General features: G+C 45.3%; 1 long non-coding RNA gene across 1 annotated transcript; it reads right to left on the reverse strand.

The window, feature by feature from the left end:
- Positions 1 to 3,074: 3,074 nt before the first annotated feature.
- LOC135233196 (uncharacterized) lies at positions 3,075 to 59,859 on the reverse strand. The gene is made up of 4 exons (XR_010323782.1): positions 59,461 to 59,859; positions 36,848 to 36,935; positions 7,739 to 7,812; positions 3,075 to 3,457 (listed from the first exon to the last, which is right to left on the reverse strand). It is a non-coding gene; the product is annotated as an uncharacterized LOC135233196 (long non-coding RNA).
- Positions 59,860 to 60,948: the final 1,089 nt, after the last annotated feature.

Consider the following 60,948-nt stretch of genomic DNA (forward strand, 5'->3'; position numbering starts at 1 on the left):
GGATCAATCCTAAGTGATTTGAGAGAAAAGACAGTGCTTTCAGTGGTGACCCTGGCTCTCTGCTCGAATTGAATTGTGCCAGAAAGCTGCGGGGAAGAACACGGCAACTTCCAGTAAGGATCCTCTTTAAATCTATGATCCATAACTTTAATCGTTCAATAAATCTTCCATAAGTCAACCGAGATATTCAGTGTAATTCTTCAATGCAGCTGTTTTGTTCCTATTGCCTATGCTGGAAAAAAAGTTAAATAAATAAATAATTGTGCAGAACATTCTGGCTGAAAGATCTCTAATAAAACAAGTGGCTTTCATTGGTTGTTTGTTAACAGGTGCTGGGACCATCACAGTTTTGTCTGTTTCAGCAAATTAAGGCCATTTGCTGCAACATTGAGGTGTGCCTATTGTGATTTCAGACCTAACCTTCAAAATCAGAGACTTGCCCTTGATTTAACCTGATAACTGTAACTTAGCAACATGGGGAAAAATGTAGATTCACTGAAAAAATAACTGCTTGTGTTAGTGATTCTGTCAAAGTACTCTTTCCTCTGTATGTGTTTTTCATTGATAAACATAAACATTACACACATGCATGTGCAAGCACACCAGTACAGACAAACATGCATGTGCAAGTTTAGTGAAACACACAATGATGCATGCACATGTGCGTATACACAACCCGGAAACAGGCACACAGACAGGAAGTGTGACACACACACACACACACAGACAGGCACATGAACATAGAAACACACACACACACACACACACACACACACGCACACATACGTACATAGAAACAGGCACACACACAGCAACACACACACACACACACACACACATACACAAAAACAGCCACACACACACACAGAAACAGGCACACACACACACACACACACACACATACTCACACACACACACACACACACGCACACAAACAGGCACACATACTCATACACACACACACACCCTCACACACACACACGCACACAAAGCCTTAGTGGAACACAGTGATTGCACTTCCAGGTGAGAGTCCTCACAGAGTGGTTGTACAGCAGAGTCCCCTGGCTGCTGTGCTTTTCCCTTTAGGTTTATCACCCTCATGGGAACCCGGGCCTCCAAAGCCATAAGCTGATGTATGAAGCAGACAAAGACCCAGTTTCCACATCCCTCAGTCACATGACTCATGAGATCATAGGTGCACCACACAATGCCTATTATTGTCTCCAGGTGTGCCAGATATGTGTGTGTGTGTGTGTGTGTGCGTGTGAATGTGTCCCCTTGATGTTGAATTAATTCAACACTAAAGTAAGACCTGCACCAACACCTGCTATATTAAGCTAAATATATAAGATAGAACTATCAAATCATTATTTTCAGTTCCATATTTTGTCCTAAGTGAAAAATGCTTAATGACCATTTTTGGATTGTCCAATGCAATAAATATGCAGCTGCCATTGGTCTGAATTAATAATATTAAATCCAGTATGTTCCTTGAATGATCACCTCCTGTCATAGAAAGTGCTACGTGAGTTGCTTATGTAAGGAAGGTTCCAGCAGATCAGAGAGTTCTCAGTGGCTGACATCATGGTCTGCAATCGAGGGTGCGGGGTGAGGGTGGGGGGGGGAGGGGGAGGGAGGGGGGGTTTGTCCCGGCATGGGCGAGTGAGGCGTTGAGTTTTAGCCCAGAGCCCCTGATCTCTCCCTGTTCTTACAGACGATTCTGACCGCCAGAGGATCCGATTCGACAGCACGATACACCCCGATACGCCACGGTAGCCAGGGAAACCCGGGCAGAATTGGGGGGTGGGGGGGGGGGGGTTGGAGGTGTCACGTGATCATAGATGGGGAGGGGGGGGGGGGTGTGAATTGGGCCATTATCCAGGCACTGCACACACGATATGCGCCAATTAACAGAACGCCCGGTGGAAGAAGTGATGATAGGAGAAGGGTAGGTGGATGAGGTGGGTGGGTGGGGGTGAGGGGGGGGGGCGCGGTGGGTGCAGGGAGGCTCAGATCTGACATCTGAGAGAATGGGTTCGACAGACAGGGGAGAGATCCGCGGATGCACTGCCGGCCGCGGGTGAGAACTTCAGATGGCGCTCAAAGCAGAACAGAAGTCAAAATGAGCAGAGACAATGAGGTAGGAGGGGGAGCCACACGGTGCTGGGGAGAACAGTGCGTGCAGAAGGGACACGGAGCCTTCGCCTGATTTCATTGGGCACCGTGGGGGCAGGCAGGTCATGTGATTAGCGAGGTGACGCTTCCATTTACAACACAGGGAGTCCTCACTCAGTTTTCATTTACTTTCATTTGCTTTCAAACTGCCATTCTGATTTCTCCATGATTTTGGATTTTTTTCTTCTTTTTTTTTACACGTACACTTTGTAGCGATTCGAGTGGTACGTTAATGACAGACATTTTAATTGACTGGATTTGAACCTGTGGTGAGCGTTCAATAGCAAAGGGCACAGAACTAGAACTTATCAGTGCTTGATAATTTCCCTGAACAAGCCTTTGATCATTTTGAATAAAGATCAAGCATGTCAGTTTAAAGAAGGGCAACCTATTAGCAGTTACCAGCCAATTAGTTTTCATTAGATTACATCTGTGGTATCGTACTAGCTCTTCCTCTTGGTATTTGTAGTTTGAAATGTAAAAATCTGAGAATATTAAGGTATAAAAAGCAATACCTGATATTTCTGATACATTCTATGTAACCCTATACCTTTCTTACGACTAAAACTGGCTCATTTGTCCTACAGGCAATGCAACTGAAAGAAAATTAACATTTAATTAACAAAATTAAATAGAAATAATCTTTGATGAAGTTATTCAATCATTAAGATAAAGGCATATGACTATGATCATTTTAAGTAATCTGACGCTCTTATGAGAAATTCTTCATTCTCACAATTTTTTATTCCAGTGGTTGTGAGTTTTCATTAGTCAGTGCTATACCTGGGTTCTCATACAACCAACATTCCTCCTGCACTTGTACTTGGAGTTGAGTTTAACATGAAAGCAAGAAGGAAAACACAACAAACAAAGTGAACCAGGACAATTAATCATTTTGGTTTAAAAATATATACTTTATTGAATTAATCACCCATTAAACAAACAAAAAAAAAGATACAAAACAAGCATTTAAAATTCACAACAGATCCATTGATACACATTTAAGGGTAAATATGGGGGAAAACACACACCCATCAACAATGAAAATGGTAGTAAGTAATTATTTATCAAATTTCGTAACTATTGAGCGTGGAAGACTTCCACGGTACGAAATAGATTTAATATTACTAAGAATGATGAAAAGTTACAGACAGGGCCCGTTGCAATGAGTCAAGGGGGTGGGGCGGTGTGAACCCGAATCTCACTTTTCTTTAAGAGAACAATGCTGTCATCCGTCACATCCCTTTCCTTTTGTGCACCTTCGCCTCCGGGGGACCACCATCTGAAGGGAAGAGGAGACGTGCATTGAGAGAGCTGAAATGTAGACACACCGCACGACTCACAGATACCATTGTGCAGGACTCGGAGTTTACAAACTTACATGTCAGCTCAAAGGTTAGCGGGTTCAAAACGAGATCTCTTTCCAAAGGGCTACTTCCAGCACCGCGTACACAGAGCTTAAGGGTGCTGGGCTACGGACTGCTGGGTCACATTTAATTGCAAGGTCATTTACTGCCATGTGAGGTATGGAACGAACGAGGCGTGAGTCACCCAGAATAAGGGAGCAATCATTAACGATAAGCACCTGTTCCGGTATCAGTAGTTCAAACAATAACAAAGTGAAATGGTCCACATATTTAAGGTAACCACAACCGAAATAAAATTCAATGCGCTTTTCCGTGGTTGCTTTGAGCGTACGAAGCGTCGCCTCGGAAACCGGGTGGACGCGGCATAAAAATACGAGGCTCGGGTTTGCACGGGGGGGGGGGGGGGCCACAATGGCCCGAGAGGGGAAGAATCCTGCCAGTTTCACACCGCGCTTTTGTTTGGCTCCCCGCGCCCTTCTCACATGTATTTTCTTACATGATACTCTTCTAACCCGACAAGACCTTTCATTTTGCGCACACAGCCCGGGTCTGGGAGTGTCTGTGCATTACAGCGACTTATTATTTTCTCGTAGGCTGCAAGGCAAGGGACGCTTTATCAGATCTCACTTTTTTTTTCTTCAAACAAGGTACTATGGTATTACATTTCCTGAAACCATAGAGGGCTGCTGACAAGAAAGCGGGTTTACCCTGGACATTCTGTGGGAAACTAAGAGGACGCATATACGGTATCTTGGCCCGAGCAATGATCTCTGTCGGAGTTTTATCCCTGTTGAAGTACTGCAGAATGAATAAGCGTCCGGATTTAGTTCACTCTACAATGGGAGAGTGACATCAAATGCACTTTGCTTTAGATGACCCATCTGCACTTTTCGGTTCTTATATACATGCCAAAGTTTTCCAGAGAAGTCACATTTTGCTATGATACATATATTTTGTCTTTATTTCATTTGCACTTATGATAAACCATGAGTTATCAAATTCGCTGCCTCACATCTCTGTGCGTTTAATAAATTTGTATTATAAATGCATTTAAAATTCTGAGAAAAAAAAAAAAACACTTTGGTGCGGTGGGGGTTTCCAACATTGGTCAGCCAGATTATTATTAATATCTGCCCTGTTAGGACACAACAAACTACACTACATGGCCAAAAGTATGTGGACACCTGACATCCAACTTCTCATCTAAAATTATGGGCATTAATATGGAGCTGGTCTACCCTTTGCTGCAATAACAACCTCCATTCTTCTGGGAAGGCTTTATACTAGATGTTTGGGCATTGCTGCAAGGATTTGCTTCTAGCCAGTCAGAAGAGCATTAGTGAGGTTGGGCACTGATTGGGCGATTAGGCCTGGCTCACAGCTTTCTTTCCAATTGATCCCAAAGGTGTTGATGGGGTTGAGGGCAGGGCTCCGTGCAGGCCAGTCAAATTCTTCCACACTGTTCTCGACAAAACCATTTCTATATGGACCTTGCTGTGAGCCCAGGGACATTGTCATGCTTAAACAGGAAAGGGGCTTCCCTAAACTGTTGGGGAAGCACATAATTGTTTAGGATGTGACTGTATGATGTAGCATTAAGATTTGCCTTCACTGGAACTTAGGGGCCTAGCCCATACATGTGCTCCTAAGTTGAGAAATTTAGGAAGACACTAATGCATCCCAATTAGTAGATGTGCTCCTGATTTATTTTTCCAGTTAGCACACATAAATCTTGGAGAACTGTAGAGCCCTGCTGGGGCATTTATTTGTGTGAAAACAATGACCTCTGACCTCTAAGCATCATGTAGCTTCATATAGTTTCTGTCATGATTTTAGAAGATAGGCTCCACCTGCCCAATGACCATACCTATATATGTGTGTGAGCTATACAACTTTATACAGCAACATTAGCGGCTAAGAGCTTGCAGACTTGGGCAACTGGTAAAACCAGTACTACGCTGTGACCATTTTATGCCTGCACAACAGCAGCTGATGATCCAAACCCAAGTTTTATACATTAACTTGATATATTTTTAAGACTGTTTAAGGAAACAGAAAAAAAAATGTATGCTGGGATTCCTACTCATATGTATATGTTACAGGTTTTTAACAGCAGAACAATTTAAATACAGTACAGCCAAGGTTTACGTAAAGGTTTGTACAATTTGCCATTTTTGTGGTTACTTCTTATTTCCTTAAACCATTGACTTGGTAAAAACACTTAAATCTAGTGTTCTTATACATCCTACTAACCTGCATCCCATAAATTCAGACAATATAACAAATCCACTGCAAAGCAGAGACTGCAATATGGCTTGCTGACAAAACAATTTGACAGTTCCAGTCTATTTAACTCACTGTACAGCTTGAAAAACATCTTGGTTATATGTAAAGCACAATTTACGAAAGTAAAAGTAAACACTTCATCACCGAAACAAGGCTTCCAAGCAATATGGAGAGTTTTGGAGAGGTCAGTAGATATAAACTTTCAGTCTGCCGATAAGCTAAGGCTCCACAGCAACGAGGAGCAAAAAACTAGCAGAAGAGTTGCTATTCGACTCATGCCAGTAGCGCTGCGGTTTGAATCCCGCTGGGAGCCACTGCGGTCGTACCCCTGCGCGAGTTACTCCACCGCAATTACTCCGGCGTGAGACTCGGCCGTGCTCGCCGGATTCAAGTTACGGCCCTCCATCGGTCATCTTAGCGAAACGGGGGGGGGGGGGGGGGGGGGATCGAAAATCCCCGAAGTGGAGCCCGGCTCTCCGCGCTGGAGCTAAACCGAAGCAAAGCCCACTGAACTGACGCGTAAAGCCTTTAAAAAATTAATGCCCCCCAAAACGCTTCACGGAGGAGAGAGCGCCTGTGAAGGTTGCCTTCTCATGAGGCTTTTACTTGACTGGAGGAAGGAGGGGGGGGAGCGGGGGGGGGGTAGGGGGGAGTGGCGGTGGGGGGGGGGGGCGTGCGTGTACAAGGTACGCTCGCTCGGAGACGCGTGCGGGAGCAAACGCGTTCAAAAATGCACAACAGACCCACACAGAGACCCGTGTGAGGCTGCAGCGCTAGCTTTGCCACTCACATTTAATTCTGTTGCATCCACCATACTGTCACCCGGAATAAATAATGTATGGTCTGTTTTTTTTTCTTTTTTTTTTTCTGGAGCGCAGAAGAGAAAGCACATCCTTTCAGAGGATGGAACGCGGCCTGTTTAAGTTTAATGTTTAATGGCCGCTCTTCAAGTCCAGGATTTGATGGCTCTGACAACGGTTCATATAAGGAAGTCCTCCACATGCTGTGCCAGGACGTGATTCATTTTCATTAATTCCGAATTAATCGCGTATGTTCAGTTTAACCATGATGGTGTTTTTTTTTTTTTTAAACCCACATTTTCTTCTTTATTCAACCACATTTGGGACACCCAGCCACGTGTGTACTTCCCACCTCTCACTGTAGCCTCCTCTCTCAGTTCAGAACACCATAGACCAGCATGCACTTCCTCTGAAATGCGCATCTTTTCACTCTGTCAGCTAACTGCGTAGCACAGCCATTATGCTGGGGGAAATAAAGCATGTGTGGCGGGTGAAGGCAGGCCACAGGCACACGGTCGACCGGAGGCAAAGCTTTTCATGGTGCTGTGCGACTCCCTGGCACAGATGGCACAGCAATGGTCAGGATTTAATTCCACATTAAATTCCAGACTGTCTAGAACCCAGTGCATTAACTGGATGTGCAAACTGAGAGACCTCGTTTATAGAATCCTTTTTTGTGATCTTTCCCTACTGGTCCAAGGATGCTGATATCAATCAACCAATTAAGCACTCAGTAATCAATCAATAAATCAGTCAATCAGTCCATTGATACAAACTGATTTGATATAGCGATTAACAAAATATGCTGTTCAGTTCTCTTGCCAGGGAAAAGCTTTCATTCAATGTCACAAACAGGCCTCAGGTCCTGCTTAATGAACAGCAGTCACAGACATGAGGATTCTGGGTAATGTAGTTCCGTTTTATCACATATAATGGAGAGGGGAAAAAGCAGGACAAAACCTGCCCTCAGAGCACAGGCAAGCCGAGAATAAAGGCTCCGGGCAGAGAGTCAACAAATCCACGCTTTCTAGTCACTTCTCCTCCCTCTCACAGTCCGAACGTATGTGTGCAACAGACAAAGCATCATTAGGTGCTTAACATTTCATTCACCTTAACGAGTGCCCACGTTGTCCTTCCCCGCGAATTAAGCCGTCAACTGCGTCCTCCCCTCCGACTCCCCTTTCCTGGAATAAAATAAAATAATTGCGGATTAAGTCGTTGTCGGGGACGAGAAGGGATTCTGTTTCGTTGGAGAAACCTCCATGTGACAGGCTGGATCAGGCCATGCCTGGGCGTCTGACCTTGGGCAAATGACTTGACCTAGTTTATGCCCGATTCCATAGCTTCAGAAAACACACACATACACACATACACACGCATGCATACACGCTCACACACACGCGTGCACGCACACAGACACGTGCGCGCATGCGTGCACACACTCCCACCGAACAGGATGAATGGAAGACTGCAACGCAAACAGAACACAAGAACAGCAAAAAAAAAAAAACCTCTGTATTTTCACCCCTCCCCCGCTTCTTCCATTCCATGTACACCGAAAGAGTTTCAGCAGTGGTAAATAATTCAACCATTTGCTCCATTTGGCCCCCGTAATCCTCGAACCTTGCGTCTTCCCTGCATCAAAAGCGCACCCCGTGAAGGCGATCGAGTGGCACGCTCGGGGAGGTGAAGTCCGCGCTATGATGCGGTCCTCCGCGGGGCCGAATTAATTGAAGCCGGTTACATCATCAATTAATTACCGCGGAGAGAGCGCGTGAGTGGTCGCCCTCTGCCCCTGTTGTGGTTAGTCCACAACATGACATGAACTCATGGTGACACATGGGAAAAGGCCAGGGGGGTGGGGGGGCTGGGGGGGGGAGCGATACTTTTGTTGACTTGTGACCTATTTCCAATTCCTCAGAGAATACAAGCCTCTATGTGTGGAGTTTATAGGGGCACGGTGGCAGCGTAAAACAACAGCTGTATGAAGAGTCACTTTGGGTAAACGAATACAAAGCGTTGGTGCTAGAACAAACAGCAGTGGCGTTGCCCAAAAAGGAAAATATCTGTTGCCCAGTTCATCATCTCTCGCTCTCTCTCTCTCTCTATATATATATATATCACACACACACACACACACACACAAATACACACACTTATACACACAGACTTCCCTCTCCTTCTGTGTGTGTACGCAGTTGACTGATGCACGACTTAATTACCCCCGTAGCACTGACATGAGTCAGAAGAGAAACGGCCTCTTATTTATCTTCCAAAACAGAAATCAACAAGCTGACGCTTCCTGAGGTCACCCGGCGACGTGTTCCTGGCTCCGCTCATTGTGAGAGCTCAATCCACGACATTCCTGATCTACATAGACCCTCCATCTTCCTCCTCTCTGATTGCCACGTAATCTCATTCTGCGGACTCGAAAAGTGACCAGATTAACGGAACGAACTGAACAATTTGGCCCTTTTCTTCCTGTTTCCAGGGAGTCAGTGGCTAGCAGTGTATGGCTGCTCTCTGTATCTGCCTTCCATTGTAAGCCGGGGGGGTCCTACTGCTTTCTGCCCCTGGATGCAGATGCAAAAACACAAGCCTTCCCGTCTGAAGGTCATACTTGTATACTCTGAAGGTCATACTCTTTTTACATTAAAAAAAGTAAAAATAAAAAGAAGTTTTTTTTTTCACTGAAGTGAAATAAATTTGGGAATGAATAAAACAAGACGGAGGGCCCCCCCCCGACTCCCCCAACCCCCACCACCCGCAAAAAATGGCAGAAAGACTGGAGGAGTCCATGTCTCCATTTTCTCCTTTCATCCCTGTCCGCTCCTACGAGACCCTGTGAGAGATGTAAATGCCACGAATGGTGTACAGTGTAATTAGGAAACATGCCGTGATTGTGATGAGGGGGACTTCCCCCCTTTTTTAAAAGAAGAAAGAGAATGCCTAATCGCGCCTTCGCCAACTGGGTGGGGGAAAAAGAAGTGCAACTGGAAACCGCCGGGGATTTAGTCTTTTCATTTCTTTTGTGCCAGTTCTTAGATTTTTTTTTCAATCTCTGTGATTTGAACCGGATCCCTAATTAGGTTCATTTCTGTATTACATACAGAACAATCATTTGTATAGCATAATTTCTTTTTGAAAGGGAATATTCGGATTTAGTGACAAATATCTATCGTTGGCTTCAGGGCAAAAATACAAAGACAAAAGACGGTAACCTTTTGTTTGCATTAAGCGGCAGACCTTGGTACAAAATAGCATACATTAGCTGTACATCAGCTTACAAATCAAAGGCTAAGGGGCTAAGACTGAACTATAAAGAGAAATGGCGGTATTCTACCGACAATGAAATGGTTAAACGTACAGCATTCATGGCGAATTTAAATAAGCCAGACAGTACCACACACAAATAAAAATAAAAATCAACAAAATGCCAAATGCACTGTGCCTGTGGCATTGCTCTCATGTTCAAAATGATTGCTTTAGCCTGCATATACACAGATAAATACATCGCTGTGTGTGTTTGTGCGTGTGTGTGTGTGTGTGCGCGGTAGCACCAAAATAATTTGCATTTGCTTCCCTCCCATCAGTCGCCCTTGGCATTGTGGATTTGGTATATCCTTGGCATGTCGGAGCGTTGTCATGGATACCCCGGGACACTCTCGTCGGCGCGCGGGTGACTGAGACCGGGAGCGCTGATGCAGGCCCGAAGCGTAGCCTCCCGGTCGTCACCGGCTGGACGAGACGCGTGGTGACAGCGCCGGTGACACAGCCGCACGGCGACCGAAACCCCTGCCCGGTTACGCTCGTGTAAATCCCACCCGATCGCGTCCGAAAGAAAGAGATGCGGCCCGCGTAAAAAGATAGCGTGGCCGGATGCGTGCACGCTGACACGTTAGTGCGTAAAACGACCGAATTCAGGAGTGACGAGCCTGTACGCATTAATTAAGGCTGGGGGAAAAACATGGAATGGCGAATGATGCAAAAGCGAGCGTGTTGATTGCCCCTATGTTTGGTGGGTGTTAACAGATTAATCCATTAGTGTTACTGTATCTCAAGCTTCGAGGACCTCTGTGTGTGTGTGTGTGTGTGTGTGTGTGTGCATGTGAAAGAGAGAGTGAGAAAAAGTGTGTGATCGTATGTGTGCGTGTACGCGTATGCGTGTGTGCGTGCGTGTGTTTGTGTGTGTGTGTGTAAAAGAGAGAGTGAGAAACAGTATGTGATTGTATGTATGTGTGTGTACACGTGTGTGTGTGTGCGTGTGAAAGAGAGAGCGAGAAAAAGGGTGTGATTGTATGTGTGCGTGTACACGCGTGTGTGTGTGTGTGAAAGAGAGAGAGAGAAAAAGTGTGATTGTATGTGTGCGTGTACGTGCATATGTGTGTGTACCCACCCTTGTATGTGCGTGTGAGATCTGCAGTCACTTTAAGCCACTCAGACGCCCCCAATATGCCCGCAGTTCATTAAAAAATATCCTTTTCATTAGCCATTATTAATTATTTACCATCAGGCTCCGTCAAACCACCAAAGCCTCTAAATACACTCTCTGTGACAGCCCTCTAGCATATTGCTTCTGACAAGCAGATGTGTGTGCCTGTACGAGTGTGTTCAGATCAGGGTGTGTGTGTGTGTTCAGATATGTACGCTATTACTCATTCCAACATGGCTTAGTATTTATGACATGTATGCACAGTAGCTTTCTGACATTAATAATGCTAACTCGATCAAGGGACGGTGGGAGTCAATTTTTAGAACTGTACAAAAATGTGTATCACAACGCGGGCACACACATACACATACACGCACTCGCACACGCGTGTGAATTTATTTGTTTTCTCCTTTTCTTCATCCACGCTTTTGTCTGCACCTTGCGTCCTCCTCTGCGAACAAATCCACAAACCGTTCACCCTTGTCCCACCTCGTTGATATACCCACTTAAAGGTCACCAAATAGGTTGAGCAGCTCTTTGATTCGCACTACAGGGGTGCTTTTGCACTTAAATTATCAAAAGAGTCATAATAAAATAGCGCACACACCTCCCAAACCATTACCCGGTCATTATGAATAAATAATTCATTCCCGCAAATAGAAATTGTATATGCACAGCTGTTAAACATTTCAAAAACACAGCTACGAAGTATTCAACTTACAAAACGGTCGAATTGGTCAAATTGGGGGTATATACAGATTTGGAATGAATGTCATCAGACTGTGCTGAGTGAACTAGCTGCTGGAGGTTTTGTATTTAGGTTACCGAAGAAAAAAAATCATATTATTAATCAACTGCTGTTTTCACCACGTCACAATGACATACATCACAACCATTTGTAGTTAGCATAAGATCAACTCTTCTTTACTTAAAAAGAGAAAAACACAGGGATCTTATTGAAGCTTTATATGTTGTTATAATATTAATTAAAAAGAAACATTTCTTATCAACACTGGTGATGCAGAAATGTAAAAAGGCTATTCCATCCAGTAAGACCAACATATTTTTATGTTTAGAAAAATGGAAATATGCAGCAGATGACACATATTGTATATCCAAAGGCATTTTTTAACAACTGCTGCTATGTAATACTACTTATTGTTATTAGTATTATTATTACTTATTATTATTTACTAAATCTATTTGTCCACATTATTACTATTGTAACAATTATGAACAAAAAAAGATAAAAAGATTATTTTCAGTGCTAAATTGTACATTGTGAATCCGCTTTTATTAAGTGCTTTTTCAAGATTAAAAAAAATATATATAACAGTGCATATTCCTTTTTTAATTAAAGGGTTAACCTAGATGTTCCACCCTCTTGCGCTCTCCCTCCCACCCCCACTCTCTCTTCCTTTTACATTTTTCCATGATGGCGGCCCTCTCAGGATGTGCGCACCCCCAGCAAGTAATCCCCCCGTGATTGCGCCGCTAATTTGATGTGTCAATTATTCGTATGCAAATGAGGCCGCGGCCTCTCGCTCATCCCGGGGTCCGCAGCGCAGAGGGCGGGCGGCCGCTAGCCGAACGCTGCCGAGCGCCTTCCGTTTGTTTCTTTCATTGTTGCTGCCAATTTCTGTGCGGCTGAAAGTGAAAATGCAAAGGGTCTGAAGGAAATGCAAAGGCAGCGACAAAGATCCAAAATGGTGACAGGATAACAGTGATGTTTTTTTTTTTTTTTTTTTTTTTGATGATGTAACGGTAAGCTCATCGGAGAGAGGAGCAGCAAAACCGCAGTGGTGCCCTCTTCCCGGTGCTTCTGGGCATTGCTGTGCCTTGTCTTTGTGTGTGTGCGTATGTGTGTGTGTGTGTGTGTACATGTATGCATTTGTGTGTGTGTGTGTGTGTGTGTGTGTGTGGTGTGTGCATGTATGCGTTTGTGTGTGGGGGTGTGCGCATGTATGTGAGTGTGTCTGTGGTGTGTATGTGGATGCGTGTGTGTGTGTGTGTGTGTGCGTCGTGTGTACGTGTACATGTGGTGTTTATGTGTGTACGTGTATGTGAGCATGTGCGTATGTCTGTGTGCATGTCGTCACGAGACTAGCGAGACTGTTTCTCTTGGCGTGTCGCTAACGTGAGTGACAAAAGGAGATGGGCGGCGTGCGGAGAGCCTATAAAAGCTCAGCACCTGGGCGCGCTCTGTTAACACCCGAGGATAGCGCCAGCGTTCCGCGTCCCGCCCAGCAGGCGCAGGGGGAACGCTTCGGCCTGCTCAAGGCCTCGTCAGCATTACGTTAAAAAAAAAAATCCAAATCTGGACAAAAAATGGACAAATTTTCCACTGAATTCCTTGCCCATTGCAGCCTGCCCCTGCTTGTCCTGTCAGTAACAGGTGCCGTCCCTCAACGGCACATGGCAATATCACACCTGGTACCTCTTTACATCATGCATCCATTGATCCGCTGATCTGAAACGGTTTTAATTGCAGAGGAAGAGGGTTGGTGATGCGGGAACTACGGCGATTTGGAGGTACGTGGTGGGCGGGGCTTGATTGCAGCCATCAAAAAAAAAAACATCAGAGAAAACCATCCCAAGGACAGTACCATTTCAAACCACTCGAAGGAGACAGCCAGTCACACATATCAGTGACCGGAGACTTCCGGACTGCTCTTTTTTATATAGAGCAGCCCAGAAGTCGCCAGTCACTGATATGTGTGACTGGCTGTCTCCTTCGAGTCCAGCCGATATACAGTATTAGACTGATTATTGGAGCCTAAAACAGGAGTTTCCTCTGTACAGAGTGGAAATGCTATACAGGATTCAATAGCACCAGCATGCTATCTGTTCTAAGGGGGGGTGGGGGGGAAGCTAGTTCCCTGTCCCCAGCTCATCTTTTGGTTCAAAAGTGCTTACAGTTCCCAAACAGAGGAACGAAATGCACGTGGTTTCAGTAAGACAATGCCATGTTTGAAGCTCTCCTAACAGGTCAAAGGACAAGGAGGTTAGATTTTTGTACGAATATTACTGGCCGTAATGACGTTTCACCGATGAGATAATGTCAGCGCTATGCTCGGTTTTGACCGACGCGCTCTGTCCCATCATATTGTTAACGTCGCACAAAATGGTCGGTCTGTGCTCAGTCTCATTTTATGTGAAAACAACCGATAAAACAGCACTTTCTGTGCCCGTAACTACAGCCACAGAAGGAAGATACATAAAATTGTGAGCCACCGTGATTTATTCAGTGACATTTATCTGAGAGAGAAGGATAAAAAAGTTAGCGTTATATGGCCGGTTAGTGTTTTATTCAAGTCTACCACAAAACACGATTTCTGTGCTCTGTTTGTCAGTTCCTGTGTCTTTTTCTTCATGTCACAGTTTAGCTCATATTGTCTGTGAGCCCCAGTAATTTCATTTTAAGTTTTTTATAAACAATGTGTTCTTCCAGACGTGTGACTAGACTTTTTCTACCCTCAGGAGATGGATTCTCTCTCAGTTGCGTCTCTTCGTTTAAGAAGGCTGGAACGAAACAGGCCCACTGTATCAATGCAACACAATCAGATTACACCACCGATATAAATAAGTACAACATCAGCATTCTGAGAAAGAGTTATTATGATCTGTCCAGTGTTTCGCTTAGTGTATTTTTTTTGCAACGGTTGCATCGAAGAGTCAGGCCACCGAAAGCATTAAGAAACCACGCCTGCGGACAGCTTATTATGGCTTCTTGGATAGCTTCCTGTCGTGAGCAGCTTCCTGTTGCGGTGAGTGGGAAGAACAGATGGCGTTTGCTAGCGCTTTACGTACGGTAGCTACCGTTAGCAAAGCGCTAGCGCTGACGAGATCTCCGCAGATAAGGCTCCGTTAGCGCTCCGCGAGGTCGAAGGACACGTCGGGCCTCTCTCAGCGTCGCGTGTCCTGCGCGTCAGAGCCGAAAGGCGAACCCCTTTCCGCCGAGCTGAACGCTTGCCCGCGGAAGCGAATGAACACCCCGACGCGTCGAGGAAAGACGATACAGTCCTGTCACCGCGGCGACACTCCCGCCAGGACGCACGCCATGGACAGTCGATAACCCACACTCCACACCCCCCACCCCCCCCCACCCCCGGCCTGGCGGGAGGACACTTTTTTTGGGGGGGGGGTGGCATAAAGAACGCCGTTAACAAATCCATGACAGGCCCGGGGAAGCGATAGAGCAAACATGCCAGGAGCCCCCAAAGTCCCCCTGCTTTTCTCCCTTTAACAAATTCCCTCCAAAAGGCAGAGATCTCATGAAGCTACGCTAAAAGAACAAGATCTCCTCCCCGGACGAAAGGCTGAGCGGAATTAGCGCGGGCTTTGTCCCCTCGCAACCGCACAATACGAAGTTTGGGGGGGGGGGGGTGGCTTTTTCAACAGGACAGAAAGTGGGGGTTTGGGGGTCTTGCTTCAGTGCCCAAAAGAACGTCCAGAGCCCGTTATTAATCATCACTTTACACCCCAACAACCCCCCCCCCCCCCCATCCCAAAAAAAGTTCAACCTTACTGATGTCATCATCATTCCACAGTGAACAACAACCCAGCAGAGGTGGGAAACAGACTGAAAAACAAAAAGGGGGAAGAAGAAGAAGCAGAAGAAGAAGAAGAAGAAGAAGATGAAGAAGAAAAGAAACAAAACTTTCGGCGGGGAATCCATTTCAATAAATTTACATCCCATTTACTTTTTCTACCCGAGCTCATTCACAAACCCCCCCCCCCCCAAACCTCCCCTTCTTTTCCCTGCATGGGAATGGTACCCCTGAAATGAAACAATAATGCTGCGTTCAGGGGGGTGGGGGGGGACCCCTGGACCCCTGTATGTTCCCGTCTCTGGTCTCTGGGTTCTCCGCGCCCGCCGCCCTTTTTTCCGCGGAGTGACAGCGCGCTCCTCTCACAGCCTCCCGCTCGCTTTCCAGTTCAATTTGGGCACAATGAAGTTGTTACGCACGACAGTTTTGGGGTGGCGGGATGGCGGCCGCTTGAGCCCCCCGCTGCGCCGGCTGCGAAGAGGGCCAGTTCTCCGTCCGACCGGCTCCAGCTACCGCCACCCCCCCCCCTCCGGGCTGGCAGGGAGCTCCGGTGGTCTCCCCAGACGCGCCCATCGTCGTCTGAGACAATTGGTTTCAAAAAAACCACCGGGGAGCGCCAGGGTCACCACCTACCTTACTGACCCTCCCTACCCCATTCGCTCAGAGGCCTGGCCTGTCCGGGCGACCAGTGGTGGTTTTCGGATTTGATTCCTCTGGTCTTTTTGCCCTTGATTTTCGGACCCCGCGCAAATATTTTGCCCAAGTTCACTTTTGAGACGCTCGGGAGTCGGGATTTGAACGACAGGGATTTCAGGTTTCGATCCCACGTTTTTGCAACTGATCCAAATTTTCTTTGGTTTGAAAATAAATACATTAATAAAATGAGGGTGCAATGACAATTTTGGATTCATGTAGCAGTTAGAAAAGGTTCATAGGTGAGAGAGAGCGAAAGAGAACAAGAGCAAAGACTTTCCCGTGGATGAGAAACGTACTTACGACCAACGGCCGACATTTTTAGTCACTTTTTTAAAAATACAATACCATGTCAAAAAACGTCGTAAGCCTTAAAAATAGAATCGTGGACATTATAATGCACGATCCAGAAAGGCTAACTTGGCTGCACTTCTCTCTTTTTATCGTTTTTTTTAAAAAGGGGCCTAGAAAAGTCTCAAAGGTACGAGAACCGTTCCGCTGGGACGAATGCGGCGGGGCCGTGCGCGTGCGCGCGCGCGTCTGTTTTGTCCCCGAAACGCCGAAAAGTTTGCGCCGGACGAGAAGGCGCCGTCCCGTCCCCCGGACTCCGAAATGAGGCGGCCCATATGTGGCGGGGGCTCGGTGTCATTGTGCCACGCTGCAGCGGGGCCGGGGGGACCACCGTTACTTTAGTTTGTCCTCCATACAAAACTCGGCCAAGCTTGGATAGACTCATTAGAGGGGCATTCTTTGGGACCATTGAAGCTCTAAAGACCTTCAACAATGGATCTAATCACGGCGTCCTCCAGGACCCCGAGCCCCGGATCGCTTTTCACTTTGCTTTAGCTTTATGTCATTCCTCAACTATTTTACCGGCCCGCTCAGAGCCCTGCTAACGAACAAATATTCAGTTTCTATTGTCCTGTTAACCATACCGATTTACCACCCCCCCACCCCCACCCCACCACACACAGACACACACGCGCGCACACGCACGCATACACAGCAACACCTCTTGCGATAAATATAACTGCATAACCCGATAACTCCTTTGTCCCTCACATCATCGGGATATTTCACCCAAATAACCCACAAATGCTCAGATTTAAAATAAAAAAAATCTAATGATTATGCTCTGATAAATAAGCAAAAGCATGCAGATAAAATTGACTTAATGCCAGAAAGGCTACTGAACTACATTTCCCCAGCATGAGTTCATTCCTCTCTACATGAACAAAGTACTGCAAGAATTTGAAAGCAGGACAAAAGAGTGTGTGTGTGTATGTGTGTGTGTGTGCGTGTGTGTGTGTTTGCTTGTGTGTGTTTGCTTGTGTTTGTGTATCTGTGTATATGTGCGCATGTGTGTGAGTGTGTATCTGCTTGCGTACGGGGGCGGGGTTTGGAGAGACGCAGTGGTACCAGCAGACCGGGCCCTCCTCCGGCCCCCAGCTAAGAGCCTTAGAGAGCGCGAGGGCCGAGGGGCCCGGCAGACAATGGGGCCCGCGGCTCCCCAGCTCTGGCCGTGACCTTGAACCCCCGGCAGCTTGCGTTCCCATGACTCCGCCGGGGCGATGGGTGCGTCTGCTCCGGTCCCCCTCTTTTCTGCCCCCCCCCCCCCAAGACGAGACAGGCAATACCCCCGCCCCCCCAGCCACCTAAAACCAGACCACCCCCGAGTCCCCTCCCCCCTTCCATGAATCTTCTGTTACTAAAGGAGCACTGTGCGTGCCACATCCTAATCAGCAGCCACAATATATGGTGACCGGGGCAAAGAAGAAGAAAAAAAAGGTCCAGAACAGGAGCAAGATCAGTTAAAATGTCCTCCTCTGAGTAGTTTGATTTGCCTGATCTTAGCGGGGATTTTTTTTGGGGTGGGCGGGGGGGGGATGGTGAGATTATGAATATCAGACAGGCGAGCGGGAGCGCCGCACACAAGCCGGGGAGAGGAACAAAACGCTAGGGTTGCATGGCGTGGTCACCCCCCCCCCCCAAAACGGCACACAGCCTCTGGCTGACGTGGGTACGCATGCTAGCCGATCGAAGGACGGGCAGCGTTAGCAAAACAAGGAGGGCAGGAGGAGGGGGCGGAGGGGGGGTTGTGTGCTGCAGGGGAGGGAACCGGGATGGAAGGGGGGGGGGGAGGGGGGATAGGGGGAGAGCCGATTGGTTAACGCCACCCTCCGCTGGCCTATCGCGGCTCGTGAGGAAGCGCCGCGAGCGCGCCGCGCTCCACGCCGCTCTTAAATCCAGGTTAACTCCGGTCGGCGCCGCCGCCAGCTTCCTTTCTCGCTCCCCGCGGCCGCGCAGCGGAAATCGCCGCCCTGGTTACCCGCCCTTTTTTCATTCGCAGGGTCTACCGTCACCTATTTTCTTTTTCATAGAAATATATATTTCCATGTAATGACGCCCATTTTAAACAGAAGGAACATTTGGAAGGCACGGGCAGGGCTGGGACATTCTGGTACAGGCACTGGAAGCTTAGCGATCAGAATGTTCTTAGCTCAGCGTTCTAATCAGCGAAGGTAACCGAAAACAGAAGGTAACTAGAACACCGACTTGAATTTTGACAAAAGGAAACGTTCCAAAAAACGTACCCTTCAAAGGATTAACCCACAGTGTGTCAGCTTGTCTCACAGCAGTGTGCTTATGGCATGCCTTCCGTCATGCACACATTTTGCACCATTACAAAAATAATTATATGTGCATGCAGGAGGGTTTTTATTGCTGTATACACATACAGCATGATTATTACAAGACTTTTCTTATTACAACTGACACATGACTTCCTAAAGCAATCTACATGACCATGGATGAAGAGAAATTATCTTTCCACGTATCAAAAAATTGGGTAACCTCAACTTGACTTCTTAGTCTACATGGAGTTGTACACGTGGAAATGTGATAATGAAAAAAAAGATTGTGCTTGTAAAGACAAGCCACTAATTTTAAATTTAAAAGGCTTAAAGCTTAAAAATCAGGATAAAGCTGTTGACAGAAGCAAAAATAGCACTAAGAATGGCAAGTCAAACTACCCACTTACATAACTATGGGCTTTTTGGGAAACAAAATTTCTTTAGAAAATGTGCTTTCACGTGCAAATCAAACGCGGAGAACAAGCAATGCTATGATTGGGACTAGTATGCAGCTTTCTTGGTTCTTTCCGTTGGGTGCGTGGGTCACTACTTGGTGTGTCCATGTGTGTGTGTGTGTGTGTGTTTGCACACGTGCATGTGTGTGCATGCATGTGCATGTGTGTGCGTGTGCCCACATGCATGCATGCGAGAGTGTGTGTGTGTGTGTGTGTGTGCATGCATGTGCATGTGTGTGCGTGTGCCCACATGCATGCATGCGAGAGTTTGTGTGTGTGTGTGTGTGTGTGCGTGCGTGCATGTTTGTATATGCATGCACGTGCATGTGTGTGTGTGTGTGTGTGTGTGTGCGTGCCTGTGTGAGTGTGTGAGTGTGTGTTATAAAGTTGGGACTCCTGCAGCAGGGAGAAAAGGGCATGTCACCAACCGCTGAAAATCTACCAATGGCTTCAGCCCACCCTGTGAGCTCCGGTGTGTCATTCTGACAGCCTGCAAGGCAACGAGAGCCAGCACACCGGGTAGACCCTGCTCACGCTTTACACATCTGACACAGGGAGAAGATACCTACAGTATGAGAACACACAGCCAGCACACCGGGCAGACCCTGCTCACGCTTTACAGACCTGACACAGGGAGAAGATACCTACAGTATGAGAACACACAGCCAGCACACCGGGCAGACCCTGCTCACGCTTTACAGACCTGACACAGGGAGAAGATACCTACAGTATGAGAACACACAGCCAGCACACCGGGTAGAGCCTGCTCACGCCTTACACATCTGACACAGGGAGAAGATACCTACAGTATGAGAACACACAGCCAGCACACCGGGTAGACCCTGCTCACGCTTTACAGACCTGACACAGGGAGAAGATACCTACAGTATGAGAACACACAGCCAGCACACCGGGTAGACCCTGCTCACGCCTTACACATCTGACACAGGGAGAAGATACCTACAGTATGAGAACACACAGCCAGCACACCGGGTAGACCCTGCTCACGCTTTACAGACCTGACACAGGGAGAAGATACCTACAGTATGAGAACACACAGCCAGCACACCGGGTAGAGCCTGCTCACGCTTTACAGACCTGACACAGGGAGAAGATACCTACAGTATGAGAACACACAGCCAGCACACCGGGTAGAGCCTGCTCACGCTTTACACATCTGACACAGGGAGAAGAGTCTGGGGGGATGGGAGAAGATATCTACAGTATGAGAACACACACACGCACACATACGCATGCACGCACACACACACACACACACACACTTTATCTCTCTCTCTCTCTCTCTCTCTCACACACACACACACACACACTTTATCTCTCTCTCTCTCTCTCTCTCTCTCTCACACACACACACACACTTTCTCTATCTCTCTCCCTCTCTCACATGCACATACACACACGCACACACACACACACACTTTATCTCTCTCTCTCTCTGTCACACACACACACACACACACACACTTTCTCTATCTCTCTCTCTCTCTCACACACACACACGCACACACACACACACATTCTTTCACTCTCTCTCTCTCCACGCTCTCACTCACACACACACGCACACACACACAGACACGCTCTCTCTCTTTCTCTCTCTCACAAACACACACACCTATAGTACATGTACAGAAACTGATTTTTTTTAAAAACACACTGGTACATAAACAGCCCCAAAATATCCGCATATAGGTCAAATGCAGCTCTGGGCATCTGCCTGAGCATCTGTCAGCCCATCTCAACAAAGTACACACAACAGTACAACAGTGAGGCAACAATCTCTCCAGACATCCTTTTTTTGGGTGGTCACTTGGTAATGAACATGTGCCCTTTCAGTAGGGGCAGCGTGTAACACCGTGGGGTATGGAAAGGGCAGGGTGTGATTAAAAGTTAACACGTCTGCCAGGGTCTCTGGCAAGAAAGTCTTACTTCGGAGGGTCTCTCAGCTACGGAAAATCAAAAAAAATAAACGTAGCATTGGTAGGAGAGTTCGGTTAAATTTCGCTTCGGGTCAAAAGCTCCGATTTTTTTCAGAGCAAAAACATGCTCAAATGAAGATGTGCGACCCAACGTCGAGGAGATCTCGTACCGTCTCCCTCGCGACTCACGACCGAGCTGTGGACCTAAAATGTGGGTGTTCTAAAATTAGCGCCTCGTCAACGTTTGTTGTTTCACTAGACCGGTCAAGAGCAGAAAGGCTCGTGTGATCTTCCTCAGAACAATCGATGCTGTTCCGGGAGACTTCAGAACAGGACTGTAACTCAGCTGAACTGTATCCTCAAACGCAGCCTGGCGCTTTTTTGAAGAAAGAAGACTGGGATGAAAACCTATCCGTTTGCGAACACGGCAGCGCGTAATTGGCAACGATATTAACGCGCCATAAATAGCATCAACAAAAAGTTACTCCGGTTCTCTCTTCGTTTTCACGCTGTTGGTGTTCTCAAGCCATTGTTGGCAAAAAGCATTTCTAATACAGTGCAGTCCCCAATATCAGTTAGATGTTATCAATAAAATAGATATGCCGGTGTTCAAGTTTCACACATTCTGTATCAGATCATTATGGGCTGCTCTCAAAGGTCCTTGCTCAAAATTTTCAAGGGATTCAATCCACGGTCACCGTGGCCTGGAAACGAAAGGTAATAAGTAGCAACCTCAATTCTCAGAGTGAACGAATGAACTAGCGAAGCGACGATACAAACAAACCCAATAAACACACAGCTCTAAAAAGCCGAAAACGCATCTGTCAGACTGTATATCGAAACATAAATCCAGAGCTGGAATAGATACTGTGCACATATACTCATAAACTGTGATTATTACTTTATTAGCTTTCTTGCACAGCACGTGCTATCTGTGGCAACTGACAATCCTGCACCGTCACCGTCCCATTGGCACAATGGTATCTCCATCACTGGGTCTAGATTCCAGTTCCCTCATGAACACTGTACACAGTAGGGTTTACATCTTAGGCTTAAGTTGTGCTCTGTATGTTTACTGCTCTAACTCTCAGGCTTTATAAGACTAGAAACAAGCCGGCTAGTCACGGGCCACGCAGCACTAGAGGGTTCGAAAAAGCGGCCATGCATGCAATCAAAGCAAAGGGAGAGAGAAAAAAGAAAGAAAGAAATAACCAGAAATAAATAAATAAAAAAAGAGAGAAAATCTAGCAGAAGAAACCCTGTGGAGCTGCATAAGAATGCCAGGCACTTGTATTAAAAGCCAGAGTTTGGTGCAATTCTTTCAAATGGAGGATCCTATAAAGAAAAAAAAAAAAACATTCCCTTGCTTCTTGCATGCATCCAAATTCTGGCCAATGTAATGGAATTTAGGAACTCCGCGGGGGGCGAAGCTATCCTGAGGTGGGTGTGTTTTATATACTGCCAATCAGCAACAAAGCAGACCTCAACCGCACAATAACACAACAATGGAAAGCTTAGCCCAGCAGACATACTGTAACTACGAATTCCTACAAGGCATGTTTCATTGTCTCATTGACACAGAGAAAGTGTGCTTTCCAAAGAAACCCTTTAAAATGGCCTGACCCCGTTGGTCAGGCCTTCACACAGCTCCAGCTACCAGAAGAACAAGCATCACCATAGAGGCGATATTAAATATTCAAGGTTCAGCTTTCCAGCGAGAATTCCACCCACCCACTCTCAAACAGAAACACACACACACACATACACAGACACACACATTTCCAGTACACTCCATTGCAACCAACCATCCATCTCCTTGGTTGCGCTGTCGGTTGAGCTGTGCATACCTCAAAACAAAACAGAATCTCGTCGAAACGTCCTGCCAAATGGTGACCTTTGTTTTGCGGTTAGTTTACGCAAACTCACCAAGTCCTGGATAAAACAGGTAAAATTATGAAATGCAACAGCCAATCAAATATCAAACAAAATTTACAGTACACCCAAATTATCCATTCGATTCATACGGTTTGGTAAACACACGCGATACCTAAGAAGATTAAAGCAATCGCTTTGGTAATCAGCTCACACAGTAGCCTAATTTAGGGATTATCCTTGCGATGGCGGAAATGAGTGCAAATACAACGCAGCTCACGGTCTCCGTCACACGCAGCTCCACAGCACGCAGATTCACACGTAGCACATCTCGCAGGGGTGCGAAAAATGGCAGGACTGTACGAGTCGTGCATTGGTGAAAAAAGAGACGAACATTGTGGCGGACGGCCTGCCGAAGTCGCCGTCTTTTCGCCCCACGGTGATTCTTACCGGGCGCAGACCTTTTTCCGCCGCCGGTTCGTCACGGCGATAATCGGCCGAAGGGCCTGGGCTGAATTTCAGACACTCCGTTTCGGACTCGTACGGTGAGCCGACGTAGCCGTTAACTTTTTTTGAAACTTTTTTTTTTTTTTCCCATAAAACTAAAAGCTTGCACTAAAGTATAACAGTATAGATTGCTGTCATTACTAGGGCAATTTAAGAAAGGCAGAGGGAAAAAAACAAAAAACAATAAAAGGACAGAAGAATTTTTCCCCAACTTCATATGAATCACTGATGGGACCAGGGCGACAATTTCATATGCAATTGTCAATGTCGCTCAGAAAAGGAATTCTCGGGTTCTTATTTCCAGAAAAAAAAACGGCGAACGAGTTTTGAGCTCAATCAGTATTTTTTGATGGCAATCACATGGTTTGTTCGGGACTTCCTGTCCAGTTCCCTCAAACCCCCCCCCCCCCCCCCCCCATCTCCTGCTTACAGGGAACACGAAAAGTGGGCCATGTGAAATTTCATCGCCGCTGTTCTTTTTTGGTCATTGTTATCAACAATACAAATAAGCAAACCAAACATAGGTGATTTACACCAATGTGCTTGTGCAGCTGAGGGGAAATTGTTTTTGGGATGGCAAGATATTGGTAAAAAAAAAATGGTGTGGACCTCTTTCTGGGGCTAAATTCCTGTCTAGGGGTCACTGAAACTTTTTGCGGGATGATTTCAAAAGCAAGTCCTTCATTTTCTATTATCACCTTTCCACAACAACAACAACAACAACAACAACAACAGAGTCCTGAAAATGGCAGCAGTGTAAACACTGGCGATTCAATAAACCCTTGCTCGACTAAAACCACGAGCGAGCCCCAGAACAGGAGAACAGGGACCTTCTAAAAATCTGAAAGGAGCAGGACTACAGAGGAATCATTCACCTCAGCCTAACTGGCTAAGGAAGCAGCAATATTCCAAAAAAAACACCTTGAAGAACATTGAGTTCCGAATATTTTCAAATGCATTAATAATACTAACACAAATAAAGAAATAAATACATTAATAAATCCAACTCCTAAAAATGACATAGGATCTTTTTTTTGCAAGATCACATAGCCCCTTTTGAACTCTGCAGTTTAAAGCTGTCCCCTGCTTTAAAATACAAACGTGCAAGGACCCCATTCCAGCTTATAGATCTATGCATCTATTTCAGCAAGGCAAATAAATAAATAAATAAATAAATAAATAAATAAACTTATCATGGATTTATCATGGATAAGTTTATTTATTTTTATTTATTGCTGTCGGTTCAGTGCTCCGGGGCACCAGAAGCTAGGGGTGCGAGGGAGCACTCTGCCTTTTGTTTCCTTTTCGGAATGAATTAAAGTTTTTCGGTGGGAATTCCGCCGTAGTGAGTGCGGAGTGAAAGGAGGACGAGGCACAAGAGCGCGCTCGCGCTGTGAATGAACTCGGGCGAGGCGACGCGCGGAGATTCCCTCTCTGTCATCCGCGGTAATTGATTGCATCTGCTAACAAGGCGTAATGTATTCTATTGTGTTTTGTTTTCTTCTGCGTTCATTAAGCCGACTCAGAACGACGCCCCCCCCCCGTCTCCCACTCTCTCTCTCACTCTCTCTCTCCCCCTCTCTCTCTCTCTGTACCTCCTTCTCTCTCTTCCTCTCTCTCTCTCTCTCTTTGAGGTGGAGACGAGGAGGTTTTGTTTTTTTCATGCGGAGACAGTATGACAGGCTTGGCTTCTCCCAATGCAGCTGGCACCGGCAGTGCCAAAAGCCAGCGCCGACGGTAATGGGATCATGAGAGACCCTCTCTCTCCCCCTCCGCCGTCCCCCTGTCCCCTGTCAGGTTCCCACACGCTTTTCCCCCGCACCCTCTGCCGCTGTCTCGCCCCCACCCCACCCCCACCGCCCCCACCCCCTAATGAGGGGCCGGGGACAATGGCGCCATTGTTGCCTCTGTTTGGGGCTGCGCGCTCCCAACAATCCCTGTTTACCCAAGCAGTTGTGCGACCCCAAATCTGCCGTTAATTACTTCTAGCACTCCTGATTAACTCTCCCCGGCACAAAGGGCCATTGAGCCGGCCGCAAGGAACGCTTTCCCCCGTCGTCCCCGACGCTGCCCCTCTTCCCGCTCCCCTCCTTCCCTCCTCCCTCCCTCCCTCCCTCCTGGTCTATGCCCTCGCTCCCTTTTCCCCCACCTCCTGTTCGCTCTCTCCCGCTCTCTCCCGCTCTGTCTCTCTCTTGCTCTCTCTGTTCCCTCTCTCGCTCTCTGTCCCCTCCCCCCTTTCTCCCCCCTCTCCCTCTCTCTCTCTCTCTCATATCTGGCTTAGTCTTCATCTTAGGCTACAGTGTAGGTTCACTCCCAGCTCCATTTGAACACTGTTCATCCACATAAAATGTGTCCATACATGATGAATCCAGGCCTCAGTGTGGTATGAGGAAACCAGGGAGCGAGAGGACAGAAAGAGGAAGGAACGGAGGGAAGGAAAAGAGTGAAACACCATTACAGGAAGTAATGCCATGGATGCGTCAGGAATAATTGTGTGTATGTGTGTGTGTGCATCTAAGATCTTATCTGAATGAGCTAATAATTAAAGACAAAATAATGATAACATTCAGCCATGCAAACCACGCACGGTGGCTATTTCTGTGACGTCAAATCTTATTTCTGCTCCATTAAAAGAAGCAAACAAAAAAAGAGAAATGCCATCACAACACAGAAGGACACAGAAGCCCAGAGCAGCACAACAGATTCTCCAGGGCAGTGCGTCAGTTTGTTCCATTACAGCTTTGCACCATTTCCCCCCCCGCCAGCAAAAACAGAACGAACGGTATGCAAAACAGCATCATGAATATGCGTGTTTACACAGGGCCGGGGTAATTTTTCAGGGTTATGAGATTCGGCATTTGTGGGGCGGAAGCATACATCAGTGTAAGAGAGAGTGACAAATAAATAATTCCCCCCCCCCCCCCAGCTCACCACGTTATAGCATTTTACTGGGCCCACCAAGTACACTGAAAATGAATTAGTACGAGAGACAGAGGTAACAAAAACAGGCAGTCTGAAAGCATGCTGTTCTCTCTGAAGAAAATAGACAGCTTTTTTCAAAATCAACAAATGAAAGCATGTCAAGTTTGTAAGTAATATTGCACGCATGCATTAATGCACAGATAAATTATATGACCTAAAGTATTGGGACACCCCTTGGTATGGGGCTGTTTTTCATGGTTTGGGCTTGGCCCCTTAGTTCCAGTGAAGGCAAACCTTAATGCTACAGCATACAATCATATTCTAGACAATTATTTGCAGTCTGGGGAATGCCCTTTCCTGTTTCAGCATGACAATGCCCCCGGGCACAGAGCGAGGTCCATACAGAAATGGTTTTGTGGAGAATGGTGTGGAAGAACTTGACTAGCATGCACAGAGCCCTGACCTCAACCATATCCAACACCATTGAGATCAATTGGAAAGCCAACTACGAGCCAGGCCTAATCGCCCAATCAGTGCCCAACCTCACTAATGCTCTTCTGGCTGAATGAAAGCAAATCCCTGCTTAACCTGCCAATAAATGGTTGTTATAGCAGCAAAGGGTGGACCAACTCCATATTACTTCCCATAATTTTGGATGAGATGCTGGATGTCAGGTGTCCACATACTTTTGGCTATGCAGTATATGTTCAAAATTCCAAATGCCATATCGTTAATAAGCCACAATCTTAAACCGCTTTATATATATTAAAATGTAGAAATATATATATAGAAAAATGTATTTTGCTAAATAAAATTGACAAGACAAAAAACCGACCATCAAACACATAAAGCATTTTGCATTATTTAAATTACATGTAAAAATAATTTTTTAATAGCAATGTACCTGGTTGAATATTGAATTGCTGGATTTTCCAAATAATACTAATATAATATGTTTTTTTTTGTTAATTCAGATATACCCAAAGCAGTTTCAGAACCTCAAATTAACCTAATTCTACATTAAAATCGGAGAACAAGTGCGCTTTTTTAATAAGCATATTACCCAAGAACCACCAAAGAAAGCAGCCCAAGACCCTAGTATTATTCAACCCTTAACTGAGTGTAACTTGTTTGCTCCAAGAAATCTCCTTCACTCTCAAGTGCAGAATCTCTAAAGCGAATATTAACCCCTAGCATTATAAATTTGAGGAAACCCAATTTCAAAAACCTTCGGGTCGTTGTTAAAATACCACATTCAGCGTTCGGGCCTTGTGTCAATTTTGCACAAGTGTTACCACTTTCATTATGTGATATGCATAATTATTACCGCGTCCCGAACCTAAACTATTAGTTCAGACCTCAAAGGTGAGAGCGGTGCAGCATTATAAGTGAAGGGAGGAGAGAGGAAGAGAGCGAGAGAAAGCGAGGCAGAGAAAGAGTGAGAGAGACAGAGAGAGAGGCTTCCCCTCTTCCCTCAGTACCGAGGCGATGGGCATGCATTTAGTTGCCAATTCCTTTCCTTTTTACCGTATTCCCTTTTTACCAATGTGTATTTTTTTTTTAAAGCTGCAGTCACCCTCTAAGACGCTCATCAGTGTGACTGTGACTGCGAATCTGCACGTGCAGATCCGTACTCTGAAGGCGGTTCGATTTGATTTGCTGAGCGGCCATAGTAACCGCGCGCGTCTCCGCAGCGCGCGCTCGCCGCGCTAACAGGAATATTCCTCGCTTGTAATTAGCGGGCCGGTCTGAGGAGACGCTGTGATAAGGGGGTGTGTGGGGTGGGGGGGGGTTATAAATGAGAGGGAATATTAACATGCGGCTTGTCGAAAGCGAGGCGTAATTCAACGTAGCGCGGGCGTAGTCGGAAACAACCGGGTCGCTCGGCTAGCTTAAGCAGACAAAAGCCTAGCGACCGCCATGCTAGCGCAACGACGGGTATAAACCACGTTCACCAATTACCACGAGTCCCATCACGTTCGAATATAGGCCAAGCGTTTGTGCGTATCTACATGTCGAGCGTCCCTGCTCAGGATAGGTGATTGCATTGGTGGAAAATTCATCTATTTTTCATGTTATGAAATTCAATTTGGAGTTCAATTTTAAGGTTCCGAGACAATTTTACACTACTTCAAAAAGTGTAGATACAAATTATTGCCTGATGTGTTTTATGATCCTCGGTAATGGTTCACACACAAACACATACACACACGAGCATGTGCGCACACACACACACACACACACACACACTTTGCTTCCTTCTGCACTGCCGGGCAGGAAGTGCAGTTACTCAGGATGTGAATGAAAGAAATCATAAAAAAATTATGTCAGAATTGCCCTCTAAAGTACAGCTGCCTGTCACCAGTATAACAGAAGCGATTAAGGGGAAAATGGCAGAATCAGTCACTGAACACACGAGGCATGTGCAAGGGAGGGAATCCTATTGGGTGATGCGAGTAACGAAAGACATTAAGCTCACAAACACAGGCGCTGTTGCTTTTCTCTGCTTACAAAATATTCAACAACAACAAAAAAAAAAAACACTGACATTAAATTACAGTTATGATGACAAAGATACAGCTAAATTTATAATCCAGTTGCACAATCACAAAGAGCCTTTTTATTGTCCTCAAAATAGTGGGTTTGTCTAAAAATATGAAGGTTGCATACCTTGGTATAAAATGCATAGAAATAAGGCTTTCAGAAATAAATACAAGTGTGCTTTGTGACATTCCAGACAGTAGCATCATTTAATAAATCAAATTATTGAATAGAATTGAATGCATTAAATTATTCCTATATTAACAGAGCAATACTAACAGAATTGAAGCCTTTTTTATAGTGGAAACATAACCCACTCAAAAACACAAATGCACACACACACACACACACACACACTCACGCACAAAATGTGCAAGTATTCTTATCTGCAGATTTCCTTCAGGGAGATCTATGGACCACGTAATACGTTTAAAAATCCTCCACGAAAAAACCAAGTCGAGTCTAATCCTCGATATTGCGCGGCATGCAAATGAAAGGTTTGAGGTCCCCTCCCCCTTTGCTTCCAAACAGCGGAGGCGGCCAATTTGCAGGGCCTGGCATACTGTACACGCGTTCTCCCCTTTCCCCCAATCCCTGCGTGCCCCGACCCCCACCTCTACCCCCGTCTCCCATCTAAGCCCCCAACCAGTTACAGATACCAAGGAAACACACCAATGACAGTGGCCTGGAAATTAACTTCACATTTAATGCAAGGGCAAAATATGTATATGTATACAAAAGTGTGTATACATATATACATCGACCGGAGAAGAGCCAGTCTGGTGCTACCACTACATCTCATCCAACCCCCAACCCCACCCCCATATACAAGCACATACACAATCACAAACATGAGCACCCACACACACACACACACACACACGCAATCACACACACACACACATACACAAACACACAGACACGCACACACACACACACACACACACACACACACACACACACACACACACACACACACACACACACACACACACACACCATCTTTCACGTCCTCTGCTTCAGCATAAAATCCAATTCTTTATTTATTTTAAATTTTTTAGCTCCAGGGACAGGGAGAAAAAGGAGAGTGATGGGGCTAACCGGTTACAGGGGCCAGGCTCATTAAGACGCACCCCTCAGAAAAGCCGCTCGTCAGCGCGGCCGCGGGGGTGCGCAGGACGAGCGGCGGGCGGGCGGGCGGGCGCTCGGCTGGCCGGTATCCCCGCTCCCCGCAGCGCTACGGCTAACGCGCCGAGACCGGCGCGACGGATGCACCTACGCTGGAGTACTGAGGGAGGCACGGATTAATAAATCATTAAGGCTGGGAGAAATGCTGGTGCCCTCTCTCTGCTCTCTGTCTCTCTCTCTCTCTCTCACACACACACACACTCACACACGCACACACACACACACACACACACACGCCCTGTCGGCTCAGGCAGCGTCTGGACCCTTCTGCCGCTGCTGATGTTGCTGGGTGCCATTAGACATGCAGGAATGTTAACCTCATTATGCATTATTCTAAGTGTCTGTCTGCATCCCCCCCATTTCTGCTCGTGGGGCTCAACATATTGTGTCTGCAGACCGGCCTAGACATGGGAGCCCCCCCTCACACACACACACACACACACACAGACACGCATATGCAGGCACACAGACAGACAGACACACACACACACACACACTTACTATTACACATGCTATCGCATGTGCACACACATGTATACACAATATAAGATGTACACACAAACACTATTACACACTACACACAAACACTGTCACATACACCACAGACAAACACACACACACATACACAGAAACAATGTATGAATGCCCGTACAGTATCACAGACGTACATACACAATACAAACAAGAAGCACACACACACACACAACATGCACATACACACACACGCACACACACACACACACACACACACGCACGCACACACACATCACCGCGCCGGCTAAAAAAACCCTGATTTTCAGCTGCCTTTCACCTCCTCGCTGTCATGTGCTGCTGCACAAATCACTGATCTTTATGCAAATGCATGCAGCTCTAAAATAACGCTCAGCCCCGCTGACGTTTTCAGACGAGGCGAGCGGGCACACGCGCAGGCAGGCGCTCGCGCGTACCAGCTCGCGTGTGCGCACACAAAGGAAAATGCATTCGAGTGCACACTGGCACACGCACGCATGTATACCCAATGATGATTCCTACAAAACAAAAAAATAAAAAAACACATACATTCATAGTTTGTGAAAATACGTACATACACACACACACACATGCGCGGATGCCAAAGGAATGTGCAGTTCGTTGTTTGCGATGGATTCCATATGATTCCCCGCCTCCGCCATCAGATCGGTGCCTCAGAAGCACTCGGTACAGTAGCGGTAATATTGAGAATAAATATGCAGGGAAGTGACTTCATTGTAAAAAAGGAACTGATAAAGAGGCAGGGCGGACTACGTGTCTGGGGCATCAGTACTATGGATCTGGATAGGGATTTGAACAAAAAAATAATAACAGTTTCTATAGACTCTCCGGTCAGTCGAAAAATGACAGACCGCTGCCGTTATTAATACGGTTAAACGTGCATGCGCTGCACGCTGATATCATTTGCTGATTTAAATATTCAAGGGTAAAATGAAAAGAGTCATTCGGGAGGTGACTATCTACCTACGATCTGGCCCTGTGGGAAAAGGAGCACTCGGGAAAATAAAGATCCATTAAACGGGACGCGCAGAAAACGTCCTAACTTGATAAGGGCAAAGCGCTTTGGCTGCTGATTTCAGGAAGCGGTCGGGCCTGCATCCCCCGAGCCCACGGTGAGCCATCGTTTTTTGCATTTTTTCCGCAAATAACAGACTAAAATCGTGTCAGCTCAATGCATCGGTCGCATCCTGGCCTGCCGGTTGCACATTAAAAAAACAAAACAAACAAACAAACAAAGAAAAACGGAAATGCCCTTTCAATAATACGCCATCGACGGAAGTAATAATTTACAGGGGTTGATCTATTTTTAGACAGCGATTCTGATATGTCGTTTGAAAAAAGATGGAGGCCAAAAAAAAAGAGCTTAACGCAGGCAGATGCATTTGCAATTCATATAACAGCGTGGCTGAGCATCATATTAGAAGAGTCCATCTCGCACAAGCTCACAGTATCTGGCTTTTCAGATACTGATGTAGCGGGACACGTGAATGAATTTGAGAGAGAACAGGCTTTTTAAATAACGTGCTTTCGCAAGGACGCCTAGCCGTTGTTTTAGAAATACGGGCTTGTGGGGACCGCAAAGCCAGGTCTTTACCTACATCCAACCCCTTTCCTCCACCCTCCCACCCCCCCACACAAACACCCCCGGCCTTCCCCCACCCCCCCACCTCACCCCCCCACCTCCAGCTCCCCGATTTACATTCATTTGCAAAATGTTATTGTCCGCGCGGCCTTTTGTTCTCGCCGCGAAACGATGACGCTCGGGGAGAAAAATCCGCTCTGCGCGGGGACGCCGCCCGCCCCGGAGTACCCGGGTACTCGGAACGTCTGACGGAAGGGAAGCGCGGGGAGCCCGTCGCCGGGGACGCGGGGGCCCGATCGCCAGGCGATTCGGCCAAACGGCCCCGCCAACGAGGCGGAGGAAAATAATGAATACATTAAGGTAATCTGGCCGTGCGGAGAATGGGCGGAAGGGGATGGAGAGCGGCGGGCTGTGGTATTAGCGTGCGCTGTCGCAGGGATGCGTAATTCCCTGTTGTGCGGGGTTTATTTTGTTCTGGCACAAAACAGAGAAACATGGAAGTAACGGAAAATAAAATCATAAAACGCTATCGAATTATTTATTATTATTATTATTATTATTATTATTATTATTATTATTATTATTATTGCTGTTGCGGATGTTGTTGTCGGTGTACATTCGGAGTGATTTCCTAATGCTTCCAAACAGGCAAAAATGCAATTATGCTCGTACGATTCTCCTCGTAAACGGCTTATATGTTTTGTATAACAGGTATATTACATAATGAGAGGCGGCGGCGTAAGCTGTTGTTGATTGCGGCGCTGAGGCGCGCGCGGGCATGCCGAAGCGTGAAACACGGGCGTTTCTTTTTTTTTCCGTTTTTTTTTAACGCGTTCGCGCTGACCCACTTTCCCCTCCGCCTCGGCGCGCTGGCGCGTCCCGCGTCTATTGTCTTACGCGGGCGGGCGGGCGGGCGGGCGGGCGGGCGGGCAGCCGAGGCGCTTTCCAACCGACGACTCCGACGCGCGATGATGCGAACAGACAGAGCACTTAATTATCTCCTTCCGGTTACTGCGGGTTGGGGGAAAAAGAGATGGAGAGAGGGAGAGAGAGAGAGAGAGAGAGAGAGAGAGAGAAAGAGAAAGGGTGAAAGAGGAGGTAAGATTTCAAAGCGCTTTCCGTCTGAGGCGGGTATGGAGATACGTGCGAGCTACTGGAGGCGGCGAGGGTCAATTCTGGTGGCTTTTGTCCCCCTGCGTGTGAAGAAAATGCAGGAAATGTATAACCGTATCTGGGTTTAACAGTGTAAAGGAAAACAATATATGTTGGCTATGAGAGATGCCTTTTCTAAACGCTCAGCTGCTCTGAAATACACACCGCTTCGAGCTCAATGCTTGAATATTAGATGTCTATAAACCTGCTGTAAGTAAGGAGGTCTGGTGAAGGGGGGCGGGAGGGGGGGGGTTTGGGGGGATGTGGAATGATGCTTGAATAATTGAGGTGTATTTCAGAAATAAAATCCCAAAATGAGACGGCCGGAGTTTGCATTCGGGGGGGAAATCTCATATTACTGTCACAGCGCATCTACGTTCGCGCCGCGCCGCTCGTTTCGTTTCATCTTGGGGGGCTCTGACCCCCCTCCGACCCCCCCGCTCGGGCGGCGAGGAGGAGGCTGAGGCGGACGAGAGATTGTCTGAGCCGCGCGGATTCGCGGGCCAGCGTTTGCTCTTATTACAGAACCGCGAAAGCGTGACAGTGGAATAAAACGCATTAGAAAAAAGCAAACACGGTTTGGGAGGGGGGCGGCCGTCGGTTGGTTTGGGGTGGGGGGGGATGGGAACGGGGTGGACGACGGTCCTAAAGATTTCGACGGCACCGCAAATTCAAGTTCAAACTCGACACGCAAAGGAGCAGAGTGACTGTCAGTTACAGCAAACTGGGATTCTGGTCAGCCTGTTGAACAAAGCCGGCCAACCACATAGAGACCCATCTCTCTCTCTCAATCTCTCTCTGTTTTCTTTAAAAATCGAAGGCACATATGTGTGCTTTTTGGATCCCAAACTCCAAAAAATGGCACTGTTTGGAGAACAAAAGAACAACAGGATTTGTGAGAAAAGGGAGATATTATTATTATTATTGTTATTATTGTTTCTCCATAATATCACCTCACAAAACAGCAACTCTTCTGAGGGAGTTATTCAAAGGGGATGGGGAAGGGGGCTTTCAAACTCATCTTCAAATCACTTCTCCAGGACCACAGCAGGCTACTCACATGGACCGGCAAAGTTTTAAGTGCAATAGCCTGACATAACACAAGCATACACACACACACACACACACACACGCTCACACACACACACACACACACACACACACACACACACACATGTATGCATATATATGAAGCAGAAGCAATACAAAGCTCACTGGGTGCTTGTGGGAACAGAGTGAATCTTGCAACTAATCCTTATCTTTTAAAGACATCATATTTAATGTGTGTGTGCTTGTGTGTGCTTCTCTGTGTGTAAGTGTGCGTGTGGGGGGGATATTCTCTTTCAAACCAAGCTGCCAACATGATGATGAACACTAACACGCACAATCATTTGTATTCCAAAAATAAAAAAGCAATGCTGGAATGATAAACTCTGCGCCAAGAATTTCAACATGGCCTGTACTGATAAGGATGGTAATATTTAATATGAAATAAGCTTCATCCTTAAAGCTGATCAACAAATATACAGTAACAGAAGTTAAATTCTCCAGTGCTCACATAATATTTTCTCATATCAATGACTGCTGAATATCTGAATCAATATACAGTAATGATTTTCACTTTGTATATGGTCTCGTTAACTTTGTTACTGGGAAGTCAAGGAACACTGTGGTTGGATTGAATCATTGAGTCATGTCCAAATTCACCCCTTAATTATCGAATTCTGTATAATTTAATTGCGTGGCGGGAGTGAATAGGTCTCGGTTTACCCATGTGACCCGAAATATTCTGCACTTTAGTTTTTGAGAGCAGCAGTAAGATAAAAAAAAAACCCTGAGCTTTTCGACCGCGCACGGGTCGATCTGGAGCGTTTAGGGCAGGAGATTTTTAAACACGGTTAAAGACAATCCTCCGAGGTTCCCTGAGAAGGCCGTTGATTGGCCGACGTCGCTGGGAGCCAACTTTACCTGAAAGCAAAGGTCCCCGAGTTTTTTAAACGATGTTCCCTAGCTCTCTCGACGAGGCAACCTCGGTTTAATTGGTTCTTCGATGTGTTCCACAAATAGCGTCCGAGAGAGACGGACGAGGTAATTAAGTATAGCACCACACGCTGCGGCCTACAGTCTTCATTTTCTACTTTCCACTGCTGAAGCTTTTCTTTTTCTTCTTCTTCTTCTCCGGTGTGATGAGACAAAAATACTTTGCTGCCTGGCTTTGTGCGACCAGTCATAGAAATGTCCAAGTTGGTTTTGTGTCCAGAAAAAGAATACAAGATTAGCGATGCAAGAAGCGGAAAAATGCTAATTAGATTCAGACCTTCACTGGGTTGACTGAAGCTCGCTTTGATACTACTGGTGATGTGTTTAGCGATGTCAAAAATACTTTCTGCCAACCGCAGAGTCTTACACGTGCAGGAAGTCAGTTTTCTGTGTGTATATATGAGTTCTTCTGAAATTAATGTCTATTTAGAGAGCTGAGATGGAGTCTTGATTACACTGAAAAATTCAAAGGTCACATCAGCCCTCATTTACATTTTGGGAACAAGGTTCCTGAGAGCTAAGTTTCTAGCATACCACTAGCTGGATAAAACACTTCCCTTTCCAGGGGAAAACAGTGATGGAATCAGTTGCTTTTGGTAATGAAACACGCATTGTAAATCCAACAATAATCACATACAAAGATTTTCCAGGCATGAATCAGAAAAACAAAGGGTTTCTGTGCTACTTTTATGTGTTTCATTCAGAGGGGTGAAGACTAAACACAGGTCAGGAGTTTTGATATTGCACACGGTCCTTGTTGACCAAACCTTTCCAAATGCGGTTTTTGTGTTTATTTTGTTTTCTGGAGCGTTAAACACACTGGATTCACCCAGTCTTCAGGCAAATGTAGCTGCTGGTGTGCACACACAGACACACACCAATACACACAAAAACAAAAAGCCAAAAAACATACATCCAAGTTCAAAGATACACACACACACACATACACACATACACAAACTGATCCACACACACTGTATTGGCACATTTGCGTGCGCCCACAAGAGCACACACGGACACAGATCCATAAAAGTACGCACGCACACGCAGCCATGTGCACAGACAAGCAGGTATGCAAACACATAAAGACACACACACATACACACACACACACAAACAAACTGTCAGTGCCCCCGGACACTTGAGAATTCTTGCTCTATGGTTGTGTGACCTCAGCTCACCTCAGGTAGTGTGCGCTTCAGGATACATTTCAAACAGGTCACCGCCCCTGCTCTCCTCCGTGGGGTAAACTCTGGTCATCCTCTCCGCCTTTGCCACAGGAGAGAGCAAAGCACAACAGCTGAGTGCAAGGCTCACATACGGAGCGAATCCTTTACAAGGCAAATATCATCCTAGTGTGCGGTGCTCAAGATACGTGCATTGTCTTATACACACACACGGACGCACGCACGCATGCGCACACGCACCCACGCCCGCACACACACGCGCGCACACACACACACACGCACACAAACACACGCACGTATGCACACCTACACACACACGCACACACACACACACAGACACACGCAATCCAGAGCAGAGATGCTGCTAATTCAGGAGAGGAGCAATAATCAAAGCGTTGGAAGCGTTTACTACGAAAGGTTGTCCACATTTACTTTGCGTAATATAAAACAGATAAATAGAGAGATAACCGCGTACAAATATCAGCAGAACCTTCAACAGTTACCAGAAAAGAAGCTTCGATATTTTGATGTTTGGTTGTTCGACTGTATAAAAAGGGGAGGGGGAGAGCCCTTCACCAATCAGGCGTGGGCATTCCGCCGCTCCGTGTCTCGCTCTCCAGCGACAGAGCTTCAGCTGGGAGCTTCAATGGAGCCCCCCCGCCGCGCGCACAGCGGCCGACCGCGTCGCGGATATGAGAGCCGCGTCCGGGGAACGCGTCCGAACAAACACGGCGAGGAAGGGGCTCGCAGCTCCGCCGTCAAACCGCCAGGTCCCCCCACCCACCCCACCCCACCCCACCCCCCCTCCGGCCCACCGGCGTTCCGGCCCAGAGCCCTGACCGGAATGGGAATTCCCGGATGCCCGACGGCGAAGAAAGGGGTGGAGGAGGCCTCCGACCCCCTCCCGGCTTCCAGCGGCCCGCCGACCCCGCCCGCCTTCCGCCGGCGCCGGGGTCACACCGCGCGGCCGGCAGGACCGCGGGGCTCGCTGCAGCAGAGCCGCGGAGAACCGGTCCCCCTGGAAACCCGCGCGCGATGATGTATTCAACGAGGGGAGGCAGGAGTAACGCCCGCGGTGAGAATCCCGAACAGCCGTCACACCAACGGCTCCGTTCGCCGGGACGCCTCTCTGTGTTCTTTTTTTTGTTTAGCGCTAAATGCGGGTTTCGCGTTTCGGTTCTTCGAGTCCGCTAGTTTTCGCGTTCCGGATACGCTACCGGACAAAAGTTTTAGCGTACCCACCATTTTGAAGCAATCAGAAATAACAAAGAAAAAACACCTTTTATTTCACTATAACAAAATCTAAATTTTAGATTCATCAAAATAGCCACCTTTTTGCAACTGCTGAGCATATTCATGGAAGTCATATGGCTCTGAAAGTACACGTCAACAGTAGTGCAGAAGTTCCCACAGATGAGCTGCACTTGTGCGTTGCTTCTCCTTGACCTTTCTGTCAAATTTATCCCAAACACGCTCAGTGTTAACCTCGTACCATTTGAGGTCAATAACAGACATTAAACTTCTCAAAGTTCACTAAAAACAGAGTACTAAAACACAAGTGTACTGAAACTTTTGACCGGTAGTGCATATTGGACCGCCATTTTTGTTATGGTAACTGGTAATGGCGCCATAGTTGGGTGTGTGCGTGTGTGTGCTTGCTGAGTACCGGTCAAAACAAGTCAAGCGGGTTCTCTTTGAGCTGCGCGCGTGCAGTACGAGGGCTAGAATTTTGTAGTCTTTCGCGCCGACAGAAGAGTGACAGCTGTCATCTCTAATCAAAGGACAGCGCCGGCTGACGGGTCAAAGTCACCGGCGCCATCGGCCCGATCCGAGGCGGGCCCTGTCGCGGGGAACGGAGGCGCCGGCTTCCGATGCGCCCGGAGGGCCCGCAGGTAAATTGGGCCGATTTGAGCGTGGCGGAGGAGGAGGAGAGCGCCGGGGGGGTAGGGGGGGTTGGAGGGGGGGAACCCGGCGAGAGGAGATGAATCCTCCTGCGCCCACTTCCTGCGGCCGTGCGCCAAATTTCCGCACGTTAGCGCCCGCCTCGGTCACATCCCCGCTGCAGGGATTAGGACGGGGAGTCAGGGGGGAAAATGACCAGAACCAAACTGCTTACAGGAAAGGCTAACATCATACCGCCAGCCGCTGGGGGCCACGGGGGGCCTCATTCCAGCCAAGGACTTTATTGGGGAGGTGGGGGGGGGGGGGGTGATACTGCTCTCGGTAAATACAGGGGAATTATGATACTTTCATTTGGCTTACCGCCAGCGGTCAAGTATTAAATGTTCACGGCCTGTCCAGGATAAAGGGGAGTGACTGTGCCACTCAGGAGGCCTTCCTGAATTCACCCGGCAGAATGACAGCTATAATAGCCATTTGGATTTCCCGAAAAGCAGGGACTATGCTTCTCACTATTCAGATGTGGACCCCAGTACACCTAGTTCAGTATAAAATCACGACCACAGTTAAAGTGCTTCTGCTAATCTTGCCCACTATAATGAATTCAGAGTTCCAAAAAAACACACAATAATCAGGGAATACACTGTGCCTATAGTCATATCATCTCTTTCAGCTTGTGATTCGGGTGGAATATTTGGGAGTGACTGGTTCAAAGACAGCAATCAGAGTCCTGGTCCAATCAGCTGTCAGGTTGTTCAAGAGTTCAACCTGGCACCATTAACCAACGTGTAATGCAAATTTTGCAGGCTTTTGTTCAGGAAATATCTGTACGCTCCAAAATGGAGTCAGCAGACAGCTACCAGAGTGAACGTGAATTTCATTACCATAATGTGATGAAAAAGAGAAAACAACAATGAAGAATATTAGCGTGTCAAAAAAGTCCGAAAATCAACAATGTTTCGTGAGGGAGAAGGTACGAGTCTAATTTTGGGCCCACAGGTCTGAGAAGACAGAGAAAACAGAACAACCACATGCCTGGAAGAGGCACATCAGTGACAACGCAGAAACCAAAAACCACGTGCAATCTGAAAAACCATATTGTTTTTTGTCGGTGAGAACAATACCAAACACTGAGATCTTTAGCTAGCCTATTTTAACAAATGAAATGACAAAAAGGATAGCGGTTCATCCAACAGCAAGACAATGATGCCAAACATACTGCTAAAAAAAAACAAATGAGTTTTTCAAAGCCAAAACCTGGACAAATCTTGACTGGCCAAGTCAGTGACCTGATCGGAATCCCATTTAACATGTGCTTCATATGCTGAAGAGAAAACTTCAGGCATCTACCCACCAAAACAAGCAGGAGCTGAAGATGGCTGCTGTACACCCTGGCAGAGAATCACCAGAGAAGTTACTCAGAACCTGGTGATGTCTATGGGCCACAGACTTTCAAATAATCATTGTATGCAAAGGATATGCAACAAAGTACTAAACATGGCTGCTTTCATGTACATGATATTAATACATCCCAGATATTTTGGTGCCCTGAAATGGGGTGCTATTTATAAAAAAATGTTGTAATTTCTACAAGGTGAAACCAAAATGTAAAGCCTTTAATAGCAGCTAGGAATCTGCATTTTAACCACATGCAAATTCTTTCATTATAAATCTAAAATTGTGGTGTACAAAGCCAAATAAAAATAATAATATATATTTTTTAAATGTCAATATGACATTATGGAGCTCACTGTATTTATTCTTATATATTTATTTGCTTTTCAAACTTTCCTGCTCCATGAAAATTTTCATCTTCACATTTTAAAAGTGATTGAACTGTGAAATTTTCAGCGAAACTCCCTCTGGTGTTTGATCTCACAATCATCTGTTTAGAATAAACAGCTCCTCCACCATTGCTGCTCCCAAAAATGGTTCCCCCCCTTGTAGTTCAGGGTACCCCAACGAAGAGACAAAGACTACTTCTGTGGATGCAACAGCACATCTCAATAAAATAAAAATAAAGAAATGAAACAACTCAAATGTATATTGATGTAATCGTATTTATTGAAAGCTGAAAGAAAAGCAATATCTGGTCAAGAATCTCATTCCGAACCTACAGGTTTCATATTTCACCCGAATATCATTCAATGGCTTGTCCAAACATAATGCGTGACATATTAAATAAATCTAAATAGAACACAAAACAGTAAACCTCGTGTATTGTAACCCAGCTCTATCCCCTTAAACATTAACACAAAGAGAACAGGCAGAAGTGGGTCCAAAACTGTATTTATCTGATCACCCCCAATTTCCTCTAATGTTTATTATTAAACCTTTGTTGACCTTAAGGCAAACTTTGGTCCGACTACAGAAACATGTGCATGCACTAGCACGCACTACACACACAAAACATGTATAAACAAAAGACATTCTTGCATACATGCACATAAACTCGCACATGTATATAGATGCGCACACACATGCGCACACAATAGTGCTGGCTGGTTTTATCCCCCCACAAAGAGAATCACGATATGCCGTATTACAGAAAATCAAAAACAATCCATGGAGGAATATTTTACATCAGACATTGCACTGTATGTCCTCTTTGTCATTTTTTTTTTTTGTGTTTAAGCCAAATCCGCACATTCAAAACATCAGAATTCTATCAAATGAGAAAGAGAATGCAAGAGAGGGACAGGGAGGGGAGGGGAGGGGAGAGGAGGGGGGGTGGGAGGGGCCGAGTATTCAAATTCGATATCGCATTTTCTCCCCCCGCGCTTCTCCGTAATAAGTGAGACCGGGCAGCGCGCGTGTTGCTATCGCCAGTCGCAGCGAAGCACAGCTCCGAGCCGGGAGAGGGGAGAGGGGAGAGCGGAGAGGGGAGGGGGTTCACCAGCGCAGCCAGATAAGGTGGCCAGGCTCGTGGGTGAAGTCGCGTGCCTGGAGGCCATGTTGGTTAAAAAAAAAAGAGAGAGAAAAAAAACAGGACACGCCGAGGATCTCTGCCCGGTAACTGGAGTGTGTAGACTGCGCCAGTGTGCCAGTGTGTGTGCCACGCTGTGGTGAGGGCATTAAAAAAAGAGGGGAGGGGGGGTTCTACTTTCTGACCGCAGTGCCCCCCCCCCCCGCCCTTCTCGTTCTCCTCCTCCCCTCGTGCGGCTTGTCTCATCACATCTCTCTCCCGGCTCCCCTACGCGGCACGGCTTTTGTACTACATGTGCGAGGCATTCCATCACAGAGCCCAGCCTGGCCTGACTGATGGAGTCCAGGGCCTTCTGCTACAGAACTAAGAAAACAACATGACATGACACACACCACACGCACGCATGCACACACTCCCCCAGCATGACACACACACTGCACACACACACCTACACATGAACACACACACACACACACACACACACACACGCACACACTCACATACATACACACGAACACACACACACACACCTACACATGAACACACGCACACACACACACGCACATCACTACACATGAACACACCCACACACACACACACAATACACACACACGCACACACACACACCTACACATGAACACACACACACACACACGCACACACTCATACACATACACACGAACACACACACACACACACACAACACACACACACACACACACACACGCACACACTCACATACATACACACGAACATACACACACACACGTATGCATACACACACACACACACACACACACACACACCTACACATGCACACACGCACACACTCACACACATACACAAGAATACACACACACACATGCATGCATACACGCACACACACACACACACACACACCTACACATACACACAACACACACACACACACACCACACATGCACTCACACACACGCACACTCACACACACATACACACACACACACACACACACACACACACAAACACACACACACCCAAAGCACACACACATGCATGCATACACACACGCACACACACACACACACACACACACGAACACACACACACACAAACACACACGAACACACACAAACCAACATATACATGCACACACATTCACACACACACACAAGCGCACACACACGGGCATGCATGTACACACACACACACACAAAACATAATACCAATGAAGACTGAGTATAAACATGGATGTAATGTTAAGAAGTCCAATAAAATGTAATTGCAGTGTCATCACAAAGGACTGTGATTCCATCTGGCCAAAATCTGTACTTATACAGACAATGGATGTATTATTTTATTACCATTATTACTGTTAATATTTAATCATTAATTGAAGAATTTACCCCACTGAAAACAATACAGACTGATCAGCGAAATTACACACACACACACTCTCATACACACACACACACACACTCTCTCATTCACACTAACACACACACACACACTCTCTGCACCTCTGGAGAAGCATTCAAAGGTAAGAGCGCGTCGCTGTGTACATCGAGAGTCATTATCCATTGTGTGGTCTCTCCCTGGCAGCTCACGGGGGCACCCAGCGGATGCCGGAGCGCTTCCCTCCGCGGTGGCGCTCGCCCGCGCGCCGGGCTGGGAGAGGATCTCGCAATCCATTAGCAAATGACAGGCGGCGCTCGAAACGCGCACGCATTTAATTACGCTCACCTACTTCCCGTATCAGCAGTCTAGGGGCATTTCACGCGGCACACGCGCAGGCGCGAGCGAGCACGCACGCACACACACACGCACACACACACTTCACCGGGCCAATCACCCAGAATTTATTTCCACATTTTGCTCATACTGTTTATGTTTCCAAGAACACTCCCCCTCTCTCCCTCATTCTCTCTCTCTCTTTCTCTCTCATACACGCACAAACACACACACACTATTATACAGACATACAACCATACGTACAGTCCCTCCCATACACGCACTCACGCACGTTGGGGATTCGGTCAAAATTGGAATCCATTAAAGCGTGAAATTAATTGATATAATCTGCACAAATGAGAAAGCATCGCGGTACATACCTCCCCTCTTTCACAAATGTGCGCCCTCCAAAAAAAATAAAAGAATAAATTAAGCGTAAACTAAAACCCGTTTTTTAAGTTTTGTAAATCTGAACACAGTCCATGCAGGGTGAGGTGGACAGATGACCGTGGCCTGCTCGCACAGTAGGCCGCGACCCCGTGCATCTCCTCTTCGAACCCCAGCGCATCCCTGATTCGGAGGCTTAACGGAATTACAACAATTCCAGGACAGCGCGACCGCATTTACGATAAACTCTAGTCAACGCGTATGCATAATATTCTGCGCATTATCAGTTCGGGAAACCTTGAAGCCGTCCCCGCGACCGGTCGGAAGCGGAGGAGAAGGCCACGGGCACTAGCACCTCGAATCGCGCGGCCATTTTTCTGAAAGACCAACTGCGGCCTGACCGACCATTGTGTTTCAGCCAAAGACGAGGAACCCGGTTCAATTCAATTAGCCTCCCGTCTTCACCTGCCTTTGGGAAAAGTACAGCAGGCGATGCGAGTCGCGTGGCACAAACACATTCAAAAAAGCGCATTGAATTTAACAACGGACAAAAAAAGAATGAAACGGGAATGGAAACAAACGCCCGTCCTTAGTCATGCGAGCGCGTGTTTCCAGGGGTGAATGGAAATCCCGGAGCCTTGACCGTCGTGTCATCTCGCATATTCAAAAAGCCAGGCGGTCGGAGGAGGAAGGGGAGGGGGGGGGGGGGCGAAAAAAACGCGCGACATTGTGTCGGCGAATAATAATTTAGCGCGTTCTTAACTGGCGCTAACGGCGGCCGCGGGCTGCGTCGCCGTCGAGGTGACGCGGCTGTGCAGATCGCAGTGCGCCCCACGCAGGAATTGAAGAATTCACCCCACTGAAAACAATACAGACTGATCAGCGAAATTACACACACACACACACACACACTCTCTCATCCACACTAACACACACACACTCTCTGCTACCTCCGGAGAAGCATTCAAAGGTAAGAGCGCGTCGCTGTGTACATCGAGAGTCATTATCCATTGTGTGGTCGCTCCCTGGCAGCTCACGGGGGCACCCAGCGGATGCCGGAGCGTTTCCCCCCGCGGTGGCGCTCGCCCGCGCGCCGGGCTGGGAGAGGATCTCGCAATCCATTAGCAAATGACAGGCGGCGCTCGAAACGCGCACGCGTTTAATTACGCTCACCTACTTCCCGTAATAATTTAGCGCGTTCTTAACTGGCGCTAACGGCGGCCGCGGGCTGCGTCGCCGTCGAGGTGACGCGGCTGTGCAGATCGCAGTGCGCCCCACGCAGGGCACCGCGTCTCAAGCCCTTTCAAATGACTGTGGAGAGCAGCCAGAAAGGTGTACCACAAAAACAAACGTGGGCATCTCAAACCACCCCCCCTGACCCAGGCAAACAGGGACAATTTCTCACTGTGTACAACCAAACTGAAAAAAGGAGGCCCACCTTTCCCTTAGATTGGTATCAATAAAAAAATATGAATGTAACATAAGCCATTTTTATTTGTTTCTACTGACACTGCACAAATGTCCCATGGTAACTCGACTAATAGAGATTATAAGAGGAGAAATGGAATCAAAAGAGTATCAAGTGAAATTTACTCATTCAGAGTTGATTTAACACTGAATTGTTGCTTCCTGTGCAAGGTCTATATGAATTGCTTCCTGTGCAATGTCCATATGAATTGAGTTTATTTAACACTGTGTCATTCATCGGGAGGTCAAAAGGCAAAATATTCAAAAAAGAGAAAAACCGAATTTGTACATACATAGTGATACACTGTATTGTATATACACTGTATACAATGCACTGAACACACTGGTGAATGTACAAGATGTCTTGATGCATTAGCATACATCTAACACTGCATATAAATGCCACACTGCAGCTACACTGTGCTTTCATTTCACTGTATTTACATTATCCTGTATATTATTTTAGTAATATGACAGCAAAATGGATAGTGTGTGTGTGTGTCTGTGTGTGTGTGTGTGTGGGGATGGGGGGGGGGTGCAATTGTGCCACATAGCCACACATTTAAAAATAACAATCATTTATCCGCTATTTCCACGCCAGATAATGGAATTTAGCTACAGTCAAAATATCTAACTCGGCGCTCCAAATTCACGCACGGTGCCGTTTGTTCTGCGATGTTACAAATTAACGTGGAGAGCGCCATTCGCTACGAGCCGCGCATTCATTATCAGCTGCGGCGTCAGGCAAATGAATTAGCGCGTGCGCGCTCGCACGGCGTCGAAAAGGTGTACCGCATGCGCGTCATTCAGAGCTTATTCAGCCCGATATCCTGCGCATCACAAAATGGCCACGCGCACCGAGCGCATGCACGCATGTGCAAATTGGGCTGCTTAATAAATCTCTTCAAGAGCGGCGGCCGACACAAGGCCTATCTGTCAGGCGTTTCCCATATGCGATTTCTTTCAAAACACCCTAGGATTAAATGTATATTCACGTACAGAAAGGAGATGCGTACTTTGTGTCGGATAAGCAGGGGGGGACAGGATGCCAAGGTGAACGCGTGTGCGTGACAGTAATGGGGTTGGGGGGGGGGGGGGATTATGCATTTAAATGTGCCTCTCCGCATGCACAGACGGCCAGGGTGCTAATGAAATAATTGGCATTCGCGGCCGCGCTCGCTCACTGTTTAGTGACACATGCAAAAAAAAAGAAAAAAAAAAAAGAAGAAAAACAGCCACTGTGTTCCAGCAGACATTTTAGGTCTACCCCAATCCCTGCTCACCACAGCTAAAGCCTTAAGATGGTGGCACCCAGGAAGGAATGCTACCTCGGTGGTGAGCTCGACATTACAGCATCCTGCTCCTCGTCTGTGTCTTTTTGTGGGCGCGCGGGCCGGATCGAGGAGATTTTCCTGATGAATTTTTAATTTCCCCTTTCTAGTAAGGATATTAGGTGTCACCGCTGATGCGCGCGCATTTATGCATGAGTCCTTTCTTCGCGGATTTGCATAAAATCGCCCGATGCTAATATAAAAAGCGAGCCCTACTGTACAAGTGCCCATAAATACGCCCGGCTGGCGCTGTCTGCGAAATCACTTAATTGCCAAATGATGTACAGCCAGTGACAATGCAACCTGACCCTGAAAAACTCCAAACGCGGGACAAAGATAATTAATGGTCGCTCCGCATCTTAATTTGTTTCAATTATTCGATTGTGCCCATGCGCATTGTATTTAATTTCGCTCAATTTTTTTTTTTTTTTGGTCTTTCAACAAAGAAGTTCATGGTCGAAAATGCCGAGGTTTTCAAAATAGGCTTAGGCTTTGTGTTGCATTCGGTGAATGGTGTTTATTTTGATGAGCCTGCAGACCTGTTCTCAAATGATGTTATACGTTAACCAAATTTTTAAAAAAAATTTTTAATCTATATATTTTTATTTGCCCTCTTTGTACTCTTTGTACCTATTTTTGCATTAACAGACTGTTAGAAACCAAGGCCCAAAATTTTACAAAAAAAGTACAAGGCCTAGGCATTCGGTTATTTGGAATTAGCAGAGATAAATTATTCAATGACATGTAATGTATTATTTAGATGCTTTCATCTTATGGGGTTGCTGGATATTTCAAATGCAATTATAGTAATTTATTTATTATGGAACATTTACATAATCCAAATCTAATGGACCGCACTGAAATCAAAATGACAACCGGTTCACCAGCTAAGGCCCCCCGCACTTTTCGCAATTAATAAGCGCACTTCATAAAAACACTGTGTGTTCTAATGAAATCTTTTTCCATAAAAATGCTGCTTTATTTGGCGACTGTGTCATGTGTATTACTGTGGTTGTAACACAGCGAAACTAAAATGGGTCTTGAGCTTAATAAAACATAGCGTTAAACCGTTAATAGTAAAATTAATGGTGAATTCAGGGAACTGCCACGATTACTTAGACGTCTTTGCTTGTGGATTAATCACACGATATCATAGCTTAATTCAGTCTGGACTGGCCAAGATGTATTTACAGTATATCAACATATCAAGTTTTTGTACTCAAACAGAACTTGCATTATATCAAAGTGCTGGTCTAAAGTGCAATAAATTCATATAGGTCCACCCAAAAAATGTACAGTCTAGAGACAGACTTTCAAATGCACACAAAAATTCACACCACAGGGGGGAAATATCTCATAGGCCTACACTTTATAATTTGATTTCAAGATAAACACTGACATTCTGCAAAGTAAAAATAGAAATCCATTTAAAACAAGATGATGTGGAAAAAGTTCACATGTTTAGAATAAAATAGAAAATTTGAATAAAAGTAGCATGAAGCCCTTGTCTATTTTCAGGCTGCTACAGCATCAAATTCAATTGACAAAGGCTTACATTATACTTGCACTGATCATGCTAATCCAATGGCTAAGGGCTCGAACCTAATCACATAATTCCAGATCAACATACAGAATCATATCAACATTACAAAAAATATGAAAATATGAACGATGCCTGAAAGGTCAGATGAGAAAGGAGAAAGGTCCTCTGCCTCCACCTATATCCCAAATTTCACAGTGACTACAAAAAAAAGAACCTTGGTGAATGGCTTCTAATCTCCCACTGGTGACACTGACATACATTTTAGTGAGCCAAAGTGACACCCAAGTCCTTCCGAAAACCTTTACGAGTTGAGGGAGTCCTGTGGATGTGCTGACACAGCTTTCTGGCTACCCTTTCTAAGTCTAACCTCCGTGAAGATTTCTTTCCTATTCCCAAAATAAAACAGCCCAAGCTCTAAGTATGTCTTATTTGAAAAATAGGAGGTCCTCACATGATCAGCTATTTTACCCATGTGGTCTCAACAGGAAAAAAATAACAAAATACAAATACGATGCACTGCACTGTAGCACTTCCACAAATGTCACCATGCACACAAACGCTAAACAATTTGCTACATGCTAAGGCTTTCATGAAAAAGAAATAAGGCAAAGCATTATAAGTTATAATCCACCAAAAAAAAAGATATAAGATCTGCATCAGCTCCAAACCATAAATACTCTTTATCGTTAACTCTGGGCGGAAAACACAAGCACGCGACTCCTTCATATTAAAACCGCCACACATAATAACGGCAAACACCAGATTCATAACGTTGTGCAAGCGACTGGAAATAAGACACGTCCGCCTGAGATTCCCGGCGCAAAGTTAAGAGCAACGTGTTGCGGCCGGATTGCATCAGTCCCTACGTCACGGACGCGTAGGGAGGCCTCAGGCCTGGCGGATGACCACCGCCGCGGTTAGTCCGCTAATCCCCTCTGGAACTTTCAACGAGTGTAAATATCCATGCATGATGTCATTAAACGGCTTAGCCACGACTCACAGGATTACCCACACCTGTTATTTTCTACCTAGGAAAGGGGGTGGGGGGGGGGTGTCATAGCAATCCGGTTGGTAGCGCTAAAAAAATTTAACATAACATATTTAACAGCGAGAGTGGCAGGCTGGACTTGGGTTTTGCATTACGTTGATCTCTTTACTATGAGCTATCAGGCGCTTAGTGTGGTAAAACCGAGTGGGGAGGGGGGAGAAAGGGGGGGGGTGTGCACAGCTTTCTCGCAGCACGGACACCGCTCGGTTTATGTTAAAGTAGATCTGCATTTGGCCGCCATGATTAAATGCACAATGTCACCGTGCCAGATTATTGATGGCTTCAGTGTTCAAGATCGCTTGGACGTTCCGACGGCGTCCCTCGGAAAAAAAGGCGAGCGCGCGTGGCGTGGGAGCGCATTTCCGTCCCCAAAAACAGTCCGTTGTGCGAGCGGCGGACTGGGAAGCGCGTCGCCGGGAAGTCGGACGCGGCTGCGCGGGACACGTCGACAGGCGGCGAGCGGGGGGGGGGGGCGGGGGGCGCGTACGCCGCGGGAACCTGCCCCCGCTCTGAGGGGCTCGCCGATGCCGGCACGCACACCGTGAGCTCACCTCCCGTTTCCACGGCGACACCAATCAGCGGGAAAGCCCACTGCGTGTGACAGAGACGCGCCGGGAAAGAGAAAGGGAGGGGGGCGGGGGTGAGGAGGGTGGGAGAGGCAGGGGGGGGGGTGGGAGGAGAAGGAGAGCACTGAAGCCCACATAAAGGATCGCTTGTTTAACAACCGCACCTCATTTAAATACCTTATCTTTGGAATTCTAAATAAAGGCCTTCAATTAACCCATTGCTGCCTTCACCGCACCTCCACCTTTAGGACCGCGGTAAGCTTTGACAGAGAGGGGTAAAAGGCTTGTGCATGCAAATGTATGCTGTAATATAAACAAAGCACATACACACACGTGTGCGCACACACGCACACATTTTTGCACACATACACACACACACACACACACACACACGTGCACGCACACACACACACACACACACACAAGCACACACTTACATTTTGACAACATACAAATGTATTTTGTATCAACCAGCCAGCCTTTGTAGAAAGCAGAATTTTAACACTACATTATTTACTTAATTATTTGTTTATAATTGTTATTATACTATATTCCTGACTTCTGCAACTCACAGTACACATGATCCTTGTTATGCCACTAACACAAGCTAGAGACAGATTCCCACTTTGTGAACAGACATGAAAAAGAGCCATTAATTATTATTTGCGTTCTGTCCAAATACTAGCAAAAATGATTTGCTATTATTTAAAAAAAAAAAAATTACAATCTGTTGTTTTCAACAATGCAAAAAAAAACAATTGGTGCCATAAGTAACTCAGAGGAGGCATATGCTGCTATTCTGTCCAACAATGCTAATGGTCTGATCCTGCCAGACATGCTTTGTGAGGCCGTCCAACACACTGCATCTCTGTGGCTGACTGTGAGAGTCAAGTTCAAGTTCACGCATAACACTAGCCACCATAGACCCAGGCTAGGTTCAAGGGCATTGTTTTTTTTTTTTTGACAATTGACACGCAATTGACATGCACACTCACATCTTTGTGCACAACAACAACACACACATTCGCACACACACACTAAAATCAAATGCGTAGGCCACTGTGAAATGCATTTAGAACATACATATATTTGAGTCACAGATTCATTACAAGCATATTTGTTTCATGCCACTTAACTGAAATTCAGACCAAACAGACACAAACGCTCATACACGAATACACACACACACACACACACACACTACTATACAGACATACGACCGTACATACACACAACCCTTCACTGACATGCATAAACTGCTGTGTGCCTCGACAAAACACCCCCATAAAAAAAGCTTGACTGTGGATTTCAGAGACCCCCCCTACTGCAGGGAAGCTGAGTGAATTAAATGAATCCTTTTAAAAGGCCAGTGCTAGGTCTGCCATGCTAATATAATAGGTGTGTGGTAATAAAAAAAACCTTCATCTGCAGAATTACACTGATTATTACACTGATCATCAATTACAATTACCAAGTGTGAAATCACATGGCATGCAATTACAAATTATTGTAGTGAACCTTTAAATCTTAAAAACCTAAAAAACTTTGCTGCTACACTGACAGCAGAAGAGTCAAGCTCAAAATAAAACTAAATAAAATATACCTTTTCCTTAAAATTAATAACATCAAAGATTGATTTTTATAATTTGCTCAGTTACTATATGTTATTTTTCCAGCCTTTATGAAATAATTATATATATACATGATATTAGATATTAAAACACCCACAACAAATAGGCCTTTTGAAGGGAACAAAACCAAGCTGCTTAAAAATGGTGATCGCTCATTCAGCGAATACATTTTTTTTTAAACTGCACAATGACAATACTTGTCACCATGGTTATGTTACCCTACCTGTCACGTGACAACAATGGCTGCCTCATTCCATAAAATGTGACCTGAATAATATAATGGCTGGTAGGCAAATATACCGCAAACATGAAGCCAGCGTTGCCCCCCACCGTATTCTACTAGTGAACTACACCTGAGGTAATGCAGTAGAGGAATTATTTTACATTAGAAATGATCTTCATAATGTGCATGCAAGACGGCTGTCACATAACTAGCCAGTTAATACAGGCCACACCAAGTACGTGTAAGCAAACACTTAACCAATAACAAATACGGAAAGGAGGGGTATAGCAAAATGCATGTGGTAACAAAGACTCACTTGAGGAAACTGAATGCATTCCCAACATCTTTCAATCATGTTTTTAACGGTACATTATAATGCCACTATTTCATTGAGTGGCTAACACATTATTGCTTGTTTGACAGCACATACTTGAATATTGAGAGTAAAGAACTTTTGCCAGTGACTCTTCTCTCATAAAACACAACTGAACTCAACTGACAAGCAGACAGAAAATAAGCACAACAATATTCAGCATACTATAGGACCACGGTGCATGCAGTTCATGCAGATGAAAACGTAAAAAGCCTCAGCAAAATAAAATGTTGGCCAGCTAAGAGTAAAAATGTACACATCAAAATTTAAAAACAAACACACTCACTATGGAGGAAAAAACATAGACTTTGGGCAAAATGTAAGAAAATAAAATAAATAAATAAACCAAATAAATATAATTTGTAGAGCAAATTGGAAATTGGAAATTTGGAAATGTTTAAGATCATTCTGCATGTTGTGACCCACGGCACACCCCTCAACTTCTAACAATCAAGAAGGGTAAAAGGGGCCTACAATTTGCTTTTTGTATTGTATGCTTCTGCAATGATATTCCTCTACTGTGGGAAATAAAATGATTGAGATTCGGTCAGCTATTTGCAGACTTCAAGATTTTCTTTACACTACGCTGACATTTAGTGCGGCCCCTGTCGCGAAAACAATGCCACCATTCATAGCTCGAGACGAAGATTTCAATCGACTTAAGCGGACACAATGGAACTTGGTCATTCACTGGTTGCCCATATTGTGTTCTCAAATTTTCCCTCAGCAAACGTATAATGACTCGGTATTGTATGCCTGCTTAGACCAAGACTCGGAACAAGAGACACTAGTTTTGTCTGACGGTGTGAGAAAGTCGGGGAGAGATCTTTTCTCCCAGATGGTGTTAAATTCTGCTGTTTTTTAAGATAGGACTTGCATACATCTTCTGCGCCACTGCAACTGAGACTCAGCCTGTAGTTCGCACTTGTTAACATGCATGCACACACAACACACAAACTAGGACGTTTTGTCAAATGCATGCCATACTATTTTTTTTTTTCTTTCAAACGACAATTTATCACAACGTTTAAATGGCAGATTATTTTTGCGTTCAGCTAAAAATAATTGTGATGGTTACCGCATGACATTCAACGCATACCGATTCAGTTACTCTTTTTTTTTTCTTATTTGGAGTCATATCAATCGGTATAATATACACTAATTAGGCTACAAAATAAATAGGCTACTATCTTGTAAACACCCAGTGCTAATAACTGCACGCGTGCCGTCCAACCAATAGCACTTGGCAGTGAGCTACAACAACACATTAACGAGTGAAACTGTGTAACGATGGAAGATTAAATTAATTTACAATAGAAGGACACGGGAACGCAGACGAATCGGTTTATTTGTTTTTATTCAGTGGTGGTTGTAGGACAAAATATGTTCCCCTTAGAAACAAAGGGCTAACAACTTAGTAACCTGAAATGAATATATGACTTTCAGACGCTGTGATGTAAAGACTAAGTGTGCCAAGAATCTGCCTGAAGTAAATAACAATGAGCGTTTTATAACACTTAAGGAGTCACAGTACGGTCACAAACGGTGAACCATTCAAGTTTTTGAACCTAGGTGCGTTTCCACCCAAACAAACTATAGTCTTACAAGCCAGTGATCAGCAGGATATCAAAGCATGACACGTGCTCTCTTGTCAATAGCCAACTTGTAATAACTCCTCATGCCTTATCAACACAAACCAAGCCACTTATACAGTTGCCATTTTTATTAACCCTGTAATGAAGTTGCTTTGGAACAATGAAAAACATTTTAACACACACAAAATATATAATTTATCATAAATATATTTTTTGATTCATCTAACATGGATAGGCTATATTTACTTTAGTAAAGCTTAAAAGACAGCATCCAAATTGTTTTAATAGGCTACTGTTGTGTCATTGTTATTCTCCTGAAAGCAAACAAAGCAATCCATGGTTCAAGTTCAAATGCACTTTTAGCGCGTGTGTTTGTCATGAGATTTTTTTTCACTAATCTAACATTTTATATACACTGAGCCTTTCCAATTTTAACGCAAATCTGTGTGTGATATAGTAAATAACTACCAATGAAAGATGTAGCCCTGTTTTCTTTTTTGTACGTACATGTGCAGAGGAGGGGGGTGGTCAATGCCATGGCCAGTTCAAAGTTTTAAAGCCCAAGTCTGCTCGGCTAGAGAATCTTCGTCGCTTTCTAAAGTGATGCAGATGAGTCTGGTGCACTTGATGTTTTTTCATGACCTGTGTCGCCCCCACCCCCAAGTCTGACAGCGCTGTCTGTCATATTCGGGCTGTGCACGGCATTGGCACTTGCCCTCGAGCGTGGGAAAGAGTGCGTCCAGTCGTTCACATCTCTTGCACTCCGTTTAACGGAATCAATTAAGCAAGGCCGACCCCCACCACTCCCCACTCCCCACCCCCTTTTCCATTTTTGTCAGGTCTATATACGTCCTAATTATTTCAGTTTGGGATGCCAGTGCCGTTTCCTGGTTAGACTCGATCATGCCTAAACAATAAGAGGGGAGGCGCGCACGTGGGTGCCTCAGTAAATGTCAATCTCATTTTCAACGCTGGGAGCTCAACCCACGGAACATTTGGAACTCTATACAGGAAGGGAGGTTCTGCCGTCTCCATCACTTTTGTTTCACTGGATTTTTCAATTAAACGTCCTTAGTAGAACGAAACGTCATTCGTAACATTGATATTTAGACCGAGAGTAAAGCAAGAATAACCAAACTTAATAATTTACAGTTTCTAAAAAAGTAAAAGACATTTATAAATAAAATCATAATTATTTCCATCTTTGTCAAATGTCTTCATACCCACGGAAACAGCACGTATCAGTTCAAAATATTGAACGTGTGTTTCAATATTTTTTGTGTGTTTCAATTCAATAATTATTTGCCTTTAAAGGATTTGTTGAAACGTCTAAAATCAATTAAACACGAAATAGGCCAATGCATTCATTTCATTTTCAAAGTAATTTTCTAAAACCATCACTGACAGCTCAACTATTGATACAGAAATCAGTTGCATGTCTTTCCAATTTCAGAATATTTAGCGTAACTTTTGCAAGCGTTACCAGGTGAAGATGTTTCTTTTGGAAACACTGATTCCAGCCAAACGGTTGTGTCTTTTTTATTGTACGTAGGCTATTGATAAATGTCTCGGTCATACATCCTTCTGGAGTCCTCGATGATCCTGGAAGCAGTTTTTACTTTCGGTTATCTAGCTTTATGACGACCAACACACTCATACAGCTAGATAACCAAAGATAACAACCCACTTCCTATTCTTCAATGGTATTCCACGCAAATCCACGTGCTTGCCATTTTATTTCCCCTGTCATGTTTGTAGTCCCTTTTTTCGAAGTCAGGAAACACTGTCCAGTTGTCTGAAGTTTTTCAAAGCCAACATTATTACAATTCAGCACCGAGACAAATTGTCCGACCTTTGATTGAGGCTGCTGTCCTTAAAAGTTTATCCACAACTCCCCCCGCCCTCGCGAAACTGTTTGCCAAAACGCAGAATGTATAATCCGGCGATTATATCACGTCGCATAGCATTAACCATCATTGCTGATTTGAAGTAGGAGGCAGAAGGTGCGTTCATCCTCGCGCAGGCCCGCATTTGCAATGCAAATCGCTCCATTCCCACAAAAGGGTCCACTGCCTCTATTAAGTCGTTGTGGCATGAGCAATATCCTGCGTAGCCAGGCAAGCGGATGTCAGGGGAAGAAAATCCGTAGCGAGAAGAAAGTGCAAAGACGATGCAAGAAAAAAATACCACGAACCACGATCGATTCAGATCATGAAGGAAATAATCAGCCAAACGACAATAGACTGAACGCACGAAACGAACGTGTTTTTCTTCTTTTTGGGGGGCGGGGGGAGAGGGGGCGCCTTGGTCTCATTTAGCTGCAAGAGCCGGGAGACGAAGATGCCGTCCTGCTGGCTTGCCGCTACCAACGGTCTGAAAGAAGGAAAAAAGGGCCATCACTGAGAGAAAGGGGGAGGAAACGGAGGAGGGGGGGTGGTGGGGGGATTGCAGTGCCAAAATCTGGACCAACCGGGCGAGGTCAAAGGTCTCGGACCACGAAAGTATAAGGTAATGATGACGACACGTATGCATCTCAAATGTGCGTTTATATGTATATGCACGAATGGGCATCAGCATCTCCTCGCGCTATCATGCGCACTGGAATCATTCTGCTTTTTCCCTTATCGCAAGCACTATAATGCAAAGAAGAAAAGAAGACCTGCAAAAATATTGCTCAGTGGCCAAAAAACAGTCTTCGTGGTCCTAAAGAAGATCATTCTATTATCCAGATTGTCAGAAAAATGAATCTCCTGGAGGATAGATGAAAGCGGTTTGTAGCTGGCTGGGCAATGTCCTGAATTCTCCATTCGCTGCAAGCACCGAAAGATTGCCCTGGCATGGACCTGGGCCTGGTTTATTGAAACTACGGGTCTGAAGACGCCGTGAGTTGGTGTATTATTACAATGATATTTTCCTTTGGTGTAGCATTTTAATGAATTCACAGCTTATGTGACAACCCGTAGCCCAGTCGCAGACAATGTCTATTATGATGCACAAGTAGGCTATTCGCGATGTCGCATCATTTTTGTTCGTGTTCTCTTGGTACAACAGACTGCTAAGATTTAAGCCTGAGTTCCATCTCCCTCGTGCTGCATTCGTGTCATTGTATCAAATAAAAAGTAGCGATATGATATTTTTTTCATTATTTATGTCATGATTTCTGCCATATTACAAAACAATAGGGTGTATCCTGATAACGCTCTAATGCTACCCCGCTTGTCTATATGCCCTAAATGTGCTTGGTTGCATGTTCGTATGTCTGCATGCACAGACAAAAACAGGTATACGAAGACTGTGTGTGTGTGTGTGTGTGTGTGTGAGAGAGAGAGAGAGAGAGAGAGAGAGCATGTGCGCGTGCAACCATATTAATGAAGCACTGATTTCAGCTTGTTATTAATTCCCCTGATGTAATAAAGCTCGCAATTCGATAGAAACCTATTATTATTTATTGTTCAACGTCACCATAGAACCGAAACCATCTAAAACGTTACTATCTCACTGTTTTACAGCACAATCGTGCTTATACGCGTGGGAAGAGCGATTTAGGTGTCCTGAGCATCTACACTCTATAGCACAGCTATCCACTCACACGTTTAACCTGCTACGAGATAATCAATTCCACAGCAACGCGATAGAAGAATGAAACTTCAAAACACTGTCGCCTGGGTAACGGTTTATGAGTATAATCTTTACCTTAATACATTTTGTTACCAAAACACTGCCCGATCTCTCTCTCTCTCTCTCGCTCTCTCTCTCTCTCTCACACACACACACACACACACGTCAACGTTAGTCTTTGCATATGTGTGTGTATCCTACATTAAGAGATTTAAACGCGATATTCCATTACGATATTCAAAGAGGCAAAGGAATAGCGCAATAAATGCAGCACATGCATGACGTGCTTCCCCACAGCAGTAGGCTTCAGTTACTGTCAAGCTGCATTCAAACATTACAATAAAGGATTAATGTAATGCAACATGTGCGCTTGTAGGAACATGTAAAGACATGTTTAGGCCTACATGATAAAAGAAAAAGAAAAAAAAAACAGGCTGTCGGTATCTTATCTTAACGCACTATATATATGATAACGTCACGATGTGGCCTTAACGTGCCAATTATAATTGACTGTCAAATCGGTGCATGATGATTCTTAGTTGAGTTTCTCTTCGTTTATGCCAATAAAAGACATGAGGCAGAAGGCCAAAACAGAAATTAAGAACGTGCGTTGTTTATCAGTCCGCATTTCTATCAGGTTTCCAGTTTATATAACACACCACACCTTGACTAACGTCCATATACTTTCATTCATTAAGGACCATATATCACATCTATGGCGACGCGCTTGCTAATTTTGAATGTGAGCTTTAACTTTACGATTTGATATATAAGTAGTTATGGGAATTATATTTATACTAGCATTTACATCCATGGCACAATGAGGGGTAAAATGGCAAAACTCTACCCACAATATCAACACCAACATGCAACTTACAGGACTATTAGAAATTAACTGTTTGTGAATCATAGCGACCGTGTACCCTATGCATATGACCTTACTTGGAGCCTACTCCTCTTTTCTGACAATATCACTGCGGAATCTACAAACGGAACATATCGGACAGGCTGAATTGAATAGATTGATAGGCAACTGCATATAAGGTATTAGGTAACGGGGAAGGGCACTGCAACTTTTGTATTATTTGTATTTTCCATATTAAAATTGAAATGTATTGTCAACTCGTTTGCTCTAATAAAATATTTTAAAAACCATGCTAAATTCATGTGAATTATCTTTGTGTGTGTATATGTGTATGTTGGTGGGGGGATTATTGAACTTCAAGTACCCAGGTGGATTTAAATCACGATAATCGGCAAGAACATCTTCTGCGCGATATATTGGACTTGTTTCCAAAAAGCTAGTTTATAACTACCACATCTAGCAGCAATTAACGAACTGAGGTCAATCGCAGCTTGGTGACGTCAAGGCAACTAAAAATCCTCTGTTGTTGGTTAACTTAGGCATACAGTAGGCTATATCCACCCACACGCAGAATGTTTTGAAATACCGGATGGTCTGCTTTTCTTTGCAATACAGTGGTCAGGTAGAACATGTAGGCTACGCTATCAAAACACACAACTGTATTGATGTAATAATAATAATTATTATTATTACTACTACTACTACAACTACTACTACTAATTAACAACACTAATAATAATAATAATAATAATAATAATAATCATATCATATGTATGCTCAGCTCAACCATCTATAAGTATTTCTATAATAAGGTAGTGCTGTGTCATTAAACTGCAGCATGCTTTAGCATTATAGAGGTTTAAAAAAAAAAAAAATATATATATATATATATATATATATATATATATATATATATATATATATTTAAATGTTTTTCTCCTTGTTCTTCCAGCAGTAACGCATCTCTGTCCCTAACGTCGAGCATACATTGGAGACAGAAGTGTTTTAGGTTGTTCAGTAGACATGATCTGTGGCCTATGCTCCTCATTGCACTGGACTTGGGGCTTGAAGTGTCGATGGCTGTGATCACCTGACGAGTCCCTCCAGCCCCTCCAAGAGTGTCTTAACTGGTACCTCGCGATCGCGTGGTTGCAACCAATTTAAAGATTATACTAAAAAGTAATCTATAAATCTAATTGTGTGTGTACAATTACTGGCTTTGCTTCCTTCTAAAATACAGTTCCAATGTTACAGTATGAATAAAATCATTGACAGGCTAAAAAACCGCCGATTTTCTTAAAATTTCATTTCCATACCATTTCAGTAATTTTATTTCTTGTTAAATTCAAATTTACGTGAGCACAATAGGCCAATTACAAAATAAATTAAAACACCCTGCAACAGGAATTAAAGAAATGTACTTACATATTTTAAATGTCGTCAGTCAATACAGCAGTTGTCTTGAACAGTCAGAAATCATCCAAAAACAGAGGCCCTTCGAGTATATGCACTGTTCTTTCTAGACCTTCCCACAATATCCAGCCATCACTCGCCACCCTTCCGTTTAAAATTGCCGCTAATACCCAGCTCATTACGCGTGCTTCAGTTGCTCTCTGAGTTAGGCAAGAGCATATTCCAACCACATGATGTGCGTGTATGAGAGAGAAAGAGAGAGAGAGGGGGGTGGGCTGAGGGAGGAGAGGGAGAGAACAGAAAGGCAGAAGAGAGGGGGAGGGAGAGAGAGAGAGAAGAGAGAAGGAGAGAGAGAAACTTTCCCACACCGTATTTGTCCTCCGCACCAAATGGAGAAGTGAACTTGCCCCTGGGAGAGCGTCTGCAAGTTTTTGGGGTTGGCTGGGGTTGGCCGAGGCATAGTCCATCCCTCCGTGTGGGCAAGGACGTGCTCTGAAATTCAAACAGGTTCCCCAGTTCTTTTGTTGGGTATAACTGAAGAACCATTGTTCATCTATTGCGGTGGACTTCGCGTCGTTCCCAGGCCAGGTTACGGGTTGATAGCAATGGGCCTAATGAATTTACTCCAGCTTTTCTGTAACGTATTTTGACAGATGGAACTAATCGAAAATTCGTTGCAACACAGAGAGGCAAAATGTTTCATTATTTCGCAATACTGTTAATAAACAAAGATAAAAATGCGCTAAAGACTTAACTATGAGAGGACCCACCTTTTCCATACTCCAATTTTGAAGGTGTCAAATCTGAATCTGCAATAACAGGTTTTCAACTACATTTTGATAGCCAGAAGAGCAGAAATTGCCACGTTCATTAAGAAGTTTACTACGTCGATGATACCGTTAATTTATTCCACACGTTCACACACACCTCACCCGCTCACTCACTCGCTGTCTCTCTCTCTCACTCACGCACAAACACACACACACACGTGCACATGCACACACATGCACACACTCCAAATTCCATTCAATTATGATAACATGAAGAGATACGTTCCACGCTGTCATTCCCTGAGTTACAGAAATGTTTGTCTTAAAATGAAATTAAGAAAACTTGTCCGTGGTGTACAACACTTAAAGCCCATATTCTTGGTACCTCTGCTCAACGAAGACAACTTTCTAATGTGTGGCAGGCCTACATTATTGGATTTCCTGGCAAATTGTTTGTTATTTTGATTTAGAGTAGGTAACTTCAAGCAAACTACACTATAGACCAACAGCCACGCTTTAGAAATTGTAATATTATCATAGTAGCCTAATTTAGTTAAAAATGTGCATTTATCCCGATAAAAGCTCAGTTATTTATTATTATTATTATTATTATTATTATTATTATTATTATTAATAATAAACTGTTCCTTTATAGCCTAAAAAAGTCAACCATGTACTCTTCTCCATTTTCATAAACATTGCCCTTTAATTAATAACAGATCTAAACTTT

Source organism: Anguilla rostrata, chromosome 10 (genome assembly GCF_018555375.3).
Source record: "Anguilla rostrata isolate EN2019 chromosome 10, ASM1855537v3, whole genome shotgun sequence".
NCBI lineage: Eukaryota > Metazoa > Chordata > Actinopteri > Anguilliformes > Anguillidae > Anguilla > Anguilla rostrata.